Source organism: Lolium perenne, chromosome 4 (assembly GCF_019359855.2).
Source record: "Lolium perenne isolate Kyuss_39 chromosome 4, Kyuss_2.0, whole genome shotgun sequence".
NCBI classification, from domain to species: Eukaryota; Viridiplantae; Streptophyta; class Magnoliopsida; order Poales; family Poaceae; genus Lolium; species Lolium perenne.
Window position 1 is genome coordinate 15,661,218 of NC_067247.2, and position 70,907 is coordinate 15,732,124.

Genomic DNA, 70,907 nt, shown 5'->3' on the forward strand with positions numbered 1-70,907 from the left:
GCATCCAGAGGCTGCCGGACTCTTTCGCCGAGTACGTCGCCGGCGACGACCGCCCGCGCACGATGCATCTGCGGGAGGCTTCGTGCGGCTTCTACCGGTGGATCGTCGACGCGATCTACGACGCGCGCGGCAAGATGTACCTCAACATCGGCTGGGAGAAGTTCGCGCGCCACCACAGTCTCGAAGCCGGCTTCATCCTCCTATTCTCGTACTTCGGCGACAGGGACTTGAGCGTCAAGGTCTTCGACGAGACGCGCTGCCGCCGGGACTACCACGGCGACAACACCGACGAGGAGGACGACTAGTGTTGTTTCTTCGCAGCGAATACGTGCACGGAGGTTTCTGGATGTTCGCCTCATCGGTAGAACCAACAAGGACACCATCCTCCCGCTGGATTTTCCAGTTTGGGTGACTGGGTGTGCCCTCGAGTGTTCTTTCTTAGCAGCGAACACAGGAAACCTTCGATGCACGGCCTAGTTAGGTTTAGTTTATTTGCAATATTTTATATTTGTGTCCACCACGGTTCCAACTATGTATTAGTTTGTGGAAACCACGTACCCAATTATGTATTAGTTTGTGGAAATTGAAATAAAAATGCCAAAAAAAGTATTTTAAATGTTTGGGGGAGGTGTTTGGGGGATGCGGCTGGGGTGCGACGTCCCCCAAACGCGGCACGAACAAAACACGTCCCCCAAACGCTCAATCCGGCGCGGTTTGGGGGACGCTTTGGGTGACGCGGCTGGAGATGCTCTGATGCCGGGCCCGATTGCTTTCCTTCACGAGCATGAACCCCGCGAGCGGACGTGAGCCGGAGACGGATGAAAGCTCAATTTGACGAACAAAAGCTTAATTGGACGGACCAAATCACGAAAACACTTCCTACTTTATTATTAGGTATGGGTATAGATTATGTTGGGCCTAGAAATAACATATTTTCGCCCGTTTATGACACCAGGCGGTCACCTATTCCAATTTAATAGTAAAGATTATTATGCATTAATAAATACTAGTTTTAAAATTTATTTTTGTATGTAAATTGGTTGTACTATAATTTGGAAAAAAATGGCTGCTGGGTTACTCCGATCCAAACGAACACACTAGCCAACAAGACTAGTGTAGTATCTGGGGTCCAATTAAAACGAGCATAAACGAACACTTTTGGTATCCGAAAAGGCCAGTACTGCTACACCACCTACGGACAAAACTTCCTTCAGAAACCTTACGCGCTGACTTGGTAACATAGGCGGAACCAACATGGTTGAAAAATCAGTGAAGAAAAATTAATACTCCAAGACGATGGAAGGAGCTTCAGCGCGGTGGCACAACCGGAAACTATCTTCGACCGAACGATGACCTGCCTCTCATCAGTAATGCGGCGGCGATCTCCCCAACGTTGGAAACGGAACTCTTGGACGTGTTCTGCGGCGCGGGCACCTCGCCCTTGTCGGAACGTGTGGCGACATCCCCGTCGGAAACATAGCTATTGCAGTAATCGGCGGCACGGCAAGCTCTTTTGTACGTACACGTTCTTAGGCGGCTGGTCGTCGACGGCGACGGCTCGGCCGACTGCATGATCGAAGCGGTCAGGCTGCGGCTGAGGAAGAAGATAAGCAACTTGTGTGCGGCCAGGCCGTTCACGGCGGCGCGGTGGAGGACTGGAGGCAGCTCCGCGCGGTGGTCGATTCGACCGAGGCAGTTAACTTCACCGTACGTAATCAGCGGCACGTTCTCGTTTTATCTCTCTCTCGTTCAGCCCCCTGGCCACGTTGGATCTATTCCTAGTCAGCCCGTACAAACTCCGTAACTCGTCCGTAGGTATAGCATTTCCGCCGAAAAGGCTCAGGCTATGGGGTGGTGCTACTGCTATACACCGATCTGATCGGCACGAAGGAGCCCATCAGGTAAACCTCTTTTTCTTTTTTCTTTTTTCATTTTCGTTTTCTTATTCTTTTTTCTTTTTTCTGTTTAGAGTTTTGTTTTTAAAACTAACATTTTACATGCTTTTTTATGTTTTCAAAATTTGTTCAAAATTTTCTGTCTACAGATTTTAAAAATGTTCGATTTTAATTTCGTTCAAAATTTTAAAATTGTCCAAAATTTAAAAATTGTTCGAAATTAAATTTTTGTTAAAATTTCAAAAATCATTCAAAATTTAAATTTGTTCAAAATTCATCCAAATTTGGAAAATCGTTCTCAAGGTAAAATTTTTGTTCCAACTTCAAAATTCGTTCAAATTTAAAAATCGTTCCAAAATTAAAGATTGTTCAAATTTCAAAATTTGTTCAAGATTCAAAATTTGTTCAAAGTTCGAAATTCATTCAAATTTGTTCAAACTTGAACATTTTTCAAAATTTAAAAGTTTTCGAAAATTATTTTAAACAAAAAATAAAACGAGAGAACAAAAAAATAAACACTGAAAAAGAAAACAGAAAACAGAAAAGAAAAGAAAAGAAAAGGGAGAAAAAACGGTGAAAAGTCGCCTACCCGGGCCGGCCCACACCGCGCGCGGTGTGCTTGGCCTTGATGCGAGTGGACACAGTCGGCATATAGGAATCACCCAGGCTAGGGTGGTGCTATACACCGATCTGATCGGCACGAAGGAGTTGCCGCACACCCCCCACCTTCCCCGGCTGTTAACTGGGCCGCGGCCCATCAGGTAAACCTCTTTTTCTTTTTTCGTTTTTGTTTTCTTATTCGTTTTTCTTTTTTCTGTTTAGAGTTTTGTTTTTAAAACTAACATTTTACATGCTTTTTTATGTTTTCAAAATTTGTTCAAAATTTTCTGTCTACAGATTTTAAAAATGTTCGATTTTAATTTCGTTCAAAAATTTTAAATTGTCCAAAATTAAAAAATTGTTCGAAATTAAATTTTTGTTAAAATTTCAAAAATCAGTCAAAATTTAAATTTGTTCAAAATTCATCCAAATTTGGAAAATCGTTCAAGGTAAATTTTTTGTTCCAACTTCAAAATTCGTTCAAATTTAAAAATCGTTCCAAAATTAAAGATTGTTCAAATTTCAAAATTTGTTCAAGATTCAAAATTTGTTCAAAGTTCGAAATTCATTCAAATTTGTTCAAACTTGAACATTTTTCAAAATTTAAAAGTTTTCAAAAATTATTTTAAACAAAAAATAAAACGAGAGAACAAAAAAATAAACACTGAAAAAGAAAACAGAAAACAGAAAAGAAAAGAAAAGGGAGAAAAAACAGTGAAAAGTCGCCTACCCGGGCCGGCCCACACCGCGCGCGGGGGGTGTGCGGCGCGGTGCAGGTGCCGACCTGGTCGGCATATAGGAATCGCCCAGGCTAGGGTGGTGCTATACACCGATCTGATCGGCACGAAGGAGTTGCCGCACACCCCCCACCTTCCCCGGCTGTTAACTGGGCCGCGGCCCATCAGGTAAACCTCTTTTTCTTTTTTCGTTTTTGTTTTCTTATTCTTTTTTCTTTTTTCTGTTTTGAGTTTTGTTTTTAAAACTAACATTTTACATGCTTTTTTATGTTTTCAAAATTTGTTCAAAATTTTCTGTCTACAGATTTTAAAAATGTTCGATTTTAATTTCGTTCAAAATTTTAAAATTGTCCAAATTAAAAAATTGTTCGAAATTAAATTTTTGTTAAAATTTCAAAAATCATTCAAAATTTAAATTTGTTCAAAATTCATCCAAATTTGGAAAATCGTTCAAGGTAAATTTTTTGCTCCAACTTCAAAATTCGTTCAAATTTAAAAATCGTTCCAAAATTAAAGATTGTTCAAATTTCAAAATTTGTTCAAGATTCAAAATTTGTTCAAAGTTCAAAATTCATTCAAATTTGTTCAAACTTGAACATTTTTCAAAATTTAAAAGTTTTGGAAAATTATTTTAAACAAAAAATAAAACGAGAGAACAAAAAAATAAACACTGAAAAAGAAAACAGAAAACAGAAAAGAAAAGAAAAGGGAGAAAAAACAGTGAAAAGTCGCCTACCCGGGCCGGCCCACACCGCGCGCGGGGGGTGTGCGGCGCGTTGCGAGTCTTGGGACTGGTCGGCATATAGGAATCGCCCAGGCTAGGGTGGTGCTATACACCGATCTGATCGGCACGAAGGAGTTGCCGCACACCCCCCCACCTTCCCCGGCTGTTAACTGGGCCGCGGCCCATCAGGTAAACCTCTTTTTCTTTTTTCGTTTTCGTTTTCTTATTCTTTTTTCTTTTTTCTGTTTAGAGTTTTGTTTTTAAAACTAACATTTTACATGCTTTTTTATGTTTTCAAAATTTGTTAAAAAATTTCTGTCTACAGATTTTAAAAATGTTCGATTTTAATTTCGTTCAAAATTTTAAAATTGTCCAAAATTAAAAAATTGTTCGAAATTAAATTTATGTTAAAATTTCAAAAATCATTCAAAATTTAAATTTGTTCAAAATTCATCCAAATTTGGAAAATCGTTCAAGGTAAAATTTTTGTTCCAACTTCAAAATTCGTTCAAATTTAAAAATCGTTCCAAAATTAAAGATTGTTCAAATTTCAAAATTTGTTCAAGATTCAAAATTTGTTCAAAGTTTGAAATTCATTCAAATTTGTTCAAACTTGAACATTTTTCAAAATTTAAAAGTTTTCGAAAATTATTTTAAACAAAAAATAAAACGAGAGAACAAAAAAATAAACACTGAAAAAGAAAAACAAACTTGGGCCGGCCCAACATACCTGGCTTGGGGTGTGCGGTGGTGCGTCCGCACCGACCTGGTCGGCGGACAGCACCTCCCTATAGGAATCGCCCAGGCTATGCCCTAAGGGCATCTCCAACCGCGCGACCCAAACGGACGCGCTGGGCCGTCCGTTTTGGGCCGTTTGGGTCGCCGCCCGGACACGCGGACAGCGCCCCGCGTCCGCGTGTCCGTTTGGGTCGCGCTAACTGCGCCAACGCGCGGACGCATCGCATAAACCGAGAAAAACGAAAACCAAAAAAAAAAATCGAATTTAAACGAAATTATATTAAACATATGCCCTATTTTGGGCAAATTTAGTACATAGCCCTATTTTGGGCAAATAAAACTAACAAAAGAAGCCCCTATATGGGCTTTTCAATTTAAACTAATTTAAAAACCCTCTATTAGGGTTTGGTCGGCGCGCGGTGGCCGCCGGTGCGCCGCCTAGCCCTCGTGGGCGTCGTCGGCGACGTCGTCGTCGTGGACGACGTCCCCGGCGGCGAGGCGCTGTTGTGGCTCGACCGCGCCGGGAGCTGCGGCCACGGAGACCACGGGGCCTCCTCCCACGGCGAGTGGGGGTCCGGAGCCACCCGCGCCGCCTCCTCCCCGGAGGCGCTGCCGCCTCTCGCCCGGCGGCGGCGCACGGCCTCTGGCGCCGCCTCCTCCGGCGGCGGCACTGTCCTCTGGCGGCGGCTGCTCGTCGGCGCGGCGCTCGCCTCCTCCCGCCGCGCCGCCTCCTCCTCCTCCCGTCGCGCTCGGCGGGCTCGGGGCGTAGAGCTCCCGACCCTCCGCCTCCTCGACCTCTGCCGGGCCGCGTCCTCCATCTCGGAGGTGCGAATGGCCGCATGGAGGTGCGGCCATTTCGCCTCCTCCTCCGCCGCCGAGATGATCGTGGCGGCGCGGAGGTCCGGGTCCTCCTCCGAGGACTCCGGCTTGGGCTCGATGAGGAGAGACGGCGGTTGCGGCAATGCCGCACCGCCGCGGGCGGCCTCTCCGATGTGGAGGCCGCCGCGGTTCCCTCCGGCCCGCAGCGCCGGCGCCGGACGCCGACTGCTGCTGGCCTCGTCATCATTGGCTCCGGGAGCGAACCGTCGCTTCGGGGCCATGGCGGCGGTTTTGCTCGGGGAGTGGAGTGGGGACTGGAGTGGAGGGCCAGATCCCCTCCAGTCCCCATTTATTAGACTCCCTGGTCACCGACAGGTGGGCCCAAGGGAGACGAGGCGACCAGCGCGCGGACGCGAGCGGACGGCGCGTGCCATCCGCGGCCACGCAAACCTAGCCCAGATTTGGGCCGGGTTTGCGTCGTTCCGGACGCCGCGGCCGTCCGCTTTTGCGGTGCGTCCCCGCGTTGGGCCGGGTTTTTGTCCGTTTCGACCCATCCGGACGCGCGGGCGCGGGATGGGTCGCGCGGTTGGAGATGCCCTAACACCAACAATCTGTGTAGTAGTGAGGGTCATGGGCCTGGGCCAGCTTTGTTGCCAGGAGAAGAGCATAAACCCAACGGGTGACATGTAGGAATTGCCACAGTTTCGCACACACGCAGGACAGCAATAGGCCCAATTTACCCACCCCAGTTAAACACTTCAGAGCATCCCCACTCGTTGGCGCTCCCCACGCCCAAATCCGGCGAAATTTTCGTCCGGATTGGAGGAAGATTTGGCGTGGGGAGTAGTAGTTTCCCAGCCGCGTGACCAGGCGAAGTCGACGATGCGAATTTAAAAAACGGAAACTTGACAAACTACGGCTAAAAACGGGTGAATATAGACTAAATTTAATGATATTTATTACATTACGGGAGGAGTTCATACATAGAGGCCGAATTCGACTATATTTCGAATTCGGCTAGGGGAATTCAAACGCTAATTTTAAAACACGGCGCTCTACATGCCGAAATGGCGGTAGAACACCGTGTAGTCGCCGCCGTCGTCGTCGGAGCCGTCGTCGTTGGCCTTCGGCTGCGCGGCCTGGCTGCTGCTGCCCTGGCCGGCGTCTCCCCACCCCGGGGATGGCTTGTACCAGTCGTTGTCGGAGGACTCGAGGTCGACGACGGGGACAGCGACGCCGGATGGAGGTGTCGCAGGACGGCGGTACCGCGACATCGTCGTTGGCGGTTGGAGCGGCGCGGGCGGCGAGTTGGCGTGCGGCGGCCAGGTCCAGCAGCCGCCGGCTGGCTGCTCCGCCTCTGGCGCTCCCGGTCGCGCTGGCCCGATCCGGTGCGGCGTCGTCCGCGCGCTTCTCCTCCTCCATGTCGTGCGGCGACACGGCGATCGCCTCCGCCATCGCGGCGTCCTCCGCGCTTCGCCTCCTCCTCGGCGAGCTGGCTTGCGGCGGCCTCTTTCTTCGTCTTCTTCCGGCCGCTCTGCGGCGCGGAAGGCTGTTCTCGGATGACGAGGGCGCCGCCGCTGCGCCCTTCGGTCGCCGGCGGAGACGCCGGCTCCTTCTTGACGCGCACCGGCGTCGAAGGCGACGTCGCCTCCTCCCTCTTCACCGGCGCCAAGGATGACCTTGACGCCGATCCGAAGACGACGAGCCGGCAGCCATGCGCCGTGGCTGCCGGGACGCTTCCCCGACGGCGGCTCGCCGATGCCCTCGATGCCGACAGAGGGGGCATCGTGAGCACCGGGAAGTTGCCACCCTCGATGTGCGCGATGACGTTCGCCAACGTCCTTTCCGGCGCGCTCCACCACCGTCGGCGACCCGCGGCGTTGTTGCGCGCGCAGCGGAGGCGGCGGGCCGTCGTAGGCCGCCAGCTCCCGCTCCCACCGCTGGAGGAAGTAGGAGTTCCACCGCGTGTAGTTCTCGGGGTGGTGGCGCGGGTCGGCGCGCTCCTCGTCGGTCATCGTCATCCTCGCCTCCTCGATGGCGACGTCGAGGGCATGGCCCCGCGGCGGCGGCGGGATTGGAACGCCGCCAGAACTTAGCCGCCAGCCGCCTCGCGGAGGCCTCGAGTCCGGCGGGCGGGGGTACCCCGCACAGTGGAGGAGGTGCCCCTCCCACGCGTGGAGCGACCGGCGGGGGAAGCCGTTGTTGGCTGCGCCGTCGTCGTCGTAGAACGCCATCTTGAGAGTAGAGGGAGAGTGGAGGGAGAGTGGAGCACGGGGGTACGCTTCGCGGCGAGTGGACCGGCGTATATAGGCGTGGCTGGCGCGGGGATTAAATGCCGCGTGGATTGCGACGCGTCCGCGGCGAGCGGCCGGCGGCGACCTTTAGTGCGCGCGGAAGACGATGCGTGCGCGGAAGACGACGACATTAACTCGCCGCGTGGCCGGCGAATGCATCCGGCGGCAGGCCTTTACGGCGCGCGGAAGACGATGCGATGAGGACGACGATCGGTTTCTCTCGCCCAGGCAAGTTGGGGCCACCGAGACGCGCGGGAAGTTTCCTCGCCGTTTCGCGCGCTTTCGTTTCGTCCGGAGTCCCCGAGAGCTCCCCGGGGGGCCGGGGATGTCGTGGGATCGCCGGATGAATTTAGGCCCAAATCCGGACGAAAACGAGAAACCGGGGGCGCGACTGGGCCGAATTACGCCGTCCGGATGGAAAAAACGCTCGCCGGGGGCCTGTTCGGGGGGACGAGTGGAGATGCTCTCACAAGAGAAGAAAAAAAACAGGCCAGTTATCCGAACCATCCCACTCCCACCACACCCAGCAGCGAGCGAGCGAGTGAGGGAGGGCGACCATGGCGCTCGCGCTGCGCTGCCCCGCCGCCGCCTCGCCCTCGCCGGCCAGGGCCCCCTTCCCCAACTCCTCCACCCACTCCCAGCCTGCGACGAGGCTCCCGAGGAGGTCGGCAGGGGGCGGCGGAGGCTGCAGGTGCCACTACTACCACGGCGACGGCGCCAGCGGGGGCTACGACCGCGTCCCCAAGCAGTTCCGCGAGGAGAACCTCAAGGATGGGCGTGAGTGCCGCCGCTACCTCCCTCTTCTTCCCCCTACTGAATTTCAACATCTTATTACTACTAGCTAGCATCCTCACATGCATGGGTTCATGCAACATCAGCGCATTCCTGAAATCCAGTTTTTATTTGAGCCAATAAACGATGAGATTTTTTCTTCTTAGAGTATTTCTCAGTTGCAATTCTGATAGAGCACAACCTAACCAGTCCTTCACTCACTGGCATGCAACCAAAAAAAGACCTGCTCAGGAGCTTCAGTTACTGGGCTATATATTCTGATAGTTAAGTCGCTGCCCGATTTCAACGTGGGTGCGCACTTGACAACAAATCATCCCGTACAACTGTAAAAAGACATGTAAACAAGAAATGATCTCAAGTCAGCCTGCTGTACTTGGGACTCAGAGATGAGATGCTCTTCTCCTAGCTGCAATCAAGTACATAGACATCTTATAGCAGAGCAATCGGCGATACCGGGATGCAGTTAACGCCATAGACCACCCATTCTCATTCAAAGTTTCAGCATTTCAAATACAGTTGACTTTACTATGAATACGAGTTGGCTACTGAGATTAATGAGCTAAGGATGATCTGTAGTACCAAATGTTCAAGGATGGCCGTTAGCTCGCTTCACCCAATTACCTCCTCACCGAATTCAATTTATTAAAACATCTGCCTGGCTAGTTTATCATGTAGTACTAGTAGTAGTACTAGTAGACTAGGAGGTTCCTGTCAGCTGCTGAATAAACGATGCGGTTTTCGTGCTAGAGCAAAATCTAGTCAGAGGGTCACTGGTATAGCGGTATGCAACCATTCAAACCAAACAAGAAAATTCTGTGCAAATGATGATTTGCTCCAAGTTAAGTTACAGGGGTTATAGGTCCAACATAGTTTGTTACTGCATTTTCAGCGCTCAATATATAGTCTGGTGAACCAACGATGCGCTGTGAACGTCCGTTCATGCTTGAGTACTAATTGGTATGCACAACTATACAAAACCATGTAAAGAAGCAATGATCTCAAATAAGCCTTGTGCTGTACTAGGAATACTATCCGGTTTTTACAATTGTACAAAACCATAAAAATGAGATGCTTCTTCTAGCTACTATGTACTACGTTAGATCTCTTTAGTGCAACATTTGAATGTAGATAATGCGATTTTCCCATGTTTCTCTTTCCAAGTTTTCGCATTTCGGTATGCAGTTGAGTTGACTTAACTATGGATAGGAGGTGAGGCTACTGGAATTAATAAGCTATGGATGGTCTATACTACCAACCATGTGTAAAAGTTCAGTAGTTGACTGATGCACATTATGTTGTTTCCATTTACTCTTAGATAGCTTAAAATGGCTATCGGCGAATTTACTAGCTGGTGGTTGTTAAGAAGCAGTAGAGTTTTTTTTACAAGACTGTAGGGGAGAAGCAGACGATGCATGCAAGTTGACTATGCATAAGTGCCAGACATGCCTTGATCATGTTTTATGCTGAGTGATCTTATCTCATTGAGTGCTTGATGTGGAATGTCCTCATGTGACACATTTTACGTGCACATACTAATCATGACACTTGTTACTCTTTTATGTTGAGGTCATGAGAAATCCTCCACCCTGTTTTAGCTTTGCGACTTTTCACTTAGGATGGCCGTGTGCTCGCCTCCCCCACTACCCCTTCCACCTCACTGATTTATTACAACATCTTGCTGGCTAGTTTAGACTAGGAGGCTCCAGTGAACATACGATGCGCTTTTCGTGCTAAGAACGTGTCCCAGTTCCATTTCATTGGATTGAAACCTAGTCAGAGCTTCACTGGTATGCAACCATCCAAATCAAAGAAGAAAACTCTGTAGAGCTTATGATTTGCTCCAAGTTACTGGGGTTACATACTCAGATAGCTTTGTTACTGCAATTTCACCGCTCAATATTAATGCTCAGTATTTAGTCTGGTGGATAAATGATGCGCTGTCAACGTTTGTTCATCCTTGAATACGAATTTGGTATGCATACTTGTACAAAACCATGTAAATAAGCGATGATCTCAAATACGCCTTGTGCTGTACTAGGATGAGATGCTTCCCCTATCTGCTACAAATCGTGTAGATCCTCTTAGAGGAATAGTAGTAGAATTAAGTTACTAACCCAAAAATTATGTACAGATCATGATTGCTTGGAGTTAAGTTACTGGGTTACAGGTTCAGAGAGTTCATTAGTACGTTCGCACCTGAATGTGATCCATGCTCTATAACTGTAAAAAACCATGTAAATAAGGAAACCATATGTGCTGCCCTAGGGAGTTGAAAATGAGGTGCTTCTTCTAGCTCCTATGTACTACCTTAGATCTTGTTAGAGCAATAGTTGAATGTTGATAATGTCAAATTCCCATGTATCTCTTTCCCAGTTTTGGCATTTTTGTATAGTCGACTTAACTCTGGATAGGAGGCGAGGATATTGAAATTCATCAGCTATGGATGCTCTATAGTGGCAAGCATGTGCGAAAGTTCAGTAGGTGACTGATGCACAGTATATTATTTCCACGTTCTCTTAGGTAGCTTAAAAATGGCTATGGAAAATTTTACTAGCAGGTGGTTGTTAAGAAGCAGTAGAGTTTTCTTTAACAAGACTGTAGGGGATAAGTAGACGATGTTTGCGAGTTGATTATGCATAAGTGCCAGACATGCCAGGATCATGTTTTATCATTAGTGATTTTGTCTCATTGAGTGCTTGATGTAAAATGTCCTCACATCACATATTTTACGCGCACGTACAAATCATTGCAGATGTTTTTTTTTATGTTGAGGTGGTGATCAATTCTCTAGCCTGTTTTAGCTTTGCAACCTGTCACTTAGGTACCTCATTCCTTACTTTTTTGTCCAGTTATTTGTTGTGCTGCTTTGAAGTCTTGTGCCTTCTTGCAGTGATGGACAATTACAAGAATGTTCCTCAATTCCTTTATGGCTTGAGTCCTTCCCAGATGGAAATGTTTATGACTGATGACAACCCTTATAATCGGCAATCAACGAAAGTTACAGAGGTTAGTTAACTCATGCAGAGCTCTGTTCATTTGTCATTTTGTTCCAGTGGAGTCATACTTCAAAGTTAACATAGAGTTTAACCACAACAAATGCAGGAAACTGTTGCTGCTTCTAGGAGTTACGATGAATTTGGCATGTACTCCTTATCAGGCACCCATGAGGGCCCTGCAAGTTACAGCATGGGTATGGGCATGCCCAGCATGAGCATGGGTAGAGCAGGACGAGGATATAGAAGAATGAGAAGCTCAGCCCCAGATCTACCTTCATTACTATTGGACTCTCGAATTATATTTCTTGGAATGCCAGTAAGAGACCAACTTTCTATCTTGTTTCTTATCTGCAACGTCGTATTTATAAGGTTTCAGTTAACAGATTGGTAACCTTATCTTTTCCTTGTTCTATTGGTAGATTGTTCCAGCTGTTACTGAGCTGATTGCTGCACAGTTTCTGTGGCTAGATTATGACGATCGCACAAAACCAATATACTTATACATAAACTCCACGGGAACAATGGTAAGTACATGTCTTAATTGTCGATATCAGAAACAACATTTCTTAAAATTGTTAGCATATCGTTTTCTATTCGCTTCCATAAACGTTTGTATCAATGTGTACAAGTATGGTTTATGGTTATTCCTATTCTCTGTGCCGCAACAGGATGAAAATAATGAGCTGGTTGCATCTGAAACGGATGCATATGCAATTGCTGATTTCATCAATGTAAGCACTTCTCTTTTTTCAGTCAGACTAACTGCAAATTGGACATATCTTTATATCATGCTCGCAATGTTTTTCTTTGGCATAATTCGTCATCTTCTCTGTCAATATTTGCATATTGGACAAAGTTCACATAATGATTTATTATAGTTCCCACTTCCCAGGGCATATTCATGTTTCTGGTTTGGATAATAGTGATTCCGTTATGTTTTAAAATTTCTGACGGCATGATTATATTGCTCAAATTCTTTTGCACATATGCTCATGCTGTTCTGTTCAGCCCTTGTGATTTTCAGTCTACAACAGTTGTCTATTTTGTGTATCTGGCGTACCTTCATATTCCCTTCAAAACTGAAGCAAATTAGTTTGGCTGGATTCGTGTCTGATATCAGATATGCTAGCTATTGTCACTTAAAAGTTTGTTAGCTATTGCTTGCCAAAAAAAAAGTATGTGTTTTCAGTTCACTCGATGACCAGTGATTACTTAATAGTGAAACTGGATCTGCAGAATTGCTGCTTTTACATCTCAGACTGCAGTTACACCTTAGCATACTCCATCTTTAATAAATCATATGGGATGAAAGATTCCGTTTCCTTTGAAGCAATATGAATTGAAGACGTTAATTTATATTCATAACAAAGGAGTTTAGTCTGACTTCTGTATGTTATCTTTCTTGGTCTTACAGCGGAGCAAAGCCAAGGTTTACACGATCAATCTGAGCATGGCGTATGGTCAGGCTGCGATGCTTCTTTCCCTGGGCGAGAAGGGTAAAAGAGGGGTGCTACCAAATTCGATAAGTACGTCAATTTTCTCAGATTCCCCTTGACCATGTGCGTACATGAATGACCATGACAAGGATGTCTTAACGTTCTTTGATGTACATTTCTGAACTGTAGCTAAACTTCACCTGCCCAAGGTCCACAAGTCCGGTGGAGCTGCCATTGATATGTGGATTAAGGTGAAACCCAGCTCTTCTTTTCGATATATTTGCACCATGATTCTGTCTGCTGTGCTATGCGTTGAAGATTTTATTTTGCACTCAGGCAAAAGAGTTGGACACAAACACGGATTACTACCTGGAGCTCGTGTCCAAAGGAGTTGGTAAACCGAAGGAAGAGCTCGCAGAATTCCTCAGGGGCCCTAGGTACTTCCGTGCTCAAGAGGCCATCGACTACGGGATCGCTGATACAATCTTGCACTCACTGGATGGTTCGTTCAAGCCAAAGGTATTTTTCACCCCTTGTCTTTCCATGTGTAGATGATATACCGTGGGGGATTTGTGGGCTGATGAATTTCATCATGGATCAGGACCTGACTGCGCAGCTTGCCAAAGCACAGAAGATGCAGCAATCAGGGAAGCGTGCGCCTGCTGGAGCTGGACGATGGTCGACTCCGACCGCACCTAGATAGGTTAGAACGGTATGGCACACGTAGGCGACATCCATCCCTGCGTGTTTGTAGACTAAGATCACCCCTGCCAGATTTTGTGATAGATTCAGGGTAATGAAATGTTACACACGGATTAATGCATTCTCTGGTAGATTTGGTCACTGGAAAATGCCCAATTTTTGCGAGTTTGGTTGTAGCAGATATGATAATTGACTCCATGTTTCTTGTATCAATGTACACATGTTACTTGCACAAATAGCTTTGAATGTTTGTTGTGCCAGTTTACACGCTCTTAATTACACAACTATCTTTACATTCGTACGTTTGTATATCCACACATATCTGTTTGTAATGCTCACTTCCTGAAGAGCTTCTGGGAAACGAGGAATCCAAGGGAGAAGGCGGCGATGCCGACAGCCACCACCTCCTTGTTGTTCCTCGCCGCCTCCACCACGCCGTCCGCCCACTTCATGTCCGTCAACCCCTCTGCCCACTTCATGTCTGTCAACCCCTTGAGCTCCCGCATTGAGCGCTCCTTCCAACCGCTGACCGCGGCCAGCACCTTCTTCTCTCGGTCCGCCTTCACTTGCTTGTCGGCCGCAGCCTTGGCGCGCTGCTCTTCCTCGCCGGGTCGCCTCACCGTCTCGGCTGGGCTCTCTTGGGCAACCGTCGGCTTGGCCTTGTCCACGACGGTCGCAGCCTCGGGCTTGGGCGCCGGTGGTAGGGCTGGCTTCATTTCTTCTTCCTTCTTCACCGGCGGTGGCACCGTTGCCACCAGAGGTGCCTTGGGCTTCACTTCTTGTTCCTTCTTCACCATCGCCGGTGGTAGGGCTGGCTTCTGCTGCTCTTGCTTCCGTGACTTAGCCTTCTCCTCTTCCTCGTGCTGGTTTTGTTGCTGAGCCTTCCTGTCCATGGCCGCCTTCTTCAACGCATCTTCTTCGTTGGCCTTGGTCTCCTTTCCAACATCCGGCTTCCTCTTAATCTCCTCGATGCTCGTCGGCGCCGGGGCCAATGGTGACGCGCGCTTGGGCATGGTGAGGGTGAGCACGCCGGCTTGGAACCTGCCGGCAATCTCGTCGAGGTTGGCGGTGGAGGGCAGCTGGAAGACCTTGTGTAACGAGCCAGGGCCAGGGCCAGCGGCGGCGGTGGCGGGACGGCTGCCGCGGACTGTGAGCCTCCCGGCGCCGTCGACCTGCACACGGAAGTCGTCCTTGTTGAAGCCCGCCGGGAGGGTGAGCCGGAGCACGTAGCTGCCGGCCTTCTCCGCCCACTCGAACTTCGCCGCTGGCGCTGGCGCTGGTGCTGGTGGTGGGGGCTGGTTCTTGTTCTTGGTGGCGGCCGCCATGAGGAAGCGTAGGCAAGGAATGATGGTGGAGGTTGCTGTGGTGTTGTGATTGAGTTGATCGATCGAGAATGAGATCGAGATGAGATGAGCAGGTTAGCCCGGTGCGCCGCGTACATATATACTGATCGATCGATCGATCGAGCGCAATGGTGGATTCGAAACTTGCTCTAAAAGGTTTTGCATTGCATGGCGGGCGCCGGGCGCGGGCGGCGAGGAAAGGGATATTTGCGCCGGTGGGCAAGCTAGTAACTCGAGCTTGGAGGGAAGCTAAGCTATGCTACGGAGGTGAACCAATCAGGAGACGTACTGCTTGCTACCGTCGCACCCAAGCTAGCTAAGCTACGAAAACTTCTTTTTGAAGGCAGGCAAAAATACCTACAGCAGTCACATTATCGGTAACATCAGCCATGTGATAACTCAATTCCCTCACAAAATTATGAAAAAAAACAACTAAAACATAATTCCCTCACATCAGCAACTTCACTTTTTGCCAAAATATTTCACAACGTTATCCATATTCTGACTCTAGCACCTATAGCACCTGTAAAATCGCCACTCTCCCGATAGCCCAAGCATACACATTTCATGTCAGAAATGGGGGCCGCGTTGTGATGATCAACTCCAGCACATTATTTATTTAACAATAGGCAAGTTTTTTTGAGCTAGTTTCTTGCCTGGAACGCCGATGATGCAATGTGGCATTGGCAACATGCATAAAAAAATAGGGATTTCTCCAGGCATAAAAGGAGAGCAAAAGCACTAGCACAATCCCTCGAGAGGTACTAGAAAATGTTTGGAATATAATTCAGCCAAGGTCACCAGTCATTACATACAGGCGCTCTAGAGAAATGTAAGTTTTACCACCACCAAAATACAACTAATTAGACCTACAACCTGTCCTCTCGGTGCATGTTAAAAGTCCAGATCCTCCGGATTCGCTTCCAAAAGAGGTGTCAAGTGCCATGGAAACGTAGGGTTACAAATACTATGGAGCTTATATAGTATATACTACTACTAATAATAATAGGGCATGCATCCATCAGACTGCAAAGCAGCATATCACATCCATGGCTTCATGTATGAAACGCGTGACACTATCCATATGGTCGATTCCCACAGGTTTCATTTTGTTGCTGGCTGTTCTTTGAGTCCTAACCTTGACAGTGGTGATGCTGAAAGTGGTGGACCGTACACCATACTTCTGCGGAGAATATTCATCTAGCATATACACATAAATTACAACAAAACATTAGAAGTGAAAACTGATCACAGCCATGCATGCATAATCGAGAAGAGACAGAGAAGCTATTCACCTTGCACCACGTACAACAAAGTAGCACCAGAGTCCACATCTTTGCCAGCATAATCCAAACATATGCCTTCACCCACACAATGTACGCGTGATAATGGCAAAAAGATAGGCTGGCTGAGGTACAGAGAATGATCTTCACGAAGCAGTTCATAAGCAGCCAGCCCTCCTTTTCTGCATGTGTAGATAAAGCCATCGACAAATACACATCTACCATTTAAAAGGGCCTCTGTAGGATCAGGCGGGCGTTCTTTGAATGCAGCCAAAGGCATGACAACACTCCATTGTTTGGCACCCAGGTCAAAATGAAGGCAGGAGCATGTGATAGCATCAGAAACTATAAGGGAATCATCATCCATTGCTACATATCCAGAGATATCAACCCTCCTGAAGACAACCTTCGACTCATCTGCCTTGTAACGCAACCATGAGGTGGTGGGTCCATAATTGAACTGTGTCTGATGGTAAATTTGCAGAGTCTCAGTAAGAGCAATGGTTTCTTGGCCAACTCTGGCAACCATAACGAAAGGACCTGCATTAGGACGCTGTAAAGGTCGCTTGCAAGTTGGCCTGTCCTTGTTCATACTAAACTCAAACATGCCGTCTTTCATGGACGAGACTGCCTGTATTTTTGAGCCATTCTTGAAAAAGTGCCAATCACGATCACCAACTGCGGCACAACACAGTTCGATGGGCTTGACATCATCATCCATGGCACCCGTCTGGTAGATGACTGCTCGTGAGCCAGCTTGGCAAATGATAATCAGATCCTTCTTGATAGCCATTGTAGCACCCTTCACATGCACAACAGGACTTGTAGAACAGACTTGGTGTTGCCTTGAAGCAGGGTCGACCGGCAGGCTCCGAGTGAGTCCCAAGGGAGGAATTGTCGAGAAGGGCCCCTCAGCTGGCTCGCGAGAGCACATATGGGCAATGTGACCACCGTCCATGCCGCATTGAAAGTCCGGGAATGTTATTGAGCGCATTTCCATCATGTTTCTGCATGCACAAAGAGAAACTTATTTCGATGTATAAGCTCGGTAAAACATGAAGCTAAATTCAGATCAAGCAAGACCTGCAACAACTAAGCATCTTGGATGGTTTGTTGACGTGCTGGGAACTGGTTAGACCCTCTTCCTCTTCTCCACGTTGCTGCAGCACAAGAGAGCTCTGGTCCTCATACTCCCTAATCAATTGATTAGTTGACAGACAAAAAAAACCTGTAAGCAATCTGGTAGGTGACCACACAAATGCTTAATGTAGATTGATTACTTGAGACAGAAATGCTGTGTAGATTGATTAGTTGAGACAGAACAAAAACGGTAACTAGCTACCAAGGTGAACAACACGAATGCACGCATGATCGATCAAATTAATAAAAACTCAACAAAAGGAAAAACAGAAACTTTATCATTCTAAAAATAGAGCATTTTTTCTAATTTAATTGTTAAAAGGAGACTGGGAGTTCATCAGCGAGCCCTGGTCCTGTTTATTAATTTCTGTTTTTTGTTAGTTTCTGTTTTCTATTTCCATTTCTTAGAGAAAAACAGCTAGTATGCTTACTGTAGAAAGCAGAAGTGCTGTTGAGCTGGCGGATTGGGCACCATGTCTACCCGGCGGTAAGTTGAGTGCAGCAGCTTGATTCCTCCCTCAACCGGGTCCTGGGTGTCAAGGAGGTCGAAGGTGGTGACGATGGCGTGCAGGTTCTCGCACGGGCACGGGGTGTACTGCGCCAGACTGATCCAGACAGAGCACATGCGGAGGCCGGCGAGGCGGGTGAGGATGCCGTACCCTTTGCCGGGTGTGAACGGGCAGACATAGTCGATCACGATGGGCAGATCCAGCTTGAGCTGCTCCGGCCCTCCCTGATCATTCTTTTGGTAGGCGAGCTTGTAGGCATAAATGGTGTTGTCACGGAGCTTTGTGCTGTTGGACATATGTGCCTCGGCCAACGATGGGGAGGTAGCGTTCCGACCTTTTTCTGTCTGTGATCACCCGAGTCCACCTGCCGGAGCTAGGGGCGAAGGTGAGGAAGAGGCCGTACTGCTGGAAGGAGACGAGGACGAGCCTGGCGTCGGGGATCACTGCATAGCCCAGGAGGAAGTCGCCCATCCACGGGGATGATATCTTGTGTGCTATTGGGGTGGTGAAGGGCCCCCCGACAAGCTCCCACCGCCTCCCGCCGCCGGGTGCGGGGACTAGGCGTCGCGTGACGACGGTCAACCACGCGTCGATGTGATCAGCTTGACGGGTGGCGGACAGAGCCCAGGTTTGGCCGTCGGCGGAGATGGGCATGCAATAGCTGGTAGTCCCTTCGATCTCCGGCAGAGGCATCGCCTGCGGCTTGGGCGGGTGCAGAGTTAGCTGCAGGGCCTGGGGCTGCTCATGATAGTCCTGGTGCAGGACGCAGAGCGAGCGGCCGTCGGAACCCAGGGGCGCGACGCCAGCTTGGAAGGTGTACCGCGGCGGCTTGGCGAGGACGATGTCGTGGAAGACCTCGAGCGCGTCGTCGCTCCGGCCGAGGATACGCCCGGATCGCGCCACGCGCAGGCGGCTAAGCCGTAGGGAGGAGACGCCGTCCGCGACGCCGACCAGCAGCGACCAGGCGGGGAGGTGGTGGTCGGCGGCGTCGGGGTCGGGGAGGCAGATGTAGTCGATCCCGGGGGCGACGCGGGCCGAGGGAAAATCGTCCCAGCAGCACACGCAGTAGCGGAAACGGCACCGCCGCCGCTCCGCCTCCTCGCCCTCCGACTCCAGCATCGACAGCGAGTCCCCCTCTGCCGCCTCCGCCGCCGGCATGGACCGACCTAGCTAGGGTTTCACTTCACTCGGGATCTAACTTGGGGACAAGACGACAAGCAAACGCCTTATGTGGCTGGCTGGCTGGCTGCCATTGTTTGTCTTCGGGCCTCCGACACTTTTGTTTGTCGGCAGATTTGGCAGCTCGGGCTACATGTAGCCAAAAAAATCAAAAATTGCAATTTAAAGTTCCAAACGATTTTTAAACTCCTAGAATACATCATTGACTATATCTAGGATCTTATCTTTTAACTCTAAAATGTTGTTTTTGAATCTTGAAAAATGAACACGATCCACGTAACCCGAGCTCCAATTGTGGTTTCCTCCCACAAGATTATTTTCTTTGTTTGGCCATTTGTTTTCGTATGCTTTCGTCCCTCTACCGTCCCCTCGTCAACGCTAGTAAAAATGTTTTGCTGCAAGACCTCCTTGTTTGACACACATGGACCAAGTGGGAGGGGAAATGCAGTCCGACACCAAAGGAATCTTCACTTGTCGATGGTATGCTCCGGCGCCTCCTCTCATCACTTGTAGGAAATCTCTTTTGCTTTTTGTTTTTTGTTGATACCCTCAATCTAAATTACGGATGTAGTATACCTTGCTTTTTCTTAGAAGACCTAGGTTTGTCAAACCTTAGGAAGAGTTTGCGTTGGCGTAAGATTATGTTGAACAAGACCTTATGAACTTGTACTCATCATTGTTTACCAGAACAAACGTTATTTTTTGTGATTTTTGTACCGATGAAAGGATATAGGCTAGGGCTAAATGTGCATACACAAAAGGGATACACAAAAGGGAATATTTGGCTTGTCTGAAATGCGAAGATCTTTAGATAGGAGAGAAGCTCATTCACTAAGTGGAAGGGTCAATTCATTCACAACATAACTTTGCTGCAATATAGAATCAAGGCCAAGTACAAGGATAACCTTTTGAGTTGGATTAGGTTTCTGCCTTAGTGTCCTTTCCGGCTTGTTGTTGTATATATCTTTTTTTCCTTAGTTAGTTGTACATTTTTCTTGGACTTTGGTTCGGGTTTTTATATAATAATAAAATGCTGTGGGGCTCTTTGCCTCACAGTCCTGGGTTTCAAAAAAAAAGGGATAAAGATAATAAAGAACAAAATGTATGATGATATAATGCCGATAGATATATGTGAGCGATGCGTTAATAACGCTATAGATCTGCAACCACAAACACTGTAGATCACTAGTCCAACCACTACCACCGTCGCGTCGGGACCAAGCAACTATTAAGTAAAACAGACGAAAACCTTGAATTATTGTACTCCATTTATTGCCACTGGGTTTCAACGTGCCTACAAATCACCAATCATGTCACCTTATTATCTTGATCCATCATCGAGGCCTTGGGTACCTCACAAATCCTTATATCGAGTAAGGAGATTAAAGAGACAAGAAAAATCTAGATTCAATCACGAACATAATAATCCCATTTCAAAATATGCTCAGATTGTTGTGAGGCTATGCTTTAGCCCTAAGCCCTAAGCCTGTAAGAACTACTCACACATAATAAGAGTAGTGATCTCTCTAAAAAAAAAAGAGAGCAGTAATCATAAACATTGGTCTTGAGAGAAATAACAAATAGTCTACAATATTGCCAATCGCGATGAAATCTAAAAAATTCTAGATGCAGCCAATGTTGTATCCTATAATGGCGAAAAACCTTAATGTAAACTTCTTCATACTCTTTGCTACATAAAAATGACAAAATTTAACAAGTTTTTATAGTTTTTAAATATTTAAATTTCATAAAAATTTAAATTTGTAGTATGCACCATTGGGATTTTTTGTACTTTTTGAAAAAATCAAAATATAATTTAAAAAATTCTGAAAATAAATGGCTACATGAAGCTATGCCTCCATTTATAGTTTCCAGTCATAAATATTGCTAGGACTTCTTTAAATTTAATCAATTTAATTTTATTTGGTAAAATGAAACGGAGAAGTACACTTATTCCTACACGGAGGATCAATGATATGATAACTTGATTTATGCACGTGCGTGCAGCCAATCGACTCTATTTGTATGCACCGGCGTTCGTTGGGGGAGCAATCAGGGGTGTACACGAATTTGAAATTTTCTTTACTACTACTACATACTTTTTTGTTTAAAGTTCAGCATAGTTAGCTTTTTTATACATGTACTGTAACTTTTTTTTAGGTGTGCCCACCCTCCATTAATAATCCTTATATCCGCACGGGACGACGACACACGTACACGATCCTGGAGACGGATCGTCGCCGTACGCACGGCATTGGCATTTGGCAGACCGCAAAGCAGCATCTCGTATCCATGGCTTCGGTGTCACGTATGAAACGCGTGACACTGTCCATATGATCGATTCCGGCCGGCTTCATTTTGTTGCTAGCTGTTCTTTGAGTCTTAACCTTGACGGTGGTGATCCGTACACCATGCTTGGGCGGAGAATATACACCTAGCATATACACACATGCATTGCAACGAAACATTAGAATGAAAACTGATAACCATGGGTGCATAATCAAGACGAGAGAGAGCATTCACCTTGCACCAAGTAGAACAAATTAGCACCGGAGCCCACATCTTTGCCAGCATAATCCAAACACATGTCCTCACCCACACAATGTTCACGCCGTGTGAGCGGCAAAATGATCGGCTTGCTGAGGTAAAGAGAGCAGTCTACAATAAGCAGTTCAAAAGCAGCAAGCCCTTCATTTCTGCAGGTGTAGATAAAGCCATCGACAAATACACATCTACCATTTATTAGGAGGTCCTTTATACAGACAGGCGGTTGCGGGTTTTCGTTGAAAGCAGCCAAAGGCACGACAACAAGCCATCGTTTGGCAGCCAGGTTAAACAGAAGGCACGAGCATGTGACAGCATCACAAACCATGAAGGATTCATCGTTCACTGCCACATATACAGAGATAACTACCCTCCAGCCGACGACATCCGACTCATCTGGCATGTAACGCAACAATGAGGTGGTGGATCCATAATTGAACTGTGTCTGATGGTAAACTTGCAGAGTCTCAGTAAGAGCAATGGTCTCTTGGCCAACTCTGATAACCATAACGAAAGGACCAGCACTAGGACGCCTTACAGGTCGCTCGAAAGTCTGCCTCTCCTTGTTCAGACTAAACTCAAGCATGCCTGCTCTTATGGACGAGACTGCGTGTATTTTTTAGCCACTCTGGAAAATGATAATCAGATCTTTCTTGATAGTTGTTTTAGCCGGCTTCACAGGCACAGCATGACTTCAAGAACAGACTTGTTGTCTTGAAGCAGGATCAACCGGCAGGCTGCGACTCGGTCCCGAGGGAGGAGTAGAGCGCATTTTCATCATGTATCTGCATGCAAGAAGAAAAACTTATTAGATGTATAAGTTAGGTTAAACATGAAAGCTTAATTCAGGTGAAGCAAGACCTGCAACAACTAAGCATCTTGGATGGATGCTCGACGTGCTGGGGACTGGTTAGACCCTCTTCCTCTTCTCCACGATGCTGCAGCACCAGAGAGCCCTGGTCTTCATACTCCCTAATTAATCAATTGATTAGTTGACAGTAAAAAAAACATTTTAGCAATCTGGCAGGTGACCACAAAAATGCTTATTGTAGATTGATTGCTTGAGACAAAAAAAAACTCTAACTGGTAAACGAGGTGACCAGCACGAATCCGCGTATGATCAATCAAATTAACAGAAACTGGCTAGCTAGTATGCTTACTGTAGGAAGCAGAAATGCTGGTGTGCTGCCGGATTGGGCACCATGTCTAGCCGACGGAAAGTGGAATGCAGCGCCTTGATTCCTCCCTGAGCCAGGTCCTGGGTGTCATGGAGGTAGAAGGTGGTGACGATGGCGTGCAGGTGCTCGCACGGGCACGGATCGAGCCACGCCACACTGATCCAGACAGCGCACATGAGGCGGCTGGAAAGGCGGGTGAGTGTTGCAATCACAGAAGATTCAACTCAAATCACAAAGGATTATAGGCTAGGTTTCTACGGGAGGAAGAGAGACGAACAGAGGCTTATCTTCTCCTCTGCTTTTCTTTCTTTTATTTCTTCTACTTCTCCCCTTTTACATCTCAGTCCTTCTGGTACATACAAATTGTTAAGCAGTACAATACATAGGTGGTATGATGTATACATATACATATGTCACATATACTCCTACACTCCCCCTCAAGATGGGCTGAAAGCATCATACAGCCCCATCTTGCTGCACATGCTACTAAAAGATTTTTCTCCTAATCCCTTGGTTAAAATATCGGCTAATTGACTTGAAGACCTCACAAAAGGCATACATATTTCTCTCTTGTCCAATTTCTCCTTTATGAAGTGCCGATCGATTTCAATATGCTTCGTCCGACTATGCTGAACTGGATTGTGTGCAATGTCTAGTGCAGCCTTATTATCACAATATAGAATCATTGGTTTGGTCTGAAACAAACCCAGTTCTAGCAACAGAATTTTTAGCCATAGTATTTCACAAATCCCATGGGCCATTGCTCTGAATTCTGCCTCTGCAGTAGACCTAGCAACAACGCTTTGCTTCTTGCTACGCCAAGTAACTAAGTTGCCTCCTACAAAAGAGCAATAGCCTGATGTAGATTTCCTATCTTCTAGGGAGCCTGCCCAATCTGCATCGGTGTAACATTCTACTTTCAGATTTCCATGTGGTCGGTACAATAATCCCCGACCTGGACAACCTTTTAGATATCGAATGATCCGAAGCACCGCATTCATATGCTGAGTTTTTGGATCATGCATGAACTGGCTAACCACACTTACAGCAAAGGCTATGTCAGGACGAGTATGTGATAAGTAAATCAATCGTCCAACTAATCGTTGATATTGTTCTCTATCTACTGGTTCACCTGAGTCATTTGCCAGCCTATGGTTTTGCTCAATTGGAGTGCATGCTGGGCGACTACCCAACATCCCAGTTTCTGACAATAAATCCAACACATATTTTCTCTGAGACAAATAAATACCTTTAGAGCTTCGTGACACTTCAATTCCCAGAAAGTATCGTAGTTGTCCCAAATCTTTGACTTCAAATTCCCTCTTTAGCTGCTGCTTCAACTCCTCTATTCCTGCAATATCATTCCCTGTAATGACAATATCATCCACGTAAACTATTAGTATAGTAAGCATATTCCCTTTCTTCTTGTAAAATAAGGTGTGGTCTGCATTGCTTTGTTTATAACTCAGCTTTAGTACCGCCTTTCTGAATCTATCAAACCAGGCACGTGGTGATTGCTTCAGCCCATATAAGGATCTATGAAGTTTCAACACTTTCCCTTCAGTCTTAGCTGTAGCAAACCCAGGTGGTATGTGCATATAGACCTCTTCATGAAGATCCCCATGCAAGAAGGCATTTTTTACATCTAATTGATGCAGGTGCCAGTCAAGATTAACTGCGCATGATATTAAGGTTCTTATTGTATTCATCTTTGCTACTGGAGCAAACGTCTCCTCATAATCAACCCCATATTTTTGTGTATACCCTTTAGCTACTAATCTAGCTTTGTACCTATCAACTTTACCATCAGGATTTTGTTTAATGGTATACACCCATTTACATCCAACCGGCTCTTTACCTTTTGGTAGCTCAACCACTTCCCATGTGTTATTCTTCTCCAAAGCCTCCATCTCTTCCAACATAGCGGCCTTCCATTTGGGATCCATTATAGCTTCTCTCCAGTCAGTTGGAGCTGATTTAGAGTCAAGAGAACAAATAAAACTCTTAAAAGATGGACTACACCTTTCATAAGAAACAAATTTTGCAATATCATGTTGGTATTCTACACAGTCCTTGAGCCGTGCTGGTATCTCCCTCTTCCTTGTGGACTTCCGCGGAACAACTGGATGACTACCAACATTACTTGGGTTTGTAGAATGTGAAGTACCTGTGTCTTCACTGTGACCCATCTCCTTTGGTGGTATCTCATCACCAGCTCCATCATTATCAGTCACCTCTTGGTGTAGTGGCTCATCACATGACACTATAGAGTCCATAGATAAAATTTCACGGTCAGTATTAATTTGTTGACTAGGAGTATCATCAAATACCTCATGAATGTTCGCTTCCGCGTCATGATTTGGCTCCCCCTCTGTTCCATTGTCCAATGGTATGGTGTCCATTATTGGCACTAACACCGAGCTACCTGATCCATAAATATTATTAGAACTCTCCCCCTTACTACCATTACCTGCATTTTTCAAGGGGTAAAAGGGTTCTGTTTCATGAAATGTAACATCCATACTCACAAAAAATTTCTTTTCAGTAGGGCTCCAGCATCGGTAACCCTTCTGTGTAGGTGAATACCCTACAAAGATACACTTGATGGCACGGGGATCAAGTTTGCCAACCGAGTTCCTGTGATCATGAACAAAACATGTGCACCCAAATATCTTTGGTGGCACGATAAAATGATTATTGCCAGTTAACATCCCCAGCGGAGTTTTGTAGTTTAGTACTCTTGAAGGCATGCGATTTATCAAATATGCAGCTGTTTTCACAGCTTCTCCCCATAGGAACTTTGGTACATTCATCTGGAACATCAAAGATCTAGCTACCTCGAGCAGATGCCTATTTTTCCTTTCAGCAACCCCATTTTGCTCAGATGTATTTACACATGTAGTTTGGCGCATAATCCCATTAGCAGATAAGAAACTATCAAACTCCTTATTAATATACTCTGTACCGTTATCAGAACGAAGTACTTTCACATTAACATTGTACTGATTACGCACCATATTATAGAAATCCTTGAACGCAGATAATACTTCAGACTTATGTTTTAACAAGTACAGCCAAGTACATCTACTAAATCCATCGATGAAGATAACATACCAACGGTCCCCCGACAAAGAGGTTACAGCTGATGGTCCCCATACATCAGAATGTACTACTTCAAAAGGTGTCTTACTTCTCTCTCCAACACTTGGATAATTTGACCTAGTGTGCTTAGCTAACTCACACACTTCACAGACTAGTTTTTCCTTACAATACGCCTTAAACAGGGAAGGATACAAACGACTCATAGACTGAAATGATAAATGACCAAGCCTATAATGAAGCAAAAACAACTCATTGGTTGACGAACCATATTTAGTGCTGAAAGCATGCGGGATTGAAGTAGAGTCAAGGTAGTACAGCCCATCATGTTCACTCCCAGTCCCAAGTATTTTTCCTGATTCCAGCTCCTGAAATACACAGAAATTAGGAAAGAAGTATGCTATGCAGTTAAGTGTTTTTGTAATAGAACTGACTGACAGAAGATTCACAGGAAATTTTGGGACATGTAGCACTAGACTCAGTGGCAATGAAGGTGTACAATTAATGGTTCCAGATCCCATTATAGGCGCTGTAGATCCATTGGCTATACACACCCTATCTTTCCCCGAGTGTGGCATATAAGTAATAAAATCTTTGGAAGAGCCAGTCATATGATTAGTTGCTCCTGAATCAATGATCCAGGAGTTCAGTGAGAAGTTCGCACCTTGAGCATCACCAGAACAAGATGCCACTTCAGGGTTATGTGTTGTAGCTGTCATCATTTTTGCCTTGAACTCCTCCAGTGCTTGGATTCCGGCAGCCACCTGAGTCTCATCAGTAGCTGCACTGAGATGACTCTGATTGAACCTCCTTTCAGTATTACTTCCCCTAACTGGTCTATTTTGGGGCCTCCTTTTCCATCCAGGTGGATACCCAACCAGCTCAAAACAGTCCTTTCTCATATGGCCAGGTCTATTACAATGTTCACACACAAATCTGGTCTTCTTCTTGTACTCTGACCTGATGGTATTTGCCTGGTCATATCTCATTCCCGCACTAGGTTGAATTTGAGTGAGAGAGGAGAGTGCAGCTCTGGTGTCAGCATTTATACTTGGAACAGTTATTTTGTTTGACAGTCTAGTTTCCTCCTCTAGTATACTTGATATGGTTTGGTCCAAAGTGGGCCAGTCAGGTAATGCCTGTATCAGTTGAGATCGCAGGTTGAACTCCTCATTCAATCCTTCAAGAAAGGCTTGCACCAATATTGGCTCAAACCATTCTCGGAGGAGTGGTACATCTTTGGGATCATGTGCCTTGAATGGCCTAAAATACTCCAAGTCTCGGAAGAGCTTTTTAATTTCGCCGGCATACTCAGTCACTGTTTTCTGTTCTTGTTTGATGTTCCTTAGTTCATGAAGTATTCTAGTAACCTGCATCTTGTTTGACTTCCCCGAAAACTGCTTCTCAATGCTTGTCCAAACCTCAGCGGCGGTCTGAAAGCCTTCAACTTGTTCCCTCACAGCATTATCCATTGAACTAAGCAGCCACACCATGACCCGTTTTTGACTCTGGTCCCATTCTTCTTGTGCAACTTCTAGTGGCTTCTTTTCATCCTCCTTCAGAAATTTCTCCAAGCCATGTGATTCCAAAATCAACACTGCATTACGAGACCAACTAAAGAAATTACCAGGACCAGTCAGTCTTACTGGATTAGCTTCCAAGCTTTTCAGAACATCAGAGCTACTACTTGATCGTGACTGTGCCTGCTCTAGCAATTGAGCCATCATGCGCTGCATACTCTCCATCAATTTTTCCATACTAGAAGATTCTCCCATGACCAGAACAGATACAAGGTATTCTTGACAGAACTGAATAACTGCAGCCGCTCCACAAAAGAAGTGAATAGCTACAGCCAAACACACTATACGAACTCCTCTCCACCAGTAATCTCTGAGCAAGAAGATCCAATTCACTCAAACCTGTGAAGTGAACTGAACGACGGCAACACCGAGTAGCACCCGGACGACGGCGTCGCGATGCAGCACCGGGAAGACGGCGACGCGGCGCAGCACCCGGACGGCGACCTTGACGAAGGCGACTGTGGCGCACGGAGGCGACCACCAGATCCCGCGTAGCTCGAATCAGACCAAATCCGAGTCAATCAGTTGCCCCTGGATCTATTGCTCTGATACCATGTTGCAATCACAGAAGATTCAACTCAAATCACAAAGGATTATAGGCTAGGTTTCTACGGGAGGAAGAGAGACGAACAGAGGCTTATCTTCTCCTCTGCTTTTCTTTCTTTTATTTCTTCTACTTCTCCCCTTTTACATCTCAGTCCTTCTGGTACATACAAATTGTTAAGCAGTACAATACATAGGTGGTATGATGTATACATATACATATGTCACATATACTCCTACAGTGAGTAAGCCGTAGCCTTGGTCGGGTTGGAAAGGGCAGAGAAACTCGATCTGGACGGGCAGATCCATCTTGAGCTGCTGCGGCGTGCCTCCCTGATCATCCTTTTGGTATGTGAGCTTGTAGGCATAGATGATGTTGTCGTGGAGAAAGTAGACGGCTTTGTGGTGTTCGACATATATGGCGCGGCCAAAGATCGGGAGGTAGCGTTGCGACCTTGTTTCGTCGGTGTCGGTGAGCACCCGAGACCAGCTGCCGGAGTCTGTGGCGAAGGTGAGGAAGAGGCCGTATTGTAGGAAGGAGACGAGGATGAGGTTGGCGTCGGGGATCACGGCGTAGCCCTGGAGCAACCTGCCGGTCCACGGGGGCAATGGGTAGTGTAAGCGTGGGCTGGTGAAGGGGCTCCCGACAAGCTCCCACCGTCTCCCGCCGCCGGACTCAGGGACAAGGCGGCGCATGACCAAGCTGAGCGACGTGCTAATGCCGTGAACCTGCGGGGTGGCGGACAGAGCCCAGACGTGGCCGCCGGCGGAGATGGGCACGCAATGGTCGGCGGTGATCCCTTCGATCTCCGGCAGCGGCGTCTCCTGCGGGTGCGGGTGCAGAGTTAGCTGCAGGGCCTGGGGTTGCTGATGAAGAGCGTGATGCAGGACGCAGAGCGCGCGGCCGTCGGAAGCCAGCGGGGCGGCGCCAGCTTTGAAGGTGTACTCCGGCGGCTTGGCGAGGGCGATGTCGTGGAAGACGTCGAGCGCGTCGTCGCTCCGGCCGAGGATGCGGCCGGACCGCGCCACGCGGAGGCGACTCACCCGTAGGGAGGAGGAGGCGCCGTCGGCAATGCCCACTAGCAGCGACCAGCCGGGGAGGTGGTGGTCGGCGACGGCGGCGGCGTCGGCGGGGAGGCGGACGTAGTCAATTCCGGGGGCGACGCGGCGGTAAGCGCAGGAGCGAAAATATGTCCAGCGGCACAGGCAATCGCACAGACGGCACCTCCGCCACTCCGGCTCCTCCCCATCCGACTCCGGCTCCTCCCCATCCGACGGCGACTCCCCCTCCGACAGCATCGGCTCCGCCACCTCTGCCTCCGCCGCCAGCATCGACTTCCGGCGCCAGGACCGACTCCCCCTCTGCCTTCGCCGCTCGCATCCGCTCCCCATCGGCCTCCGCCGCCAGCATCCACCTAGGGTTCACTCGGGATCCAACCTGGGCTAGGCCGGTGGGGGACCAGACGCCTGACAAGCAAACAATTTATGTTTTTTTTAAATCTCCACCCTTTATTCAGTTAACTTTTTTTTGAACTTCCCTTTATTCAGTTAACTCATCTCTCCTTTATCTCTACTACTTATAAAGGCACGAAGTGCCGTAGGAAAATCGAATCTCGACCGTCCATTTGATTAGATCAAACGGACAGCAATGCGACAGCAATGCACCGTTCTCCCCCCACGCCCCCAATGTTTTCCCCCTCGCCCTCACGCGCTCCTTCCAACCGTCCGCTCGCACGGGCCGCCTCTAATTGCTCGCACCCGAAGAGCATGCCCTGGCCCCTGGCCACGACGCACACGGCATCGTCCATGCCGTTTGGGACGATAACGCCGCCAACGTTGTCGACGAAGTCCCCAATGCTGCAGTGACGCCGTGCACACATATATCGTCTCACCACCCCCTCAAGCGTGCTCACCATGGTCTCCCTGCCCCGTGCCGACGGCGCAGCCGTGAAGAAGGACCTCGCCGAGATCTCCACCGAGCTGGATGAGTACTTCGTCAAGGAAGCCGGCGATGGCGCCTGCGTTGCCGCGCTGCTAAAGGCCTCGATCTGCGAGCTCCCCGACGCCACCAACACCCTCCCAGGCAAGTTTGATTGTCCGCTATTCAGGTGCGGCTAGCACGCAGGGGCCGCGGCCCCCGATTATCTGCAACGGCGACTACCAATCCCACATTTGCTTCGTTTCTCAAGGTGAGCCCCGAACAAACCCTCACTTCAAATTATTGATCTCAGGCGGTTCCAACTATCCTTGTGGCTAACTCGCTCTGTTCCGATCTGCTAACAATGCCTTAGGTGCGCCCGCAATCGCTGCCGCGGGCAACATGCTTGTGATTTATATCACCGCCCCAAGCATAGCGCCAGCGTTTCTCAATGGTGTTGCCAGCCTAGCTCTTCGGGCTATTCTTCCGAGTGGTAGTTATTCCTACTGAAATTGGTCATATCCTTCATGAATGGGTTATAGCTTAAGGAACATTGAGTTTTTATATTGTGTCAGATGCCAAATAAACATATAGACTCTATCCGTTGAGCAGAGTATTGCAGAATTGGTAAAGTGACAAAAAAACTAGCATTTATTGGTAAAGTGGCTTGGTCGAAGCACCACTGCACCAGTCGGACTGTAGAAGTTCAGGTCACCTTTCTTAAGAGGTCTCGGACTTTTGTAGTATGGTTGTGTTGCTGGATATAAGGAAATAAGTGACAAATGATATACAATTGTAACGTCACAAAATTTACTGATATTGTTGTTTTTATTTCAAGGTTATAGTATGACTATTTGCCCTGTGGGTTCGTGGATGATTTTCTAAGTGTAATTTTTGTACCCCTCGCAGATGGTGATTTACTTCAGTTCATTAGACTACCCAGTGAAACCTCCACATTTGAATTATCTAAAAATATATTGGACGTCAGTGTAGCTTTCATGACATCTCTGAAATTTTGTACGTGTATCATATTTTCTGATTTACTGTTGGTTAAAAGGGTGAAGTGAGAGAGTGCAAAGATTTAATCTTCATAAATTTTACCAATGTAATTGTGTTCTATTTCAATGTTCTATAGATGTTTAGCATTTCCCTTGATGGAATTATTTACTTAATTTGTTTTCTGTTTTTCAGAAACTATCCTTGGATTCATCAGTAAGCCTGGTATGGTGAATATTTTTTATTGTTTTGTCATGGTCTCTTATTTGATCCATCGGACTTGCAAAGCCTACATATATTATATACTTCTCAAAGCCTTGGCTCACCATACCAATAGGGAAGACTACAAGTTGATGAGTAGAGTCGGTAGTTGACTGGTGATAGACACATAGGGAACTGGGAAGTGAGATAAGAGCTATTGGTAAGTGGTAACTAAATGCAATACGCATCACTGTTGCTCACTTATCAGTTTTCTGTTATTTTTTACTCTTTGTAATTCATGTGCTCAGCTGGGCAAGAAATTTCGTAGGTTTGATATGGCTGACAGGTTACCGAGGTTGAGGTGTGAAGCTTTCTCATATGCTCGAGCGATCAGGAAGTCCCATACTCACCTAAAACTTAGGTATTTTCTCTCTTTCAAGGATACGTCATGGAGAGACGTATCTGGTTCATAGAAGAAGGGCCAGAAGGCCGATGTACAACGCACCCTGGCACAGCCGCCAGGTGGTGCAACCCCACCGCACCCACAGGTAGCGGCACACACACTCTACGAGACTACTCGCGGCATCTCCACTTACCCACGTCCAGCAGACTACCCCTAAACAGCCCGGCGGCACGCCACATCTCCGCTTCGTCTGAGATCCGGGTAATTACTTCGTACAAAGATGGAGTGGCGCCTTCGAAGACAATGTCGTTCCGATGATGCCAAAGGCACCAACACACCAGGGTGATAGCCGTCCACAGGTCCCGGTCCTTCCCCGGACCCCCCTGCTTCGCCTGGAGCCAAGTAACGAAGCTCGTGTCTGCATGCGGCAACCAATGGAGCTTACCCCACCAACGCAAGCACGTCGCCCACACTTGCCGTGTCAGGACGCAGCCAAGCAGGAGGTGGTCTCGCGTCTCAGCCTCCTGGTCGCAGAAAGGGCAAGTAGCCGGATGCGGGAGACCACGTCTACTCAATCTATCCGCCGTCCAGCATCTGTTCTTGGCCGCCAGCCAAAGGAACACCCTACAGTTCGGTGGAGCTCTAGATCGCCAAATCTGCACCGCTCCAGCCATCTCCACTCTCGCCCCGAACATCGCACGATAGCAAGAACTCGCAGAGTAGCAGTGATCATGCTCCCACCTCCATCGGAAAGCATCCTCCACGCCCTCATCAAGGGCAACCCCCCCCCAGACGGTCTGCTAGTTGGAAAAGCTCGCTGACAGCCAGCGTGCTCAGATCCGGGGGGACGTCGTCTAGCCAGCTCCCGGCCAGACCCTCGCGAACCCGTCTCTGCCTGAGTGCGCTCTTCGGAACGGCCCCGAATAAGTTAGGCGCAAACTCACATATCCGCCCATCTGGAAGCCAACTATCAGTCCAGAAGAAAGTACTAGCCCCATCTCCCAGGACTGAGTATGTTGCCCCTTCAAAGAGCTGCCTCGCCATCTTGGGGACTTGAATGTTGAGCTCCTTCCACGGCTTGGACACATCCGTCCGTTGCAGCCACAACCATCTGGTCCTCAAAGCCAAGTTCATCATCCTGATGTTGGGGACCCCAAGCCCACCCCATTCCTTAGGTGCGCAAACATTGTCCCACGCCACTAGACAGTGGCCTCCCTTGACGTCTTTTCTTCCCTTCCAGAGGAAGCCTCTGATGATCTTCTCAATCGCGATGATGGTCTTGGCTGGCAAGTCAAGCGACATCATGGCGAAAATGGGTATCGCCGAAAGCGTCGCGCGTACCAACTCCAGACGTCCACCTCTATCTAGGAGTGAGGCCCTCCACCCAGGTAGCTTGCTTGCCACACTGTCCACCAGGTATTGCAGCTGGGCTGCAGTCGGCTTTCTCAGAGTGAGAGGCAGCCCCAGATATCTCAAGGGGAAAGGCTGCACAGGGCATTGGAGCTCCTGGTCCACGACAGCCAAGTCGGCGTCACTGCAGCGGATGAGATTTCCTGAGCACTTCTCCATGTTAACCCGCAAGCCCGAGGCGGAACCAAAATCTTCCATTATTCCGGTGAAGACCCTGAAGTCAAGCACAGAAGGGCGAAGGAAGGTGACCACATCGTCCGCGTACATAGAGGTGCACATCCGCATCCCCGCGGGCGCGAGCGGAGTGAGCAACCCCGCCCCGGCCGCCTTCTCTATCATCAGGTGTAGAATCTCCATGATCAGGATGAAGAGCTGCGGGGATAAGGGGTCCCCCTGACGCAGTCCACGCTTGTTGGCAATCCGTGCACCAGGGGTACCATTCAGCAAGACTCGGGTGGTCGCAGTGGAAACATATAGCAGCTAGAAACCTTTCCCCGAACCCAATCTTCCGGAGGACCTCGAGCAGGAGGGCCCAATCCACTGTGTCGAAAGCCTTGGTAATATCCAACTTCAAGAGGACTGCCGAGGTGGTGTTACTGTGGAGCTTGCGTGCCGTTCCCTGCACCATCATGAAATTATCATGTATGCACCTTCCACGCACGAAAGCACTCTGTTGCGACCCCACCATTTGAGGGAGGATAGGGGCAACCCTGTTAGCCAACACCTTGGCTACTAGCTTGGCCACACCATGAATCAGGCTAATAGGTCTGAAATCCCGGACTTCCTCCGCCCCCTCTTTCTTTGGTAAGAGGGTGATGTAGGCTCCATTGATTGCTCCGAATCCACGACTATCCAGTCGAGAAAGCGAATTGAAATCCGCCATGACATCGTCCTTGATGATGCCCCAGCAGGTCCGGAAGAAACGGCCTGAGAAACCGTCCGGGCCGGGGCATTTGTCCATGGGCATATCTCTGATGGCCTTCCACACCTCCTCCTCAGTGAACACTCCATCAATGTGGTGGAGGTCGAGGGAGGGGAGTCCAAGAAACTCCAGGTCTAGCGAGAAGGGCCTATCCACCGCCGTTCCTAAAAGCTGATCGAAGAAATCATCCACTGCTTCTGCCTTGTCAGCATGCTCAGTAACTCGCCTGTTGCCCACGACCAGATGGCCAATAAATTCTTGCGCCATCTATGACTCGCGTGCAGATGGAAGAAACGGGTGCATGCATCTCCCTCTCGGAGCCAAAGAATACGGGAGCGCTGCCGAGCAATCGTCCTCTCCAGAGATGCCAGACCTAGGAGCTTCTTCTTTAGCAGGCGTCGAAGCGCCCTCTCCTGCGGCGACAACGGCCTAGATTCCATAGCAATGTCGAAGCGCAGGATCAACTCAGTGGCCATCATAATCTGCAGCTTGACACTGCCAACGAACTTGGAGCTCCAACTGGCTAGCCTTTTCGCTGTGGCCCTGAGCTTCTGGTCTAGCCGCTTGAAGGGGTTTGGCTCGCAAGATTGCGTTGTCCACACTTCCCGGACCACCTCGAGGAAGCCGTCAACTTTGGGCCAGAAAGACTGAAACTGAAACCTACGGCCTCTGTGCAGGTCCGGTGCCAGGCTCAGTACCAGGGGGCAGTGATCAGATGGTCCACTTGACAAGGCTGATAAGAAAGCATCTGGGAATAAATCCTCCCAGTCCACAGTCGTGAAGACCCTGTCCAGCTTCTCCAAGGTTGGTTGCGCGCGTTCATTGGACCAAGTGAACCTTCTTCCGTTCAGATACACCTCCTTGAGATCCAGGTTGGACAAGGTCCTTCTGAATCTGCCCATCATACGGCGATGCAGCACCCCTTGGCTTTTGTCTTGGGGGTCCACAATTAGATTGAAGTCCCCTGCCACCATCCATGGCCCTTCATGCAGATCGCGGATATCCTGGAGCTCTTGTAGGAAGGAGCACTTGTCCGTGTCACTCTGTGGCCCATACACCCCGGTGAACCACCAACTATCACCACCACTACTGGTAATCCTCGCCGTGATGGCATTCTGTGTCAAATGAGGGTTGGAGACTGCTACCAAGGTGGACTGCCATGCTAGCAGGATACCACCCCTGGTGCCAACTGCCGGAAGGTAATAGAAGCCATCAAGAGCAGGCCCTAGACACTCCCGAACCACGCGGTCAGATATAACCGCCAACTTTGTCTCCTGGAGACAAACCACAGCCGCTCTCGCAGGCGAGACGGCCTGACAAACAGCAAGACGTCTGATAGGTGAGTTAAGCCCACGCACATTCCAGATGGCGATGCAAACATCCATAGAATCCATTATTACAGAAGGCGGATCAACACAGGCTAGCGCGAAACAATGCGCCTAAAAGGGAAAAAAGGGGGCTCCAATCAGGTCAAACAGTCCACCGGTGCATCTGACACGGTCTGCAGATCATCTGTTGTCCAACCGAAGAGGCGAAGAACGATATCCAAGTGCTGCTGACGGAAGGGCCTGGTAAAGAGATCGAGGTAGGCACCCAAAGCTTCATCTCCAATGATGTCTCCCTCCCACGCAATTCCAAGCCTGGTGATCAGGGCGCGCTGATGCTGACGGATGGGGGTGCCGGCGGCAAACCTCTTGCTGATACGTCCACTGCGTCTCACTGGTCCAGTGTAGACCTTCTTTCTGCGCTGCCTGACAGGCCTACTGAGAACCGGAGAGATTGGCCTCCTGCATGAGTCGCGGAAGCAGAGAGGATCCTGCCCCATCTCCGAACTGGCGGCCTCCACTACTGCAGGCCCCACAACTGCAGGCCCCACCCGCAGCTCTTTGTCGGTGGGCGAAACGCTGACCTGGAAATAGTCGAGCACCGACCTGGGCGAGCCACCATCCACGGGACCCACAGAAACCTCTGGCGATGTCCATACTTGCTGCAATGGGGTGTGTAGAATACCAGAATTGGACAGCTGGCAGTTTTGAACTGGATCAGCACGGTCCAGACCAGACAGAGGAGTGAGGGTCGGATCTTTGACCAGCTGGAAACCACCGGATCTGCACTCTCCTTCCTCCCAATCATCCTCTATTTCCTTTCCACACGTCACCACCGGAGTGGTTGGGCCTGGCACATCCAATATGGCCGTTGCATGCCCAGCAGCTTTGGAGACCAGCGCAGGCCCCCCACCAGAGCATCTTCGGCGAATCTCCGCATCGCCCGTCCCCATCTGTCCACGCGTCACACGCTCCTCTACTTCTCCCTCTCCGCGCCGCAACGGATCCAAGGAGAAGGGCCCGCACTTTCCACGTGGCGAGCGGCAAAAGGCGCCACGGTCCAAACACCGCATCGGATCCGAGGCGAGCTGCCTCCGGTCCCCCGCGTCCAGCATGCAGCCAGGAGCCCCTCTGTCGCCCGCCAGCCTTGGACCGCTTTCCGCGGGAGCGGACAAGGGCTGCATGCTGGGCCCTCCTTCCACGTCATCGTCTTCTACCTCAGGCCAGGGGGAAACTTCCACAGCAACGTTGAGGGCAACGCGCCGGCTGCCACCCCAGCCGCCGCCACTGGATGGCCGCCGCCGCAGAGCATCCCCGCGGCGAGAGAGGGACTCATGCCTGCACTCCTGGCGCCCCCGGTCTCTGTCTCGTCCGTCCCGCCGCATATCTCTGCTGCCAGGGCCTGCCTGGCTCATCCTCCCTGTCCCGACGCCGCCCAAGGCCGCCGCCTCCATCATCATCATCGGAACTGCTCCCATCACTGGAGATGTCCGCCGGGATCATGTCTTCTACATGTTCCACTCGCACCGAGACAGAGTAGCGGAGCATTGTCTTCTCCAACGGAATCAGGGCGGATCCGGGAAGGACCAGGCCATCGTCCTCCTCCATCAGGTCGCCGGGCTCCTCGATGAGCAACTCCTTCACCTTGGGGAAAACGGACACGTCGTTCGTCCAGGCCACCACTTGGAAGCGGCCGAGGTCCTCACGGTTAGCCGTAGCAGCACCCAAGCATTCCACCCACGCATCGGAGGAGAGAACGGCGGTGGCAGTGGTGCGGTTCCACGCGTGCGCCGGCACGCCGAAAATCTCGAAGTGGGCATGGTACCTGAGCCTGCAGTGCATGGCCTGGAGCTGCCTGTTCCATGGCGTGAAGCGCAAGGAGAAGTCCCTCCCGTGCACTGCATCCGCCGCCAGGAGCATGATGGAGGCGGTGGCGTCGATGGAGATGGCTTCCGGGGGCACTTCCCCGTCCCGGCGGCGTGCCTGAACAGAGATTCTGTCCCCCGAATTGGAGTTTCGCGATGGCGGCGGCGCCCCTTGAGTCTTTCTGGAGTTTCATCAATTGGTATCGGGGTTTTAGGTCTCGAGGGGTTATATAGGCGAAGAGGCGGCGCAAGGGGGTGCCTGGGGGGCCCACACCATAGGCTGGCGCGCCCCCCTTCCAGGCCGCGCCGCCCTGTGGTCTGGGAGCCCTGGGCCTCCCCTCTGACTCTCCTTTGGTGTTCTAGTCCGTCTCGGTGAAATATGATGTTTGGCCTTTGTTTCGTCGAATTCCAAGAATATTGCCCGAACAGCCTTTCTGGAACCAAAAACAACAGAAAACAGGAACTGGCACTGTGGCATCTTGTTAATAGGTTAGTCCCGGAAAATGCATAAAATCATTATAAAGTGTGAGCAAAACATGTAGATATTGTCATAAAACTAGCATGGAACATCAGAAATTATAGATACGTTGGAGACGTATCACCCATCATGGTGTACGGGGGAGAAATTGAGAGTCTTCACGAAGCAACAATGATCAAGTGTGGCATTCCGGCTTGAGTGGAGCTTGAAGAGTTATCATCAAGATCAAGCGGGATGTGCAAGGCAAATGTATGGCCTTGATAGGTATTCCTTTTACCGGTCTCAAGGTGGTTGATGGGAGACCGGATTATAGGATAGATAGCTGCACTATCAAGAGGGGCTTTCGGTTGGGTAACTTGATCACATCGTCTTAGGGAGCTCAACCATTTGCATGCTTTGCATTCAATAAATCTTGTTGCTTCTTGGTGTTTCTCTGTGTGAGGTTCTTGAGCTTGTTTCTAGCTTTACAACAAGCCCAAGTTCATCGAAAATGGAATCAATATGCATCTTCTATTGTGTTTTCGAGCTTGGAGGTTTTACCGGTGTCTCTTTTATAGATATGTCAAAACATTCATCTTATGTTTTTTACTCCGTGGGTGTCCAATGATGTTTCTTTGCATAAAGTTGTTTGTTGTTTTGATTCCAACAATCCCAAGATCATCGAAATCGGAGTCCGGACGCAAAAGTTATAATGGTTTTTGTAAAACATGTTTTCATGATTGGCCAGGTGCCTCGCCCGGCGTGACCGGCCGTCCCACCCGATGGCCCGGTTTCAACCGGCCCCGGGACTGGTGCCAACCGGGGCATGTCCAGTATGTCAACATAACAAACTCGGTCGTGGTCCGGTCTCTAGCCCGGTCTAGACCGGCCTGGTCCGGTCTCTGGCCTGGTCGGACCGGCTCTCACGCCACCCGGTGTGTTGCCCGGTCGGACCGGCTCTTACGCCAGGCGTCCCGGTGCCCGGCCCGGTCGGACCAGCTCTCAAGCCAGGCGTCCCAGTGCCTGGCCCGGTCGACCATCTCTCATGCCAGGCGTCCCAGTGCCTGGCCCGGTTGACCAGGTGATATGTCTCCAACGTATCCATAATTTCTGATGTTCCATGCTTGTTTTATGACAATACTTACATGTTTTGCTTGCACTTTATAATGTTTTTATGCGTTTTCCGGAACTAACCTATTAACAAGATGCCACAGTGACAGTTCCTGTTTTCTGCTGTTTTTGGTTCCAGAAAGGCTGTTCGGGCAATATTCTCGGAATTGGACGAAATCAACGCCAAACATCCTATTTTTCCCGGAAGCATCCAGAACACCGAAGGAGAGTCGGAGGAGAGCCAGGGGCCACCAGGAGGGTGGGCCGCGCGGGCCAGCCCCTGGCCGCGCCCCCCCCCCCTATGGGGAGGCCACCCTGTCGACCCTCCTGCGCCGCCTCTTCGCCTATATAACCCCTTTCGACCTAAAAACGCAAGACCAATTGACGAAACTCCAGAAAGACTCCAGGGGCGCCGCCGCCATCGCGAAACTCCAATTCGGGGGACAGAAGTCTCTGTTCCGGCACCCTGCCGGGACGGGGAAGTGCCCCCGGAAGCCATCTCCATCGACGCCACCGCCTCCATCATGCTCCGTGAGTAGTTCCCCCATGGACTACGGGTTCTAGCAGTAGCTAGTCGGTATTCTCTCCTCCATGTACTTCAATACAATGGTCTCATGAGCTGCCTTACATGATTGAGATCCATCTGATGTAATCGGTGTTGTGTTTGTTGGGATCCGATGGATGATACATTATGATTAGTCTATCTATAAAGTTTGTGAAGTTATTGTTGCTGCAATCTTGTTATTCTTAATGCTTGTCACTAGGGCCCGAGTGGCATGATCTTAGATTTGAGCTTTATAATTATTGCTTAGATTATATCTACAAGTTGTATGCACATGTCACTGTCCGGAACCAAAGGCCCCGAAGTGACAGAAATCGGGACAACCGGAGGGGATGGCGGTGATGTGAGGGACACATGTTTTCACGGAGTGTTAATGCTTTGCTCCAGTGCTCTGTGTTATCACCGGAATTTGACCAAGTCAGAGGTGGGCCGCGATCAAGATGGACTTGAAGATAATATATAGAAGAAATACATGAATCGGCCTTACATGCAAAGTTTGGGCTAGTTTGCCCTTGTATCTGTAATTTATTAGATCGTATCTTAAGTTAGAAGTTAGAGTTTTACCCGTGCACGGTTGGGTGCACGCCTGAATTAGAAAGTCCCTTGGACTATAAATATGTATCTAGGGTTTATGGAATAAACAACAACTCACGTTCAACCCAAAACAAACCAATCTCGGCGCATCGCCAACTCCTTCGTCTCGAGGGTTTCTATCAGGTAAGCGACATGCTGCCTAGATCGCATCTTGCGATCTAGGCAGCACAAGCCCCACGTTGTTCATGCGTTGCTCGTACTGAAGCGTCTTTGATGGCGAGCAACGTAGTTATCATAGATATGTTAGGGTTGGCATAGTTCTTCGTATAACATGCTTACGTAGTGCAACCCTTGCATGTCTAGCCGCCCTCACACCTATCTCAGGTGTGGGGGCGGCACCCCGCTTGATCCTTATTTAGTAGATCTGATCCGTTACGATTGCTCCTTGTTCTGCAAGGATTAGTTTAATATCTGCAATAGTTAGGCCTTACAAAGGGGTGGAGGATCCAGCGGCACGTAGGGTGGCGTTCGCAAGCCCTAAACAGGATGTTCCGAGGATCAACTTTATGTTGGTTTTTAGGCCTTGTTTAGGATCGGCTTACGATCACCGTGCGTGGCCGCGAGGCCCAACCTGGAGTAGGATGATCCGATTATGCGGTGAAAACCCTAAATCGTCGTAGATCTAATTAGCTTTATCTTGATCAAGCAGGATCGCCATATGTTCGTGCACCCCGTACGAATCATGGGTGGATCGGCTCTTTGAGCCGATCCACAGGATAACCTGAGAGCCGATCGAGGCTCGTACTTAATGTTTACGTGTATGCCCTGCAGGAAACTAAGCGAGGCATCCCCATCACCTTCCTGACCAGGTATAGGTCAGGTGGCACGCCCTTGCACTTCGCATCGGACGTGTGACCAGAAGAGCATTGCGGGCCATCGCTCGGAGGGGTCTCAGCCAGCCGCAGCTCTAGGCTCTTCCCGGCTCTACCGTGTTGACAGTCGCTGCCCGCCGGTGGGTTTTGGCAGTCAACACATTCTGGCACGCCCGGTGGGACATCGAGCAAAAGAAAGCCGATGACGAGACATCGGCTGGTACGAACACGATGCTCGTCCTCCCGACGGAGCCTAGTGCTCCAGGATTACACGAGGGATATTACGAAACCTTCATGGAGTACTTCGATCCAGCGAGTCGGCCAAGATTATTCTCACTACACGGTCTGCTTGGTTTCAGCGGCGATCTAACGAACGGCGGCCACGTCGGCTACACGAATCCCAGCGGAGCCGAGGTACGAGTATGGCGCATTGGCATAATACAAAGCCGATATCTGCAGTCACCTGTCAGATTCGGCTCGGGGGAGGCATATGGTTATCAGACAGACGCATGGGCAAGAAAATGTCGGGAGCCGATGGAAAATCGGCCAGTAAAAAAAAATTTGTAGCAAGTACAGAAAGATCCAGTCCAATGAAGCATCATTTGTCTCTGAAGGCCCTACTGAAGAAACACACCGAGGGCAAGAATGGCGTCGATACGGACACGATCCGCCTCAGCGATCTCAGCCTTGTCATCCTCGTCCTTACCCGTCACCAGCTGATTGCTCAGGGTAATGCAGTTTCAGCCAGATCGGTCTTCAGATCGGCTGTGAGGCCTTTTGCTTCGTCTTGAGAACGGGCAACAAGGGCTTCCTTGTCCTGGATGAGCTGTTTGGTCACCCTTACCCTCTCTTCAAGATCCTCCAGCTCCTTGCGCAGGGTCTCGAGTTCAGCGCGAGTAGCAGAAGTATCCGTCTTGGCGTCCAGAGCAGCCTTCTTCTCATTGAGCCGTCGACATTTTTCGGCAATATCGGCCCTCAGCGGAAGTTGGGAGTGGCGAAGAGCAATCCTTTGGCGAGCCGATTGCACCCTTGACTTAAAGACCGGCAGGGTAACAGCGGGCCAGAGCTTCACTTGCAGGGTCATAGGAAGATGAAGCTGGATATCCTCGAGAATGCCTTTGGCTTCCTCGGAGTCTTCGATCAGAGTCTCAGTTGGGGCAGAAAGCAAATCTTTGAGACGCTGGAGTGGACCAAGAACCGTACTAGGGATCGGCTCCCCACCTGCTTTGGAAGAAGTTGGTTCGATGGATTCTGGATCGAACGTAAGCAAGCTCGAGAGATCACAACCCTGGTAGGGCAAACAAAGTGAGTTCAGCAGACAATGGTGGAATTGATGGAGCCAAGAATGAAAGACATACCTCTCCCAAGGATGGGGGGACAGCCGATGCAGTGACGATCGGCTTTTCTGTGGACTGAGGTGGGTTAACCATTTGGGCAGCCGCCACCGCCGAGGTGGCCAGGTCCAGAGTGGCGGACGGCGTCTGTATCTCCTCAACGTCTCCACTAGAAGTTTCTTCGGCCTGCAAGAGGAAGTTATTAGCCGATCTATACGTAACGACGGGAAAGCATGAAGTATGATCAGGAAGATGATTACATTTGAAACCTCCTGGCTTGATGAAGAGGTGCGTGGGTTCTTGCGAGCCCTTTTGACGCAGCGGCGCTTTGTGCGTGACCCCAATCTGCTCGGGGCTTGGGGGGCAGGAGTTTCAGTGATCGACGTTTTCATGAAAGCCGGCGCTGGTGAAGCCGTCTGGCTCTGGGTGGTGGACCTCTCGGAATTACCCGAGCTTGAGTCCCCTTGACTGGTTTCCTCAGCCCCGCCGGAGGTTCCTTCAGTAGAAGACTGTAGGAAAGAATACGAGCGTATTATAAACAAATTGTTGAAAGCAGACAAGTGTCTACAGGGTCTGAACCAACTTACACGCAAGCTTTCTTGGGCCGGAGCTTTACGCTTCAGGGTTTTTCTGGCAGCCACCTTCCTCACTGCCGTCCTCGCCAGAGTCGAGGCTCGGGGGCAACCGGCCGAAGTTGCTTTACTCTTGGGAGCCGATTTCGGTGAAATCGGCTGACTCTGCATGATGACTTTCTTCAGGGGTGGCGAGCTCTGGCAGAAGAGAACCACTGGTGCCGGAGGAAGGAATACGAAAGGGGAACCGTCGGCTTGTGTGGGAGCCGGACCATCTTGTTGCTGCCAGGAGAAAGAGTCAGGTCGCAGACGATCATCATGGTGCGGGTACAAGAAATGTTTAAGTAATGGTACCTGGTCTGCAGGAATGTCATACTCGGCATCAAGTTGTCTCAGCAGCGGTCCTAGAGCCCTTCTGAAGACATGGGTCTTCCACATGGACCACCAAGTCTCGAAGCCATCGGTGGTGAAGGAGAAACGGAGGTCGCGGGGAATTGGAATGGCCAAAGCATCGAAGAAGGTATAACATCTTTGGCCAGTAATAATATCAGGCAGTTCAGCTCTACTTGCTGTCAGATGGTGTAGGAAGAAGTGTGGAGGCACCTGCCCGAGGCCAAGTTGTCGTGCTACCACTACCGGTTGGTAACACTCGTAACCAGGCTTGATGATCCGGTTCGAGGTACTCATGCCAACGGGGAGGAAGCAAGGACGGATCATGATAGAATACAGATGCTGGGTGCTAGCATCATCGGCAAAATCGCCCAATCGAAAGGAGATTGGGTTTTCAAAGTTCGCCGACTCAGTATAGGGAAGAAATAGGGGGTTGTCCAAACCTTGGAAGAAAATCTTGAACCACCCTGCTGCTTCCTTGGGGATCAGCCTGCTGCCTGGGAGACCATACAAAGCTTGGCCATAGCTGGTGCATCGGATATCCTTTCCGTTAACATCTGGAAAGGTGCAAGTGGTCAAAGATGGGAAGTCCGGGATCTGGTGCTGAAAATATAGCTGCGCCCATAACTGAATGAACCACCAAGGGCCGCCAGTTTTAACTGTCTTTCGAGAGAACAGTTTGACAGACATCAGTTGAAGAGATCGATAGACTTCTCCAAGAAACAGTTTGCCTAGGCCAAGTTGGGTACCTTTAGCAAGTTCATAGGCCAGGGAAAGATAATTCTTGGTAGGGGCAAGCGATGGGCCACGAGAAAATAAAGTGCTCCAACCGAGAAATTCAGGAAGGCTGTATGTTCCCTTTCATCACGGGGCCCTTGGTCTTCATATAACGATTGAGGTAGGCACCCCACTGGTACATTCTTTCTTAGAAGACAGGGTGAAAGGGACCTTCGGCAGTTTGAATGCAGACGGGCTTGGGGATGCGATGTCTAGGCCTGTGATCATGGCCACATCTAGCAGAGTTGGTGTCATGGGGCCATGGCCGAACATGAAGCAGTTCAGGGCGTCGGACCAGAAGTAGCCGATGGTCTTCAGGATATTCTCATTCTTCTCAAGAGGAGATAATGATAATGACAGGGCATCGGCTATCCCTATGGTTTCCCAAGTGGCATAGTGGGTTTTTGATACTCTATTGTACCATGCCACCCAACCCTCAGGAGGATTAGGCCAGGCTCGCAAGCAGTCGGCCCAGGAAGTCAGATCTAGGTTCTGGCTCACGAAGGGGATTCTGTTAGCTTCGCACGAAATTAACAGGGCAGGACTCTCAGAAGAACGAGGACCGAGGCACATCGAATTTGCGAGAGAAGGATGTGGCAGGAGGATGTCTGAAACCTAAATTAGTAGCGGAACGAAACATTAATTCAGGTGTTTGCCATTAATCCCATGTCAAGTCGAACGGCGAGGGGAGGTTGAGGATTACCTTCAGTCCGGAAACCCTGATGTCGATATTGGATGATTCCGCCATGGGATGCGTCGAAGGAGTTGGGGGCGGCGCAGTCGAGATCTGAGTAGGTGGTGTTGAGTTGGGACTGCTCAGGCGGCGATTTGGGGATCTGAGTTTGCCTTTTCGGATGGAGGTCGCAGGTTACCGTTTGGAAGGGCGGCTAGGTGAACTTTACCCGTGTTTTGATGGTAGAGACCGATGCGATGCCATCGGCTCTTTTTGGAGAGTTTGTGACTTTGACCGTCGGCAAAACAGTTGACTGGAAACACTTCTTCGCTAACAGAGGAGGGTTTTTTTGCAATAAAGAGCCGATTGTTCAAAGAGGAACAAAAGAAGAGCCCATTGCTCGCATACTACTGGTGCTATGTCACTAGTCCTCGCTGCCCTCGTCGTCGGCGTCGTAGCTGTCACCTGCGCTACTTCCGGAGAACTCCTCGTCACCGCTGCCCTAGTCTTGGACTGGAGCCCTTTCCTCTTCATCATCATCGTCATCTTCATTGTCCGCCCAAGCGCGGAAGCGCTCCGCCGGTGGGTACCCAATGGAGGAGAAGGAGGAGTCGTCGTCCTCTTCGGTCCTCCATGAGTGGAGGTCATCCTCGCTCTCGCTCTCCAGTTCCCTTTCAATGAGAAACTGGGGGTCGTCCTCCCCGTCAGTCAAGGGTTTGTCACTATCTGGCAAGAGGCCGAAGTCCCATTCAGGCTCTGACATTGGCTCGCTTGGGGAGAAGAGAAAAAGTGCTACAGGTTTCAAGAGAAGTTGAGAAGACGATCATCACGATGAAGGATGCTGCGATGGTTCCGCTCTACCACGACATGACCCGACGAAGAGAAGGCAGAGTGATTTTGGAATTATAATTCCAAAACCAGGGGGGCATGTGTTATCACCGGAATTTGACCAAGTCAGAGGTGGGCCGCGATCAAGATGGACTTGAAGATAATATATAGAAGAAATACATGAATCGGCCTTACATGCAAAGTTTGGGCTAGTTTGCCCTTGTATCTGTAATTTATTAGATCGTATCTTAAGTTAGAAGTTAGAGTTTTACCCGTGCACGGTTGGGTGCACGCCTGAATTAGAAAGTCCCTTGGACTATAAATATGTATCTAGGGTTTATGGAATAAACAACAACTCACGTTCAACCCAAAACAAACCAATCTCGACGCATCGCCAACTCCTTCGTCTCGAGGGTTTCTATCAGGTAAGCGACATGCTGCCTAGATCGCATCTTGCGATCTAGGCAGCACAAGCCCCACGTTGTTCATGCGTTGCTCGTACTGAAGCGTCTTTGATGGCGAGCAACGTAGTTATCATAGATATGTTAGGGTTGGCATAGTTCTTCGTATAACATGCTTACGTAGTGCAACCCTTGCATGTCTAGCCGCCCTCACACCTATCTCAGGTGTGGGGGCGGCACCCCGCTTGATCCTTATTTAGTAGATCTGATCCGTTACGATTGCTCCTTGTTCTGCAAGGATTAGTTTAATATCTGCAATAGTTAGGCCTTACAAAGGGGTGGAGGATCCAGCGGCACGTAGGGTGGCGTTCGCAAGCCCTAAACAGGATGTTCCGAGGATCAACTTTATGTTGGTTTTTAGGCCTTGTTTAGGATCGGCTTACGATCACCGTGCGTGGCCGCGAGGCCCAACCTGGAGTAGGATGATCCGATTATGCGGTGAAAACCCTAAATCGTCGTAGATCTAATTAGCTTTATCTTGATCAAGCAGGATCGCCATATGTTCGTGCACCCCGTACGAATCATGGGTGGATCGGCTCTTTGAGCCGATCCACAGGATAACCTGAGAGCCGATCGAGGCTCGTATTTAATGTTTACGTGTATGCCCTGCAGGAAACTAAGCGAGGCATCCCCATCACCTTCCTGACCAGGTATAGGTCAGGTGGCACGCCCTTGCACTTCGCATCGGACGTGTGACCAGAAGAGCATTGCGGGCCGTCGCTCGGAGGGGTCTCAGCCAGCCGCAGCTCTAGGCTCTTCCCGGCTCTACCGTGTTGACAGTCGCTGCCCGCCGGTGGGTTTTGGCAGTCAACACTCTATTAAAAGGAGTACCTTAATATCCAGTAGATTCCCTTGAGGCCCGGCTGCCACCGGCTGGTAGGACAAAAGATGTTGTGCAAGTTTCTCATTGCGAGCACGTACGACTATATATGGAAAACATGCCTACATAATTAATAATCTGGATGTTCTATCTTAATGCTTTGATTCCTATCAATTGCCCAAGTGTAATTTGTTCACCCAACACTTGTCACTTATTGGAGAGTTGCCACTAGTGTAGATCGCTGGGAACCCCGGTCCATCTCTCATCATCATATACTTGTTCTACATGTCATTGGAAGTAGTATCAACTATTTTCTGGTGCCATTGCTCTCATATTGCTATTACTGCTGCTGTGTTACTGTTATTATTGCTCTCATATCATTGCTACTTTCACATCACCCCTGTTACTAGTGCTTTTCCAGGTGCAGCTGAATTGACAACTCAGTTGTTAAGGCTTATAAGTATTCTTTACCTCCCCTTGTGTCGAATCAATAAATTTGGGTTTTACCTCCCTCGAAGACTATTGCGATCCCCTATACTTGTGGGTCATCAAGACTGTTTTCTGGCGCCGTTGCCGGGGAGCATAGCTTTATTTGGAAGTTCACTTGGATTGATATTGTTCGCTGCAAATTCTCCATCATGGGTAAAGCTCGCGATTCTAAAGTCGCCATATTACCATCCACTACAAGAAAAGGTACAACTCTGAGTACCTCTGCTACTCTCGATTCACCATCTGTGATAAGTCAACTTGTTTCACCGCCACAAGCTTCGCTTGGTGGTACGTCTGCTGAATCTGAAAATTCTCATAATATTGATAATGCTTCTGCTGTGCTTGATGATAGTGGTTCATTGGGATCCTTTCTAGATGCTACAATTGCTAGGTCTAGACAAATTGAAAATGTTGAAACTCCTAATGAAAATGCCACTACACCTGTTAGTTCACCTGAACTTGATTATTCTAGTGATGATCCTGATGAAGATTATGTGGAGCTTAATGATGATTTAATTAATAGATGCAATGTTATCACTGATGCAAGAAACATTAAAAAGTTTCTTACACAATATACTGTTAGACATAAGCTGTCTCCTGATCCTGAATTTGCCACATCTCCTATATGCATTAAGGATAAAGATTATGATTTTTCTCTTGATCTATCTCATATAGCTATTGTAGAGAAAGCACCCTTTTGTGGTACTGAAAAAGAAAGTGCTGTAGAGCACATGAATGAACTTTCTTCTTTGAGTAGCTTGTTTTCTGATGATGACAAGATGCGTATTTACTTTGTCATTAAAAATTTTCCTTTCTCATTAAAGGATGATGCTAAAACTTGGTATAATAATTTGCCTCCTGGTTCTATTAAAAGTCCAGCTGATTTGCATGATGTTTTCTTTCGAAAATACTTTCCTGCTAGTGCTCAACATGCTGCTTTACAGAGAATTTATAGGTTTGACCAAGGAGATGAAGAGAAATTGCCTGCGCATGGGGCAAGATTTTGTTCTCTTATCAGAGCTCGACCTGGACATGATTTGGAAAAGAATGATCTACTTGATATATTTTATAGTGGACTAACCATTGAATCTAGAGCATATTTGGATAGTTGTGCTGGTTGTGTTTTCAGGAAAAGAACTCCAGACGAAGCTGAAGATTTATTGTCTAGAATAAGCCGGAATCATGATGATTGGAATACACCTGAACCAACTCCAACGCCAATATTGAAGAAGAGGGGTTTAATTGAATTGAATGATGATGATATGCGGGAAGCTAAGAAGTCTCTCAAGGAGAAAGGTATTAAATCCGAAGATGTGAAGAATCTACCTCCTATAGAAGATATATGTGAGATAATTCCCCCTTCACCCATGATTGAGGTAAACTCCCTTCAACGCTTTACTAGGGAAGATATTCCGTATTCAAAACCTCCTGCACAATGCTTAGATGAGTTTGATAATTATATTGTTAAGCAAGAAAATTTTAATATGAGAGTAGAGAATCATCTAATGGAAAATTCTCAAGGTATTAGCAATTTGCACGATATTGTGGAGAGAACCTCCAATGATGTTAAGATGCTTGTTAAACATTTTCAAATGATTCAAACTCAAATTGATCAACTCACTAAAGTGCAAAATGACTTGCTAAATAATAATTCTAAAGAGAAACATGCTTATGAAGTAACAACTAGAGGTGGTGTCTCTACCCAGGATCCTCTATATCCTGAAGGGCATCCCAAAAGAATTGAACAAGATTCTCAACGCATTGAACCTAGTGCTCCATCTAAGAAGAAAAAGAAGAAGAAACATAAAAATGTTGTAGAATCCTCTGAACCTGCTAATGATCCTAATAGTATTTCTATTTCCGATGCTGAAACTGAAAGTGGTAATGAACATGATAATGATAAGAATGATGCTTCTGATAAAGAAGAGGTTGAAGATGAACCTGACAAGCATAATAAAAATAAAAAGTATACTAAAGAAGATTTTATTGCTAAGAAACATGGTAATGAAAGAGAACCTTGGGTGCAAAAGCAAATGTCTTTTCCTGCTAAGAAACTAAAATCAAAGGAAGAAGAACACTATAATAAATTTTGTGATTGGATGAAACCTTTATTCTTGCAAATCCCTTTGACTGATGCTATTAAACTGCCTCCTTATTCAAAGTATATGAAAGATATTGTTACTAACAAAAGGAAAATCCCCAATGAGGAGATTTCCACTATGCTTGCTAATTACTCTTTCAATGGCAAAGTGCCAAAGAAGTTGGGCAACCCAGGTATACCTACTATTCCTTGTTCTATTAAGAATAATTCTGTTAAAACTGCTCTATGTGACTTGGGAGCCGGTGTTAGTGTTATGCCTTTTTCTCTTTATAAGAGACTTTATTTAGATAAGTTGATACCTACTGATATATCTTTGCAAATGGCTGATAAATCTACTGCTATTCCTGTTGGTATATGTGAAGATGTTCCTGTTCAAGTTACTAATAACTGCTTGATATTAACTGATTTTGTTGTGTTGGAAATGCCTGAAGATGATAATATGTCTATTATTCTTGGGAGACTGATACGTCTCCAACGTATCGATAATTTCTTATGTTCCATGCCACATTATTGATGTTATCTACATGTTTTATGCACACTTTATGTCATATTCGTGCATTTTCTGGAACTAACCTATTAACAAGATGCCGAAGTGCCGATTCTTTGTTTTCTGCTGTTTTTGGTTTCAGAAATCCTAGTAACGAAATATTCTCGGAATTGGACGAAATCAACGCCCAGGGTCCTATTTTGCCATGAAGCTTCCAGAAGACCGAAGAGGAGACGAAGTGGGGCCACGAGGTGGCGACACCATAGGGCGGCGCGGCCCAAGCCCTGGCCGCGCCGACCTAGGGTGTGGGCCCCTCGTGCCCCATCCTCACCTGCCCTTCCGCCTACTTAAAGCCTCCGTCGCGAAACCCCCAGTACCGAGAGCCACGATACGGAAAACCTTACTGAGACGCTGCCGCCGCCAATCCCATCTCGGGGGATTCAGGAGATCACCTCCGGCACCCTGCCGGAGAGGGGATTCATCTCCCGGAGGACTCTACGCCGCCATGGTCGCCTCCGGAGTGATGTGTGAGTAGTCTACCCCTGGACTATGGGTCCATAGCAGTAGCTAGATGGTTGTCTTCTCCCCATTGTGCTTCATTGTCGGGTCTTGTGAGCTGCATAACATGATCAAGATCATCTATCTGTAATTCTATATGTTGCGTTTGTTGGGATCCGATGAATAGAGAATACTTGTTATGTTGATTATCAAAGTTATGTCTATGTGTTGTTTATGATCTTGCATGCTCTCCGTTATTAGTAGATGCTCTGGCCAAGTTGATGCTAGTAACTCCAAGAGGGAGTATTTATGCTCGATAGTGGGTTCATGTCTCCGTGAATCTGGAGGGGTGACAAGAACCTCTAAGGTTATGGATGTGATGTTGCCACTAGGGATAAAACATTGGTGCTATGTTCAAGGATGTAGTCACTGATTACATTACGCGCAATACTTAATGCAATTGTCTGTTGTTAGCAACTTAATACTGGAGGGGGTTCGGATGATAACCTGAAGGTGGACTTTTAGGCATAGATGCATGCTGGATAGCGGTCTATGTACTTTGTCGTAATGCCCAATTAAATCTCACAATACTCATCATAATATGTATGTGCATGGTCATGCCCTCTTTATTTGTCAATTGCCCAACTGTAATTTGTTCACCCAACATGCTGTTTATCTTATGGGAGAGACACCTCTAGTGAACTGTGGACCCCGGTCCAATTCTCTATACTGAAATACAATCTATTGCAATACTGTTCTACTGTTTTTCTGCAAACAATCATCATCCACACTATACATCTAATCCTTTGTTACAGCAAGCCGGTGAGATTGACAACCTCACTGTTTCGTTGGGGCAAAGTACTTTGGTTGTGTTGTGCAGGTTCCACGTTGGCGCCGGAATCTCTGGTGTTGCGCCGCACTACATCCCGCCGCCATCAACCTTCAACGTGCTTCTTGGCTCCTACTGGTTCGATAAACCTTGGTTTCATACTGAGGGAAAACTTGCCGCTGTACGCATCACACCTTCCTCTTGGGGTTCCCAACGGACGCGTGTTGTACGCGTATCAAGCTCTTTTTCTGGCGCCGTTGCCGGGGAGATCAAGACACGCTGCAAGGGGAGTCTCCACATCCCAATCTCTTTACTTTGTTTTTGTATTGCTTAGTTTTATTTACTACTTTGTTTGCTGCACTAAATCAAAACACAAAAAAATTAGTTGCTAGTTTTACTTTATTTACTATCTTGTTCTCCATATTAAAAACACAAAAAAATTAGTTACTTGTTTTACTTTACTTAATATCATGCATGTTTTTATTTCACTAGTTAAGCATAATGGAAAACAACAAAAATATGAGAGATCTTTATGAACTTTATCTTGAATTAGGACATGATGTGTTTGAAGAGAGAATTAAAAAACCTATGGAGCTATATATGCATGCTAATGACAACGTTATTAGTATGAATGCTTTGAACACCATTGTTGCTAATGCTATGGAAAATTCTAAGCTTGGGGAAGCTGGTTTTGAGGAGCATGATATTTTTAGTCCCCCAAGCATTGAGGAGAAAATTAATTATGATTACAATATGCCTCCTATATATGATGATTATGGTGATGTTATCACCAGAATTTGACCAAGTCAGAGGTGGGCCACGATCGAGATGGGCTTAAAGATTATATACGGAAGAAATGCGTGGATCGGCCTTATATGCAAAGTTGGGCTAGATTGCCCATATATCTGTAATATAGTAGATCGTATCTTAGATAGAGTTTTACCCGTGCACGTTTAGGTGCACGCCTAAATTAGAAAGTCCCCTGGACTATAAATATGTATCTAGGGTTTATGAAATAAACAACAACCAACGTTCAACCAACCAAATCAATCTCGGCGCATCGCCAACTCCTTCATCTCGAGGGTTTCTACCGGTAAGCAACATGCTGCCTAGATCGCATCTTGCGATCTAGGCAGCACAAGCTCCACGTTGTTCATGCGTTGCTCGTACTGAAGCCTTGTTGATGGCGAGCAACGTAGTTATCATAGATGTGTTAGGGTTAGCATAGTTCTTCGCGTAACATGCTATCGTAGTGCAACCCTTGCATATCTAGCCGCCCTCACACCTATCTCAGGTGTGGGCGGCACCCGCTTGATCTTTATTTAGTAGATCCGATCCGTTACGATCGCTCCTCGTTCATCGAGGATTAGTTTAATATCTGCAATAGTTAGGCCTTACAAAGGGTTGGAGGATCCAGCGGCACGTAGGGTGTCGTTTGCTAGTCCTAGACAGGATGTTCCGGGGATCAACCTCGTGTTGGTTTTTAGGCCCTATCTAGGATCGGCTTACGATCACCGTGCGTGGCCGCGAGGCCCAATCGTGAGTAGGATGATCCGATTATGCGGTGAAAACCCCAGATCGTCGTAGATCTCATTAGCTTTATCTTGATCAAGCAGGACCACCATATATTCGTGCACCTCGTACGAATCATGGGTGGATCGGCTCCTTGAGCCGATTCACAAGATAACCTGAGAGCCGATCGAGGCTCGTATTTAATGTTTACGTGTATGCCATGCAGGAAACTAAGCGAGGCATCTCCATCACCTTCCTGACCAGGTATAGGTCAGGTGGCACGCCCTTGCATCAGCATCGGACGTGTGTACCAGAAGGCTTTGCGGGTCGTCGCTCGGAGGGACCTCGGCCAGCCGCAGCCCTAGGTTGTTCCCGGCTCTACTGTGTTGCCCGTCGCTGCCCGCTGGTGGGTTTTGGCAGCAACACATTCTGGCACGCCCGGTGGGACAAGCTTCTACATCAACCACATCGCCATCTACATCTGAGATGGCGGACGGCACGCCAGTCATGTACGAGGATCTGACCGACGAGCTCAAGAAGAAGTATGATGAGATCAAAGTCATCCTCGAAGCCGACCTCATCGGCTCTTTCCACAGAACCCGTTCACATGGCATCAGGTGGAAGGGGTTCTCGCCGGAAGGCGCGCTCGACGGGGTGGACCTATCCGTCCCGTCAGAAGAACGTACCAAGTCCCTGCGCCAGGAGATTCGCTGCATGGTGACTCACTCGCTGCATCGCCATTCTGAGAGCCTGGTGAATACTTTGGAGCATGTCGCCTTTCGGATGATCCAGGAGGTCATGAAGTATCAGCACCCTCTATTAGGACCAGCTCCCGGGACCTACCAAGGAGAAGTGCCGCTTCAGTCTCGCCCATCGTCGTCATTCGCATCGGCGGCACCAGAAGTGCCTATTACACCGTCATGCGCCGTTGACAGCATTGAGGACGCTTACCCTGGGAGGTGCCAGCCAAGAAACTCGTTCAATATCAACATGGTGGAACTGGGGCACCACCCTGACGAGGGTATGGACGGGGGCAGCCGCTCTCATAGCAAAGATGAGGAAGAGGCTGCTCTATGCGATCGTCCCCGACACTGCCAAAATATCCTGGTGATGATCAAGATGGAAGCCGATTCTAGCGATCGGCCCGTAGTATCCGTATCACCTGCGCTCCCAGTATGTGGCGTCGACCTCACAGGTGACGGAAAGCTAGGATATGGGTTTACATCGGCTGATGAGCTAGAAGAAGTCGACATTGGTCCTGGGGATAAGCCGCGACCGACTTTTATCAGCAAGAAGTTAGATCCACAGCTCAGGGGACAGATGATAGCTCTGTTGAAGGAATACCCAGATTGCTTTGCATGGGATTACACGGAGATGCCTGGGTTGGACAGGAGCATCATTGAACACCGGCTCCCCCTTAAGAAAGAATTTCGGCCGTTCCAACAACGAGCACGACAGATGAGGGCCGAAATTCTGGAAGAAGTCAAGAAAGAAATCGAGAAGATGTTGGCCGCCGGGTTCATCAGGCCATGCAGGTATGCTGAGTGGATCTCCAGTATCGTTCCTGTAGAGAAGAAGGACGACCGATGGCGTGTGGCCATCGATTTCCGAGATCTAAACAGAGCCACTCCAAAGGACGAATATCCGATGCCTGTGGCAGAAACGTTGATAAATGCCGCTGCTGGCCACAAGGTGTTGAGCTTCATGGATGGCAACGCCGGTTATAACCAGATCTTCATGGCTCCGGAAGAAATACACAAGACCGCATTCAGAGTACCAGGGGCAGTTGTTATCACTGGAATTTGACCAAGTCAGAGGTGGGCCGCGATCAAGATTGGGTCTTAAGATTATGTATTGAAGAAGTACGTAAATCGGCCTTATATGCGAAGTTGGGCTAGATTGCCCATGTATCTGTAATATAGTAGATCGCATCTTAGATAGAGTTTGTATCGTGCACGGTGGGGATTATTCCCACGTTAGAAAGTCCCCTGGACTATAAATAGGTATCTAGGGTTTATGGAATAAACAACAACCAACGTTCAACCAACCAAATCAATCTCGGCGCATCGCCAACTCCTTCGTCTCGAGGGTTTCTACCGGTAAGCAACATGCTGCCTAGATCGCATCTTGCGATCTAGGCAGCACAAGCTCCACGTTGTTCATGCGTTGCTCGTACTGAAGCCTTTTTGATGGCGAGCAACGTAGTTATCATAGATGTGTTAGGGTTAGCATAGTTCTTCGTGTAACATGCTATCGTAGTGCAACCCTTGCATGTCTAGCCGCCCTTACACCTATCTTAGGTGTAGGGGCGGCACCCCGCTTGATCATTATTTAGTAGATCCGATCCGTTACGGTTGCTCCTTGTTCATCAAGGATTAGTTTAATATCTGCAATAGTTAGGCCTTACAAAGGGCGGGAGGATCCAGCGGCACGTAGGGTGTCGTTTGCTAGTCCTAGACAGGATGTTCCGGGGATCAACCTCGTGTTGGTTTTTAGGCCTTGTCTAGGATCAGCTTACGATCACCGTGCGTGGCCGCGAGGCCCAATCCTGAGTAGGATGATCCGATTATGCGGTGAAAACCCTAAATCATCGTAGATCTCATTAGCTTTATCTTGATCAAGCAGGACCACCATATATTCGTGCACCCCGTACGAATCATGGGTGGATCGGCTCCTTGAGCCGATTCACAGGATAACCTGAGAGCCGATCGAGGCTCGTATTTAATGTTTACGTGTATGCCATGCAGGAAACTAAGTGAGGCATCTCCATCACCTTCCTGGCCAGGTATAGGTCAGGTGGCACGCCCTTGCAATCAGCATCGGACGTGTGACCAGAAGGCTTTGCGGGCCGTCGCTCGGAGGGACCTCGGCCAGCCGCAGTCCTAGGTTGTTCCCGGCTCTACGGTGTTGCCCGTCACTGCCCGCCGGTGGGTTTCGGACGTCAACACATTCTGGCACGCCCGGTGGGACAAGCTTCTACATCAACCACATCGCCATCTACATCTGAGATGGCGGACGACACGCCAGTCAAGTACGAGGATCTGACCGACGAACTCAAGAAGAAGTATGACGAGATCAAAGTCATCCTCGAAGCCGACCTCATCGGCTCATATCACAGAACCCGTTCACATGGCGTCAGGTGGAAGGGGTTCTCACCGAAAGGCGCACTCGATGGAGTGGACCTATCTGTCCCGTCAGAAGAACGTACCAGGGCCGTGCGCCAGGAGATTAGTGGCATGGTGACTCACTCGTTGCATCGCCATTCTGAGAGCCTGGTGAATACTCTGGAACATGTCGCCGTTCGGATGATCAAGGAGGTCATGAAGAATCAGCACTCTCTATTAGAACCAGCTCTCGGGACCTACCGAGGAAAAGTGCCACTTCAGTCCCGTCCACCGTCGTCATTCACATTGGCGGAACCAGAAGTGCCTAATTCACCGTCGTGCGCCGTTGACAGGGTTAACGACACTTACCCTGGGAGGTGCCAACCAAGATACTCGTTCAACATCAACATGATAGAACTGGGGCACCCCCCTAATGAGGATAGAGGCGAGGGCAACTGCTCTCATAGCGAAGATAAGGAAGAAGCTGCTCCACGCGATCGGCCCCGACACTGCCGAAAGATCCTGGTGATGATCAAGATGGAAGCCGATTCTAGCGATCGGCCTGTATCATCCGTACCACCTGCTCTCCCAGTATATGGCGTCGACCTCACAGGGGACGGAAAGCTAGGGTATGGGTTTACATCGGCTGATGAGCTAGAGGAAGTCGACATCGGTCCTGGGGATAAGCCGCGACCGACTTTTATCAGCAAAAAGTTGGATCCACAGCTCAGGAGACAGATGATAGCTCTGTTAAAGGAATACCCAGATTGCTTTGCATGGGATTACACGGAGATGCCTGGGTTGGACAGGAGTATCATCGAACATCGGCTCCCCCTCAAGAAAGGATTTCGGCCATTCCAACAACGAGCACGTCAAATGAGGGCCGAAATTCTGGAAGAAGTCAAGAAAGAGATCGAGAAAATGTTGGCCGCCGGGTTCATCAGGCCATGCAGGTATGCTGAGTGGATCTCCAGTATCGTTCCTGTGGAGAAGAAGGACGGCCGATGGCGGGTGGCCATCGATTTCCGAGATCTTAACAGAGCCACTCCAAAGGACGAATATCCAATGCCTGTGGCGGAAACGTTGATAAACGCCGCTGCTGGCCACAAGGTGTTGAGCTTCATGGATGGCAACGCCGGTTATAACCAGATCTTCATGGCTCCGGAAGATATACACAAGACCGCATTCAGAGTACCAGGGGCAGTAGGCTTGTTTGAGTATGTGGTCATGACCTTTGGGTTGAAGAATGCTGGTGCAACGTACCAACGAGCCATGAATTATATATTTCATGATCTGATCGGCAAGTTGGTGGAGATCTATATCGACGAAGTGGTAGTCAAATCAGTCTCCATGGAGGGACACTTGGACGATCTACGGCGCGTCCTAGACCGAACTCGGAAATTCGGACTGAGAATGAATCCGAAGAAGTGCGCCTTTGGCGTGACGGCTGGTCAATTCCTAGGTTTTCTGGTTCATGAACGGGGAATTGAGATCGGCCTGAAAAGTCAGGAGGCAGTGCGTACCATGCAGCTGCCAACCACGAAAAAGGAGCTCCAACGCCTCATCGGCAAGATCAATTTTGTCCGACGATTCATCTCTAATCTGTCAGGACGAATCGAGCCGTTCATGGCACTGGTGAAGACTAAATCTGATGACGAGTTTCATCAAAGGCGGAACAGCAACGGGCGTTTGATGAGATTAAGCGGTATCGACAACGCCGCTGTGCTAGTTCCGCCCCAGCAAGACAAAGCCGTTCTACATCTACTTGTCGCATGGCTGACACGTCCATCGCTTCGGTGGTGGTGCAACTCTACGATGGCATTGAGAAGGTCGTTTTCTACCTCAGCAGAAGGATGCTGGACGCGGAGACAAGATATCCTGAGGTCGAGAAACTTTGCCTCTGCCTGTTCTTTACCTGCACCAAGCTTCATCACATCCTTTTGACGGCAGAGATCATCGTCATATGCAAGTCAGATGTTGTCAAGCACATGTTGTCGGCCCCTGTTTTGAAAGGCCGACTTGGTAAGTGGATGTTTGCGTTGTCAGAATTCGATCTCCGGTATCAGCCTGCGAAAGCAGTCAAGGGACAAGCGTTGGCCGATCTTATCGCTGAACGGATCGGTACCAATATAGCAGCACTATCTATACGTGCATGGGCTATGTTCTTCGATGGATCGGTTTGTGACGATGGTTGTGGCATCGGCATTCTGCTCGTGTCGCCTCGGGGGGCAGAATACTCCTTCTCCATCAGATTATCTACCCCTTGCACCAACAACGTAGCAGAATATGAGGCAATACGTAAGGGAATGAAGTTGCTACTGGAAGCCGGAGCTGAAGCAGTAGAGCTTTTTGGAGACTCAAAGTTGGTGATTAACCAGCTCACGGATGAATATAAGTGCGAAAGTGAATCGCTTTTCCCATATTGGGTGGAATGCCGTGAGTTGATGACACAGTTTCGGTACATCAACTTTAATTGGGTCCCAAGATCCCAAAATGCCGAGGCCAACAATCTCGCACAAATGGCGTCAGGCTACATAGATACAAATTGACGGTCAGAAGTTCAGATACAATTCCTGGAACAGGATGATTGGAGAGCCGAAATCTTCAATTATTTAAAAGATTCGGCTCGGGGGGCACCTAAACGGATAAGATACAAAGCCATGAAGTATGTCCTTATAGGAGACGACATGTTCTACAGGACGTTGGAAGGGTTGCTACTCAAGTGCCTGGGACCGACTGAGTCTAATCGGCTCTTACATGAGGTGCATGAAGGCGCCTGTGGAACGCATCAGTCGGCTCATAAGATGAAGTGGCTGATCAGACGATCAGGGTTTTATTGGCCCACCATGCTTGAAGATTGCTTCAATTATTACAAGGGGTGCCAAGCGTGTCAGATGTTCGGGAAGATTCAGATGGTACCAGCATCAGCGATGAACCCCATCATCAAACCTTGGCCGTTTCGGGGGTGGGGCATGGATATGATCGGCAAAATCCATCCGGCGTCGAGCAAAAAACACGAATGGATTTTGGTTATCACAGATTACTTCACCAAGTGGGTGGAAGCCGTCCCTATGAAGAAGGTGAAATCAGAAGATGTGATCAAATTTGTGAAAGAACACGTGATTCATAGGTTCGGGATTCCCCAAACGATCACGACCGATGGAGGTTCGGTCTTTGTTTCTAAAGAATTCAGGAAGTTCTGCGATGACATGGGGATTAAACTGATCCGATCATCCCCATATTATGCTCAAGCTAATGGGCAGGCTGAAGCGTCCAATCAGAGTCTAATCAAGCTGATCAAGAGGAAAATTGACGAGAACCCTAGGGATTGGCATGAGAAGTTGTCAGAAGCATTATGGGCCTACCGCATGTCGTGCCATGGAGCTATAAAGACTTCGCCGTACCAGCTCGTCTATGGACAGGAAGCCGTATTGCCTTGGGAGATTACGGCTGGATCAAGACGTGTCGCGTTTCAGAATGATCTGACAGCTGAAGAATATGCAGCTTTGATGAGCGACACTATTGAGGACGCAACAGAACTTAGGCTTTGGTCGTTGGAGAAGATTAAGGAGAACAAAGCCAGGGTGGCTCGTGCCTACAATAAAAAGGTTAGACCAAAGGAGTTCCAAGTTGGTGATCTAGTATGGGAAGCTGTGTTGCCGTTGGGAACCAGGGACAAGGCATATGGCAAATGGTCTCCTAATTGGCACGGTCCGTACAAAGTTGTCCAGGCCTTGAAGGGTAATGCATACATGCTGGAAGAGTTGAGCGGCGAGAAGTTCCCAGTAGCTGTCAATGGTCAACACCTCAAGAAATATTTCCCAAGCATGTGGGATGATGGGCAGTAAGACGTGGGGGCCGATTTAAAATCGGCCAGTAAAAAACAAAAAATCATCACAGCCGATGCGCAGACATCGACTTCAGAATAACAAAGCCGATACATTGATATCGACTCTAGAGGAATAAGCTCAGATTAGCAAGTTAACGAAATCGGTTCAGACTAGAAATCATGATATGTGAGACAAATCTCCTAATGGTTGCTGAGGAGTTCAATTTGATGGTTTGGACGAGAATTAGGCCTACTGAGGCCTGTTGGACTATGCGTTTAGGCAACAGTTTGGCCTCAGATCACCGTACGAGCCGATGTTTCGCTATCGGCTCTCTGTACGACAACTCCATTCAACAATCGACAAGGTTGACAAGGAAGCAAAGTTAATTAAGGGATATTCTCTTCATTAATAAGGGGATTTCTTACAAAGAAAGAGCCGATTGCTCAGGGAAAGAAAAGGGCAAAAGCCAACTACTACTACTGGCCCCTAATCTAGGGGCCGTTGCTGCCCTCGTCGTCGCTGCCTCCGGCGCAGCTGCTGAAAGGCTCCTCATCAGAGCTTCCGTAGCCTTCTACGGGAGCCTCATCTTCCTCATCGTCGTCATCGCTGTCGTCGTCCCACCAAGTGCGGAGGCGCTTCGCTGGTGGGTAACCTTCGAGGGAGTCGTCGTCGTCGTCCTCCTCCTCCGCCTCTTCCTCGGAGGAAGTGAAATCATCCCAGGAGAAGCGGTCGTCCTCGCTCTCCGCCTCCTCTTCCCCCTCGACGAGGAATTGGAGGTCGCCCTCTCCGTCGGTCAGGGATTTGTCATCCTCAGACCAGATGGAGGAATCGTGTTCCTCTTTGTCCCATGTCGTTGGGGCGAGAATGTCGTGCGCCGCCAACGAGCCCCACTCCGGTGTCGGCTCGCGGGATGAGGAGGAGTCAGAGAAGACCGATGAGGAAGAAGAGGAAGACATGGCTATGGGAGATTGGGGGTTTTTTGGGAGCCGATGGCCAGAACAGAGCAAGGTGATGAAGTGGCAAACTGCTCAGAGCGGTTAAATAAAGGGGCTATGGTAGAAATTCAATGCCACAGCAGTTTCCGAGGAGGTGGTGCCCAAAAACAACGGTCAAATCACGCGGAAAAGTTGAGAAGACAGGGCATCATGATGAAGAATGCTGCGACGGTTCTGCTCTGCCATGACATGACCCGACGAAGAAAAAACAGAGTGATTTTGGAATTATCAATTCCAAAACCAGGGGGCATGTGTTATCACTGGAATTTGACCAAGTCAGAGGTGGGCCGCGATCAAGATTGGGTCTTAAGATTATGTATTGAAGAAGTACGTAAATCGTCCTTATATGCGAAGTTGGGCTAGATTGCCCATGTATCTGTAATATAGTAGATCGCATCTTAGATAGAGTTTGTATCGTGCACGGTGGGGATTATTCCCACGTTAGAAAGTCCCCTGGACTATAAATACGTATCTAGGGTTTATGGAATAAACAACAACCAACGTTCAACCAACCAAATCAATCTCGGCGCATCGCCAACTCCTTCGTCTCGAGGGTTTCTACCGGTAAGCAACATGCTCCCTAGATTGCGATCTAGGCAGCACAAGCTCCACGTTGTTCATGCGTTGCTCGTACTGAAGCCTTTTTTATGGCGAGCAACGTAGTTATCATAGATGTGTTAGGGTTAGCATAGTTCTTCGTGTAACATGCTATCGTAGTGCAACCCTTGCATGTCTAGCCGCCCTTACACCTATCTTAGGTGTAGGGGCGGCACCCCGCTTGATCATTATTTAGTAGATCCGATCCGTTACGATTGCTCCTTGTTCATCAAGGATTAGTTTAATATTTGCAATAGTTAGGCCTTACAAAGGGCGGGAGGATCCAGCGGCACGTAGGGTGTCGTTTGCTAGTCCTAGACAGGATGTTCCGGGGATCAACCTCGTGTTGGTTTTTAGGCCTTGTCTAGGATCGGCTTACGATCACCGTGCGTGGCCGCGAGGCCCAATCCTGAGTAGGATGATCCGATTATGCGGTGAAAACCCTAAATCGTCGTAGATCTCATTAGCTTTATCTTGATCAAGCAGGACCACCATATATTCGTGCACCCCGTATGAATCATGGGTGGATCGGCTCCTTGAGCTGATTCACAGGATAACCTGAGAGCCGATCGAGGCTCGTATTTAATGTTTACGTGTATGCCATGCAGGAAACTAAGCGAGGCATCTCCATCACCTTCCTGGCCAGGTATAGGTCAGGTGGCACGCCCTTGCAATCAGCATCGGACGTGTGACCAGAAGGCTTTGCGGGCCGTCGCTCGGAGGGACCTCGGCCAGCCGTAGCCCTAGGTTGTTCCCGGCTCTACGGTGTTGCCCGTCGCTGCCCGCCGGTGGGTTTCGGACGTCAACAGCAGTAGGCTTGTTTGAATATGTGGTCATGACCTTTGGGTTGAAGAATGCTGGTGCAACGTACCAACGAGCCATGAATTATATATTTCATGATCTGATCGGCAAGTTGGTGGAGATCTATATCGACGACGTGGTAGTCAAATCTGTCTCCATGGAGGGACACTTGGATGATCTACGGCGCGTCCTAGACCGAACTCGGAAGTTCGGACTGAGAATGAATCCGAAGAAGTGTGCCTTTGGCATAACGGCTGGTCAATTCCTAGGGTTCCTGGTGCATGAACGGGGAATTGAGATCGGCCTGAAAAGTCAGGAGGCGGTGCGCACCATGCAGCCGCCAACCACGAAGAAGGAGCTCCAACGTCTCATCGGCAAGATCAATTTTGTCCGACGATTCATCTCTAATCTGTCAGGACGAATCGAGCCGTTCATGGCGCTGGTGAAGACTAAATCTGATGACGAGTTTCACTGGGGGGCAGAACAGCAACAGGCGTTTGATGAGATTAAGCGGTATCTGACGATGCCGCCTGTGCTAGTTCCGCCCCAGCAAGACCGGCCGTTCTACATCTACTTGCCAGTAGCTGACACATCCATCGCTTCGGTAGTGGTGCAACTCTACGAGGGCGTTGAAAAGGTCGTTTTCTACCTCAGCAGAAGGATGCTGGACGCGGAGACAAGATATCCTGAGGTCGAGAAACTTTGCCTCTGCCTTTTCTTTACCTGCACCAAGCTTCATCACATCCTTTTGACGGCGGAGATCATCGTCATATGCAAGTCAGATGTTGTCAAGCACATGTTGTCGGCCCCTGTTTTGAAAGGCCGACTGGGTAAGTGGATGTTTGCGTTGTCAGAGTTCGATCTCCGGTATCAGCCTGCGAAAGCAGTCAAGGGACAAGCGTTGGCCGATCTTATCGCTGAACGGATCAGTACCAATATAGCAGCACTATCTATACGTGCATGGGCTATGTTCTTCGATGGATCGGTTTGTGATGATGGTTGTGGTATCGGTATCCTGCTCGTGTCGCCTCGGGGGGCAGAATACTCCTTCTCCATCAGATTATCCACCCCTTGCACCAACAACGTAGCAGAATATGAGGCAATACGCAAGGGAATGGAGTTGCTACTGGAAGCCGGGGCAGAAGCAGTAGAGCTTTTTGGAGACTCCAAGTTGGTGATTAACCAGCTCACGGATGAATATAAGTGCGAAAGTGAATCACTTTTCCCATATTGGATGGAATGCCGTGAGTTGATGACACAGTTTCGGTTCATCAACTTTAATTGGGTCCCAAGATCCCAAAATACCGAGGCCAACAATCTCGCACAAATGGCGTCAGGCTACATAGATATACCTGACGGGTCGGAAGTTCAGGTACAGTTCCTGGAACAGGATGATTGGAGAGTGATGGCGTGTAACTCACACGTTCGTTGGGAACCCCAAGAGGAAGGTATGATGCGCACAGCAGCAAGTTTTCCCTCAGAAAGAAACCAAGGTTTATCGAACCAGGAGGAGCCAAGAAGCACGCTGAAGGTTGATGGCGGCGGGATGTAGTGCGGCGCAACACCAGAGATTCCGGCGCCAACGTGGAACCTGCACAACACAACCAAAGTACTTTGCCCCAACGAAACAGTGAGGTTGTCAATCTCACCGGCTTGCTGTAACAAAGGATTAACCGTATTGTGTGGAAGATGATTGTTTGCAGAAAACAGTAGAACAAGTATTGCAGTAGATTGTATTTCAAAGATAGAGAATTGGACCGGGGTCCACAGTTCACTAGAGGTGTCTCTCCCATAAGATAAACAGCATGTTGGGTGAACAAATTACAGTTGGGCAATTGACAAATAAAGAGGGCATGACCATGCACATACATATCATGATGAGTATAGTGAGATTTAATTGGGCATTACGACAAAGTACATAGACCGCCATCCAACTGCATCTATGCCTAAAAAGTCCACCTTCAGGTTATCATCCGAACCCCCTCCAGTATTAAGTTGCAAAGCAACAGACAATTGCATTAAGTATGGTGCGTAATGTAATCAACAACTACATCCTTAGACATAGCATCAATGTTTTATCCCTAGTGGCAACAGCACAACACAACCTTAGAACTTTCTGTCACTGTCCCAGGTGTCAATGCAGGCATGAACCCACTATCGAGCATAAGTACTCCCTCTTGGAGTTACAAGCATCTACTTGGCCAGAGCATCTACTAGTAACGGAAAGCATGCAAGATCATAAACAACACGTAGATATAACTTTGATAATCAACATAACAAGTATTCTCTATTCATCGGATCCCAACAAACGCAACATATAGAATTACAGATAGATAATCTTGATCATGTTAGGCAGCTCACAAGATCCGACAATGATAGCACAATGGGGAGAAGACAACCATCTAGCTACTGCTATGGACCCATAGTCCAGGGGTAGACTACTCACTCATCACTCCGGAGGCGACCATGGCGGTGTAGAGTCCTCCGGGAGATGATTCCCCTCTCCGGCAGGGTGCCGGAGGCGATCTCCTGGATCCCCCGAGATGGGATCGGCGGCGGCGGCGTCTCAGTAATGTTTTCCGTATCGTGGCTCTCGGTACTGGGGGTTTCGTCACGGAGGCTATTTGTAGGCGGAAGGGCAGGTCAAGAGGCGGCACGGGGGGCCCACACCATAGGGCCGCGCGGCCAAGGGGGGGCCGCGCCGCCCTAGGGTTTGGCTCCCTCGTGGCCCCTCTTCGTCTCTCCTTCGGACTTCCGGGAAGCTTCGTGGAAAAATAGGCCCCGGGCTTTGATTTCGTCCAATTCCGAGAATATTTCGTTACTAGGATTTCTGAAACCAAAAACAGCAGAAACAAGAATCGGCACTTCGGCATCTTGTTAATAGGTTAGTTCCAGAAAATGCACGAATATGACATAAAGTGTGCATAAAACATGTAGATAACATCAATAATGTGGCATGGATCATAAGAAATTATCGATACGTCGGAGACGTATCAGCATCCCCAAGCTTAGTTCTGCTCGTCCCGAGCAGGTAAAACGATAACACAGATAATTTCTGGAGTGACATGCCATCATAATCTTGATCATACTATTTGTAAAGCATATGTAGTGAATGCAGCGATCAAAACAATGTATATGACATGAGTAAACAAGTGAATCATAAAGCAAAGACTTTTCATGAATAGTACTTCAAGACAAGCATCAATAAGTCTTGCATAAGAGTTAACTCATAAAGCAATAATTCAAAGTAAAGGTATTGAAGCAACACAAAAGAAGATTAAGTTTCAGCGGTTGCTTTCAACTTGTAACATGTATATCTCATGGATATTGTCAACATAGAGTAACATAATAAGTGCAATAAGCAAGTATGTAGGAATCAATGCACAGTTCACACAAGTGTTTGCTTCTTGAGGTGGAGAGAAATAGGTGAACTGACTCAACATTGAAAAGTAGAAGAATGGTCCTCCATAGAGGAAAAGCATCGATTGCTATATTTGTGCTAGAGCTTTGATTTTGAAAACATGAAACAATTTTGTCAACGGTAGTAATAAAGCATATGCATCATGTAAATTATATCTTATAAGTTGCAAGCCTCATGCATAGTGTACTAATAGTGCCCGCACCTTGTCCTAATTGTAGGATAACGTAGCATAGAAAACAAAAATTTTCCTACCGCGAACACGAAATCCAAGCCAAGATGCAATCTAGAAGACGGTAGCAACGAGGGGATTATCGAGTCTCACCCTTGAAGAGATTCCAAAGCCTACAAGAGGAGACTCTTGTTGCTGCGGTAGACGTTCACTTGCCGCTTGCAAAAGCGCGTAGAAGATCTTGATCACGATCGGTTCCGGCGCCACGAACGGGCAACACCTCCGTACTCGGTCACACGTTCGGTTGTTGATGAAGACGACGTCCACCTCCCCGTTCCAGCGGGCAGCGGAAGTAGTAGCTCCTCTTGAATCCGACAGCACGACGGCGTGGTGTCGGTGGTGGTGGAGAAGTCCGGCGGAGCTTCGCTAAAGCTACGCGGGAGTTATGGAGGAGAGGGGGCGGCTAGGGTTTGGGAGGGGGTGGCCGGCCACTCAAGGGGGGCGGCCAGCTTGTGGTCTTGGGGTGGCCGGCCCCCTCCCCTTGGCCCCTCATTATATAGGTGGATTCCCAAGAGTTGGTCTCCAAGTCTTCGAATAAGACCCGAACCAAAAACCTCCCATAAAAAGGGGAAACCTAGCCCAACTAGGACTCCCACCAAAGGTGGGATTTCCACCTCCCATATGGGGGGGTGGCCGGCCCCCTAAGGGGGAGTCCACTTGGGACTCCTCCCCCACTAGGGTTGGCCGGCCATGGAGGTGGAGTCACATGTGGACTCCACCTTCCTTGGTGGTTTCTTCCGGACTTTTCTAGAACCTTCTAGAACCTTCCATAGAACCTTCCGTGACATTTTAATTCACATAAAATGACATCCTATATATGAATCTTATTCTCTGGACCATTCCGGAACTCCTCGTGATGTCCGGGATCTCATCCGGGACTCCGAACAAATATTCGAACTCCATTCCATATTCAATTTCTACCATTTCAACATCCAACTTTAAGTGTGTCACCCTACGGTTCGTGAACTATGCGGACATGGTTGAGTACTCACTCCGTCCAATAACCAATAGCGGGATCTGGAGATCCATAATGGCTCCCACATATTCAACGATGACTTTAGTGATCGAATGAACCATACACATATAATACCAATTCCCTTTGTCACGCGATATTTTACTTGTCCGAGGTTTGATCTTCGGTATCACTTTATACCTTGTTCAACCTCGTCTCTGACAAGTACTCTTTACTCGTATCGTGGTATGTGGTCTCTTATGAACTTATTCATATGCTTGCAAGACATTAGACGACATTCCACCGAGAGGGCCCAGAGTATATCTATCCGTCATCGGGATGGACAAATCCCACTGTTGATCCATATGCTTCAACTCATACTTTCCGGATACTTAATCCCACCTTTATAGCCACCCATTTACGCAGTGGTGTTTGGTGTAATCAAAGTACCTTTCCGGTATACGTGATTTATATGATCTCATGGTCATAAGGACTAGGTAACTATGTATCGAAAGCTTATAGCAAATAACTTAATGACGAGATCTTATGCTACGCTTAATTGGGTGTGTCCATTACATCATTCATATAATGATATAACCTTGTTATTAATAACATCCAATGTTCATGATTATGAAACTAATCATCCATTAATCAACAAGCTAGTTTAAGAGGCATACTAGGGACTTCTTGTTTGTCTACATATCACACATGTACTAATATTTCGGTTAATACAATTATAGCATGATATATAAACATTTATCATAAACATAAAGATATAAATAATAACCACTTTATTATTGCCTCTAGGGCATATCTCCTTCAGTCTCCCACTTGCACTAGAGTCAATAATCTAGATTACATTGTAATATACCTAACACCCATGGCATTCTGGTGTTGATCATGCTTTGCCCTAGGGAGAGCTTTAGTCAACGGATCTGCTACATTCAGATCAGTGTGTACTTTGCAAATCTTTACTTCTCCATCTTCGATGTACTCGCGAATCGAGTGGTAACGCAGCTTGATATGCTTCAGCCTCTTGTGTGACCTTGGTTCTTGTGCATTGGCGATGGCACCCATGTTGTCACAATATATGACTAGTGGGTCCAATGCACTAGGAACCACACCGAGCTCTATAATGAACCTCTTCATCCATACCGCTTCTGATGAAGCCTCTGAAGCCGCTATGTACTCCGATTCTGTTGAGGATTTCGCCACCGTGCACTGCTTCGAGCTTGCCCCGCTTACTGCTGCTCGATTCATTATATACTCGTAGCCAGATTGTGACTTAGAGTCATCAGGATCAGTGTTCCAACTTGCATCGGTGTAACTTGTTACAACGAGCTCTTGGTCACCTCCATAACAAAGAAACATATCCTTAGTTCTTTTCAAGTACTTCAGGATATTCTTGACCGCTGTCCAGTGTTCCATTCCTGGATCACTTTGATATCTGCTAGTCAAACTAACAGCATGTGCTATATCCGGTCTTGTACATAGCATGGCATACATGATAGAGCCTACTGCCGAGGCATAGGGGATCTGACTCATCCTTTCTCTTTCTTCTGCCGTAGCCGGACCTTGAGTCTTACTCAAGACCTTGCCTGGTAACATAGGTAAGAATCCTTTCTTACTTTCGTCCATTCTAAACTTCTTTAGAATCTTGTCCAGGTATGTACTCTGTGATAGCCCTATTAGACGTCTTGATCTATCTCTATAAATCTTGATGCCTAATATATATGATGCTTCACCAAGGTCTTTCATTGAAAAACTATTATTCAAATAACCCTTTACACTGCTTAATAGTTCTATATCATTCCCAATCAATAATATGTCATCTACATATAATATCAGAAATGCTACAGAGCTCCCACTCACTTTCTTGTAAATACAGGCCTCTCCATGACACTGTATAAACCCGAAGTCTTTGATCACCTTATCAAAGCGTCGGTTCCAACTTCTTGATGCTTGCTTCAGTCCATAAATTGAACGCTGAAGTTTGCATACTTTGTCAGCATTTTTAGGATCGACAAAACCTTTGGGTTGTACCATATACAACTCTTCCTCAATGTCTCCATTAAGGAACGCCGTTTTGACATCCATCTGCCAAATCTCATAATCGAAAAATGCAGCTATTGCTAACAAAATCCTCACAGATTTTAGCTTCGCTACAGGTGAGAAAGTCTCATCATAGTCAACTCCTTGAATTTGTCGGAAACCCTTTGCGACAAGTCGAGCTTTATAGACAGTGATATTACCATCAGCATCTGTTTTTCTCTTGAAGATCCATTTATTCTCAACAGCCTTTCGGCTATCAGGTAAGTCTACCAAAGTCCATACTTTGTTATCATACATGGATCCCATTTCAGATTTCATGGCTTCTTGCCATTTGTTGGAATCTGGGCTCATCATCGCTTCTTCATACGTCGCAGGGTTCTCATCATTGTTATCCACAATCATGACATTTAGACAAGGATCATACCAATCAGGAGTGGCACGTTCCCTTGTCGATCTGTGAGGTTCAGTAGTTTCCTCGTTCGAAGTTTCATGATAATTATCATTAGCTTCCTCTGTTGCCGGTGTAGGCGGTACAGGTACAACTTCCGGTACTGCGCTACTCTGATCAACGAGTATAGATTCATCAATCTCATCGAGTTCTACTTTTCTTCCAGTCACTTCTTTAGTGAGAAATTCTTTCTCAAGAAAGGTTCCGTTCTTAGCAACAAAGATTTTGCCTTCGGATCTGTGATAGAAAGTGTACCCTATAGTTTCCTTAGGGTATCCTATGAAGACGTATTTCTCCACTTTGGGTTCTAGCTTGTCCGATTGTAACTTCTTTACATAGGCTTCGCAACCCCAAACTTTCAGGAACGACAGCTTAGGTTTCTTATTAAACCATAATTCATACGGTGTCGTTTCTACGGATTTTGATGGTGCTCTATTTAAAGTGAATGCGGCTGTCTCTAATGCATAACTCCAAAATGATAACGGCAAATCAGTAAGAGACATCATAGAACGAACCATATCTAAGAGAGTTCGATTACGACGTTCGGACACACCGTTACGTTGTGGTGTACCCGGCGGTGTCAATTGTGAAAGTATTCCGCATTTCTTTAAATGCACGCCAAACTCATAACTCAGATATTCACCTCCGCGATCAGATCGTAGAAATTTGATCTTCTTGTTACGTTGATTTTCTACTTCACTTTGGAATTCCTTAAACTTCTCGAAAGTTTCGGATTTATGTTTCATGAGATAGATATACCCATATCTACTCAGATCATCTGTGAAGGTTAGAACATAACGATAACCACCGCGCGATGCTACGCTCATTGGTCCGCACACATCGGTATGTATGATTTCCAATAAGTCAGTAGCTCGCTCCATAATACCAGAGAATGGAGTCTTAGTCATTTTTCCCATTAGACATGCTTCGCATCTATCAAGTGACTCAAAGTCAAGTGATTCAAGTAATCCATCGGTATGGAGTTTCTTCATGCGTTTCACTCCAATATGACCAAGACGACAGTGCCACATATAAGTAGAATTATCATTCAATTTAATTCGCTTAGCATCAATGTTATGTATATGTGTATCACTACTATCGAGATCTAACAGAAATAAGCCATTCTTTTCAGGTGCTCGACCATAAAAGATATTATTCATAAAAATAGAACAACCATTATTCTCAGACTTGAATGAATAACCGTCTTGCATTAAACAAGATCCAGATATAATGTTCATGCTCAACGCGGGTACAAAATAACAATTATTTAGGCTTAAAACTAATCCCGAAGGTAGATGTAGAGGAAGTGTGCCGACAGCGATCACATCGACTTTGGATCCATTTCCAACGCGCATCGTTACTTCATCTTTCAGTAGTCTTCGTTTATTCTTTAGTTCCTGTTTCAAGTTACAAATATGAGCAACCGAACCAGTATCAAATACCCAGGTCTAGTACGAGAACCAGTGAGATAAACATCTATAACATGTATATCAGATATACCTTCTTTCTTCTTTTTGACAAAGCCGCTCTTCAGATCCGCCAAATACTTGGAGCAATTACGCTTCCAGTGTCCCTTCTCCTTGCAGTAATAGCACTCAGCATCAGGCTTAGGGCCAGTCTTAGGTTTCACAGGAGGCGTGGCAGCTTTCTTGCCACTCTTCCTGTTCTTGCCTTTAGACTTGCCCTGTTTCTTGAAGCTGGTGGTCTTGTTGACCATCAACACTTGGTGCTCTTTCTTGATCTCAATCTCAGCAGATTTTAGCATGGAGAAGAGTTCAGGTAACTCTTTGTTCATGTTCTGCATATTGTAGTTCATCACAAAGTTCTTGTAACTAGGTGGCAGTGATTGAAGGACACGATTAATCCCCAGTCTATTAGGAATCACTATTCCCAAGTCACTGAGTTTCTTCGCATGCCCGGTCATGGCGAGCATGTGCTCACTAACGGAGCTGCCTTCTTCCATCATGCAGCTGAAGAAGTGTTTCGATGCTTCATAGCATT

The 70,907-nt window shown here is 48.1% G+C and overlaps 4 protein-coding genes across 5 annotated transcripts; 1 reads left to right on the plus strand and 3 right to left on the minus strand.

Annotated features, from left to right (window-relative positions):
- The first annotated feature begins 8,297 nt into the window (after window positions 1–8,297).
- LOC127291836 (ATP-dependent Clp protease proteolytic subunit-related protein 1, chloroplastic) lies at window positions 8,298–13,993 on the plus strand. Its single transcript, XM_051321158.2, has 9 exons — window positions 8,298–8,584; window positions 11,490–11,605; window positions 11,702–11,911; window positions 12,015–12,119; window positions 12,264–12,326; window positions 13,010–13,121; window positions 13,221–13,282; window positions 13,368–13,550; window positions 13,633–13,993. The coding sequence occupies exons 1-9, from the start codon at window positions 8,365–8,367 to the stop codon at window positions 13,732–13,734; spliced, it is 1,173 nt and encodes a 390-aa protein (XP_051177118.1). The 5' UTR covers window positions 8,298–8,364; the 3' UTR covers window positions 13,735–13,993.
- Window positions 13,994–14,041: 48 nt separating this feature from the next.
- On the minus strand, window positions 14,042–15,154 carry LOC127291837 (uncharacterized). Its single transcript, XM_051321159.2, has one exon. It carries the CDS (start codon window positions 15,056–15,058, stop codon window positions 14,069–14,071), a length of 990 nt encoding a protein of 329 aa, XP_051177119.1. The 5' UTR covers window positions 15,059–15,154; the 3' UTR covers window positions 14,042–14,068.
- Window positions 15,155–15,838: 684 nt separating this feature from the next.
- On the minus strand, window positions 15,839–18,452 carry LOC127291838 (uncharacterized). The gene is made up of 4 exons (XM_051321160.2): window positions 17,931–18,452; window positions 17,443–17,553; window positions 16,372–17,366; window positions 15,839–16,276 (listed from the first exon to the last, which is right to left on the minus strand). Exons 1-4 carry the CDS (start codon window positions 18,302–18,304, stop codon window positions 16,098–16,100), a joined length of 1,659 nt encoding a protein of 552 aa, XP_051177120.1. The 5' UTR covers window positions 18,305–18,452; the 3' UTR covers window positions 15,839–16,097.
- A 3,444-nt stretch (window positions 18,453–21,896) lies between these two features.
- LOC127291839 (uncharacterized) lies at window positions 21,897–29,563 on the minus strand. 2 transcript variants are annotated; one of them, XM_071818466.1, is made up of 10 exons: window positions 26,673–29,563; window positions 26,277–26,376; window positions 25,438–25,581; window positions 25,077–25,334; window positions 24,768–24,881; window positions 24,159–24,275; window positions 23,187–23,255; window positions 22,892–23,092; window positions 22,593–22,703; window positions 21,897–22,516 (listed from the first exon to the last, which is right to left on the minus strand). In XM_071818466.1, the coding sequence occupies exon 1, from the start codon at window positions 29,521–29,523 to the stop codon at window positions 28,309–28,311; it is 1,215 nt and encodes a 404-aa protein (XP_071674567.1). In that variant the 5' UTR covers window positions 29,524–29,563; the 3' UTR covers window positions 21,897–22,516; window positions 22,593–22,703; window positions 22,892–23,092; window positions 23,187–23,255; window positions 24,159–24,275; window positions 24,768–24,881; window positions 25,077–25,334; window positions 25,438–25,581; window positions 26,277–26,376; window positions 26,673–28,308. The 2 variants fall into 2 exon arrangements, with proteins under 2 accessions (XP_071674567.1, XP_071674566.1); XM_071818465.1 differs by having other exon boundaries at window positions 23,187–23,258.
- Window positions 29,564–70,907: the final 41,344 nt, after the last annotated feature.

Bases quoted from the DNA above. Each gene is read 5' to 3' on its own strand.
- LOC127291836 (XM_051321158.2), top strand. From the start codon at position 8,365: ATGGCGCTCGCGCTGCGCTGCCCCGCCGCCGCCTCGCCCTCGCCGGCC. The intron at 12,327-13,009 runs GTAAGCACTTCT...TTGGTCTTACAG, and splicing joins CAATTGCTGATTTCATCAAT to CGGAGCAAAGCCAAGGTTTA. The intron at 13,283-13,367 runs GTGAAACCCAGC...TTTTGCACTCAG, and splicing joins CCATTGATATGTGGATTAAG to GCAAAAGAGTTGGACACAAA.
- LOC127291837 (XM_051321159.2), bottom strand. From the start codon at position 15,058: ATGGCGGCCGCCACCAAGAACAAGAACCAGCCCCCACCACCAGCACCA.
- LOC127291838 (XM_051321160.2), bottom strand. From the start codon at position 18,304: ATGTCCAACAGCACAAAGCTCCGTGACAACACCATTTATGCCTACAAG. The intron at 17,367-17,442 runs GTCTTGCTTGAT...TTGTGCATGCAG, and splicing joins AAGATGCTTAGTTGTTGCAG to AAACATGATGGAAATGCGCT. The intron at 16,277-16,371 runs GTGAATAGCTTC...TGTATATGCTAG, and splicing joins TTTGTTGTACGTGGTGCAAG to ATGAATATTCTCCGCAGAAG.
- LOC127291839 (XM_071818466.1), bottom strand. From the start codon at position 29,523: ATGGGGAGCGGATGCGAGCGGCGAAGGCAGAGGGGGAGTCGGTCCTGG.